The 72089-nt window shown below is 38.7% G+C and overlaps 1 protein-coding gene across 1 annotated transcript; it reads left to right on the forward strand.

Annotated features, from left to right (window-relative positions):
• The first annotated feature begins 12573 nt into the window (after positions 1-12573).
• On the forward strand, positions 12574-22402 carry LOC137815486 (rust resistance kinase Lr10). The gene is made up of 2 exons (XM_068618604.2): positions 12574-12592; positions 21148-22402. Exon 2 carries the CDS (start codon positions 21240-21242, stop codon positions 22389-22391), a length of 1152 nt encoding a protein of 383 aa, XP_068474705.1. The 5' UTR covers positions 12574-12592; positions 21148-21239; the 3' UTR covers positions 22392-22402.
• Positions 22403-72089: the final 49687 nt, after the last annotated feature.

Genomic DNA, 72089 nt, shown 5'->3' on the forward strand with positions numbered 1-72089 from the left:
AGCTATGAGCTATCTTGTGAAAACAATATAGCGCTCTTCTCTTTGTACTCGGGAACATTTCATGTGCAGGCCATCAACTACAATAATTTCACAATCCGAGTGGTGGATCCTGGACTTCAACAAACAAACTGCTCTTCTCTTCCTCGCTATTTCTTCTCTCCATCCAATTTCACTCATTCTGATTACCAGCCGTATCTCCTCCCGTATAATCCCCCCAAGGATGATAAATAAAGTAAAAATTATTAAACAATTTCTGTAATTATCTATTATAATAATAAAAATAGTAATGATATAATATTTAATAATCAATAAAGGATTCTCTTGTATTCAACTTTTTTATATATTTTATTATAATTTTTCCTTGATGTTTTGGAGGCTGTTCTTTATTATTAATTATCATAATTACTAAATTTTTAATTCTCTAAGTTTTGAATTTACGTTTATGTAATTGATTTTGGTATCCCCTGATATAATAACGTTTTGATAACTATTTCTTCGTGATTAAGGTTAAGTGTTTTGCATAGTTATTGTAAACTTGCGATCTTTAGCAAGATTTAAAGATTTACTAAATTCTTTTTCACATGCCAATGCTTATTGTATTTATTGCTATAGTCATAGTGATCTCATTCTTTTGATTCAAAACTTCACAATTTAAAACAATAATATTTGTCCACTCTATAATTTGTAAATCTTTCTAATTATTTTTTTTATGTTAAAAGAAATTGATATTTTTTCTTTCATTAATCACTGACTAAAGGTAAATTGTATTTATCTCCATTATCTTCTTTAATAAATACCAATATTTATTCAAGTAACTCCATATATAAATAAGAGATATTTACTGATTATCACTAAAACCGTCTTTTATATATTAAAAAAAACTATATTTTAACATCTTAGATTTCAGTTCCATATTATCGATAAAACATCACTTCATTAATTAAATATTTTTAATAAAAGTTAATTTATCATATGCATGAACTCATGTATATATAACATTTTTTGGTTTCAAAAAGAAATAAAAGCATTTAGATAGATTATGAACATAACTTTTGTGAAATTATGTAATATGTAAATAGTCTTGCTTGTTGCGTTGTGCTTGATACTCTGTTTCTTTTTGTATGAATAGCTGGGTGGCTGTACTATCCTTAGGGGTGGCAATGCGGGCTGGCCCGCCCCGCATAGGTCCGACCCGCACTTGGCTCGCAAAAAGCGGGTCGGGTTGGCCCGCCCCGCATAAAATTTGCGGGCTGATTTTTCTAACCCGCCCCGCATAAGGGTTGGCCCGCGGGCCTGCAGGTCAGCCCGCATAAGAAATATTAATTAAAAAAATAATTTTTTAAATACAAATTTTGAATTTTTTTTATTTAGATATATTAGGTAAATGGTTTCATAATATTAATTTCATGAAACATGCGTAATAACATGTTATTAAAAATTTCGGAATGTAAAATATGAGACTACATGAAGAAAATATAGGGGTGTAGAAAAAAAATTATACATTTTAAAGTTATGCGGGTTATGCGGGCCAACCCGCCCCGCACTTGGCCCGCGCGGGCTGCGGGTTATGCGGGGCGGGCCTAAGCGGGCCAGCGGGTTGAAATAAGCAACCCGCCCCGCGTTTTTTGCAGCGGGCCGCGGGCCGGCCCGCACGGCCCGCCCCACTTTGTCACCCCTAACTATCCTATTGGTAAGAATTCTACTTCTTTGGATTACTTATGTTTGAATTGGTAAGTAATACCAAAAACTAATTTTGATTCTACATAATTATCATGTTACCTATTATTCATTTTTTCATGTTTAAATATAGTTTTAATCTCTTAATTTAAATTTGATTTTCTTTTTATTGTTCTTTCAAATTAAAATTGTTTCCCCTTCCATTTTAAAATGATTTTTGTTTTCGAACGGGTTTGGGACCTAGAGAACGATTGTTCCTGCCTCCACCTTCGGTCAGTCGCAGATGCTCCAAACTTTGCTACGCGTTCCTCCTCTCGATCGTCTGACTCCACAGGTGGGGATGGTACCTGCAGAAGGCACTCTAACGCTCAAGTCAATTGGGGTGTTAGCACTCGGGTGTCAGAGTACTGTAGATAATGACGTACCTTTCTCCTTGAAATAAGTGCTATTTATAGTACCTTAATGGGCCTTCCTGGTGGACCGGATTAGGAAATAGGTTCCTGTTTAGGGTTGCATTAAACAACCCTTAACTATGGATTAACCCTGTTGACTTAGTCAACCTTTGGCTTATTGCCAAAGGTCGGTCGGCCACGTTGCGTCATGTGACCTTCTCCCCATGGTTAGGTGGTTAGTTGGTCCGAGTGCTGACCGACTCATTGAGTCATCTGGTCGTATCGGTACACTTGCTCCCCAGGCTCGAGAGCTGGTACAGCCGAAGAGTCTGAGAGTTGGGGTTCAGTCGGTGGCGTAATGATGGGTGAAGTGACTGGAAGCGGCGCCTGAACAGATGATGTGACATGCATTTATGAGGGGTTTTTTTGGGCGCCAAACGATGTGGGTCGTTGGATCAGGAAGATTCAACGATTGAGATCGTTTGGGTTTCCAAGACACCTTTGGGCTATAAATATGGGTTGGGAACAGTGGCTTCTCACGCGTTTTGATATTCATTGAGCTCCGATACCCGAACGGATTCGAGCGATCTTTGCTGCATTCCTTGTTCGTATTAAGGTTAGTCATGTCTACCCGCTCGCGTCCTACTTCTTCTTCTTCTCTTGCTCGGTCTCCTCTTCCTAAACCCCCCTCCTGTACGTCTTCTTCGTCTTCTTCTTCTTCCACTTCCTCCTCCAACAACGTTATCTCGGTCGGGGCGATTCAAACTGTTGCCCCACAATTGGAGGAAGTGAGGGGTGACGATGTTCGTAACGCATCGTATTAGTCGAGCTCGTCTGAGCGACTACGCCCTCATGGGGGCCCTTCTTGGGTCGATCCCAAGGTATGTGAGATTGCGTTCGTGTTTCATACTAACGCCTCAATGGCTGAGTTTATGGATAAGGTTCCAGTTTTGAAGGCTTCGGCCGAGGACTCTTTATTGTCGTTCGACCCTTGTTCGTTGGACGACCGTGTGTACAGGGGACGGTCATCTACCGAACCCCCTTTCTTCTTTATGTACAATTGTTTGTTTTCAGATTTGCACGTGTCCCTTCCTTTTGACGCGTTCACGGTGAACGTCCTTTGGGCGCTTAACGTGACGTCAAGTCAGCTACACCCTAATACGTGGGCATCCATGCAGGCTTTCCACGTGGTATGCCAGACGTTTGGAGTGTGTCCTCTTTCTTCTTTCTTTCTACATTTCTATGCTTCTCACCCTTCTGAGCTGGTCGGCTGGCATTCTTTGGTCAGTCGGGCAGGTAGTGTGTTGTTCAAGGCTCTCTCGACCCAAGCTTGTTGAGGGATGATCGCCAGAAGGACATTATATGAGGTATTGGTGTCGATAACCAAATACCTTATCCTTAGGGTTTTGCTGGCTTTGTCAAGGTCGAAGGTGGTGTACAGCTCGATGTACCCCTTCGTTCCAACTCGATCTCCAAAGAAACTGACCACGTGGTCGTTATAAGGCATCATTTCCTCCATTGAAATCCTCATGGATTTGAAGGTCTTCCAGTAGAGAATGTCGACCGAGCTTCCCTGATCTACCAGGGTCTTCATGATGGTGAAGTTATCGATGTCGACCGATATCACCATTGGATCATCTTGGGAGGGGTCTACCCCTTTGAAGTCATCGTCTGTAAACGTTATGGGTGGCATCCTTGGCCGAATGGCCACGAAGTTCACTTGATGGACAACACACAGGTGCTTCTTCCGCGCACTATTAGAGCTCCCTCCTGCGGCAAACCCACCGGCGATGGTGTTTATAAACTTCCAGCCTCTTCTACGGTCGTCTTTGGGAGGATCGTCCCTCCTCCCTAGGCGTTCTCGGCAACGATCGTCCTCCCTGGATCCTGAAGGGGTGCAGTCTCTCTTTCTTGGTGCTTCCTCCCTACAAGGGGAACGCCTGGTGGTGCGACCGCCTTACACAAAGCGATGCAAGTGCCCTGCTTGAATTAACTCTTATATTTTGTCTTTCAAGGCCTGGCACTCCTCGGTCAAATGACCGGTATTCTTATGATACCGACACTTCTTGCTACGGTTGACATTATCAGGGTTCAGAGCCCTTCTAGGTGGCGGGATTAGCTTCGCGCTAAGGGCTTCCTGCAATATCTTCCCTTGGTCAGTGTTTAGGGGTGTGTATCGTGAGAACCGAGGCCCACGATTGTCTCGCTTGGGATCGCCTCGTCCGACCTGGACCTTCCTTGCCGTTCCTTTTCGTCCTTCTTCTCGTCACTCGCCTCTGCCCGAGCCTGGTTCCTGAACTCGCGCAGCTCTTCCAACTGCATGAACATGGAGGCTCGTCGCCTAAGTTCGTCCAAGCTTGTCGCGGGTTGCATGCACAAGCTATCTACGAAAGGACCCGGTCGGAGGGTCGTCAACATATGATGCATTGCCACCTCAGGAATGAGGTTTCAGATGCTCATAGCGACCTTTCCGAACCGGTCGATGAACTTTCTGATGGACTCTCCCTTCTCCTGGCGGATGCTGACCAGGGCAATGGATGTTAGATGATGGGGTCAGCTCGTCGTGAAATGGACGTTGAACTTGGCCACCAGTGTTTCAAAGCAATCTACTGATTTTGGAGGGAGCTTTGTGAACCAGCTTAAAGTTCCTCCCTTCAAAGAGGTTGGGAAGACTCGGCATAGGAATGCGTCATCGATCGTATACAGACTCATATGAGTGGTACACGTATCCATGTGCTCATCGAGATCAGTCGTGCCATCATACCGATCGCCATTGAATCCCTTCCACTTGTCTGGTAGGGGAGTCTCAACAACAAAGTCAGTGAAAGGGTGACGACGGTTGGTCGCAGCAATTCCGGTTGTGTTCATTATCTTGTTGGGATGGGATTCACCATCCATCTCTAAGGTGAGGTTCTTGTTCTTCGGTTCCCTCTCGGTCTGAGGGCCGACAGCTGTGGCAAAGGACCTGCCAACTTGGTTGGTAGGGACAAGGGACGGTCCTCCTTTTACCAACTTCTTCATTTCTTGGTTCTCCTTTTGGAGGTTCTTGATCTCTTCTTCGTTCTTCTTGGTTGCCTCTTCATGGGCCTTCTTCATCTCTGTGAGTTCCTTCTGGAGAGCCAACATCATTGCTTCCTGGTCTGCTTCGGACATCCTCTCGCTAGTCATACTGCAGGTTGATACCATCTACTGCTGCTTCTTCGCACTATTCTCTTAGCCCCACGGTGGGCGCCAGTTGTTCTCGAACGGGTTTGGGACATAGAGAATGATTGCTTCTGCCTCCACCTTCGGTCGGTCGCTGATGCTCCAAACTTTGCTACGCCTTCCTCATCTCGATCGTCTGACTCCACAGGTGGGGATGGTACCTGCAGAAGGCACTCCAACATTCAAGTCAGTTGGGGTGTTAGCACTCGGGTTTCAGAGTACTGTAGATAATGACGTACCTTTTTCCTTGAAATGCGTGCTATTTATATTACCTTAATGGGTCATCCTTGGTGGGTCAGATTAGGAAATAGGTTTTTTGTTTAGGGTTGCATTAAACAACCCTTAACTATGGATTAACCCTGCTGACTTAGTTAACATTTGGCTTATTGTCAAAGGTCGGTTGGCCACGTTGCGTCATGTGACCTTCTCACCATGGTTAGGTGGTTAGTTGGTCTGAGTGTTGGCCGACTCAATAAGTCGTCCGGTCGTATCTGTTTAAGCATTCAAATACTAATTAAGAACAAAAGATAAGGACCCATGAAAATGAATATTAGAGTTTATATATATATATATATATTTCATTAGCAAAAAATAATAAATAGATAAGAATATAGCATTTAAGGGATGCTTTAAATAGTATAAAAAAAGTATTGGCATAATTTTTTTACTTTACAAAATAAGCAAACCTAAAAGGTTTGTGATAGGAAAAATGACAGTCAACATCTCTTAATTCAAGTTCTCATAGTCCTCTCAATGAACCCATAACCGTTATGGTAGGTTAATACCGCATCAGGTTTGTAGTTTTAGCTATAGACCATTCTCAGAATCTATACTACATGAGTATAACTCCAGCACTATAATCTTTTTACATCCCTAATCTAGTAATTGTATACCATGTGGTGCTTAGGCCTACTCCATTTCTTCTCATACCCTTGATAGAGTTGTAATTATTGTTGCTCAAAGCTATATCGAGCCTCCACTGCAACAGAGAAGTAATTTACTTTTTTCTGCACATTCCCTGCACATGTACACACACCTTTCCAATCTTTGGTTACTAATCATGACATAGAGTTATTCTCAGATATTATTACATGAAAAAAAACATTCATCATCCTCAAAGAGGTGACTCTAACTACACTAAAACTTTTACCAATTTGCCTTAGGATATTCATTACAATTATGCAAAACAACAAACATATATTCAAAACAAGAACCATCACATATTTTCAACAATTCAACTACTTCTACCTTCATATTCCAGTAGTTTTTTTTTTTTACATTTTTTACAACTTGGAACTAAACAACTTTTGAAAGATAAATGACATAGCCATTTTCCCTTTTGTGTCCCTTCACTCTGCATCAACAACAAACATAGTCAGAAACGAGGCCACCCTACACTTTCTAGCCCTTCCATGCATTTTGGTTACAACTTATAGCGACAAATTCTACAATATTTTCACACCCCTCTACCACTTCAGTTTATTCACTAGTCATAGGTTTTTTATACATAACACCCAATTTGAATAAGAGAAATTAGTTGTAGGCACCTTATGGGTCAGTCACACCCACACATTCAGTTGTGCCATACAAAATATTTCATGTATATCTACCTTCCCTTCCTTAAATATAATCTTGTTTTGATGGTTCCAAATTGTCCACACAATAGTTATCCATACTCCATTCCATATTATATTTTATCTATCATTTCAATTCATATAGTTTAAAGTTTTGGAAATGTTCCATTATGTCACAATTGTGTACGGATTGGATCCCAACCAATTTATCACACATAACCCAGACAACATGAGATTTATTACAATGTAGTAGAATATGATTAAGTGACCCATCTTCCATTTGACAAAAAAACACATACAAGATTAGGGAATCGTATCCCCCTATGTTCCAACAACACTTTTGTTTGTATTCTACCCCTAAGCATCCCCCAAGCCACATGTTGTGCAGTTGGGCTTACATTTGTTCTTCATAAAACTATATAACCAGTATGTTCTTGTAGTACATAGTTTTTCTGGATCTAAGAGTAAGCTGATCTTACTGTGAAAACTCCTTGGTCACCACACCTCCAATTCCATGTGTCATGTTCTTCTCTTTTGATGTTTATCCCCCCTATGATGTTCAATAACTCTACTTCTAGTTCCGTTTCCCACCCAAATCTACTCCGTCTCCATTTGAGATTCCACACCCATACCTGGTCAATCCAACTACCTAGTTAACATCTTGTTTTCTCCTTATCATCTGAGATCACACATAATCTAAGAATTTTTTTTGAGTGGTACAATTGTACACCATGTGTCCTCTCAAAATTTTCCTATATTTACAATCCTAATTTTCCATTCTATATTTTTTTTAAACCAACTACTTTGCATATTTTCACCACACACTTTTCTCAAGTCTCTCCACCACACTGACTCCACTCTAGTTTCTTCTCCAATATCTAAACCCCTTTACAACCCATATTTCAACTTAATTACTTTTAACCACAACCCCTGACTTTCCATTCCCAATCTCCCTTTCCATTTTGCTAAGAGTGCTTCATTAAAACTCACAATGTCCTTAATTCCAAGTCCACCTAGGGCCTTTTCCTTACACAGATCATCCCATTTAATCCCATTTAATCCAAGTTTATTTGTTTCTCTCAGATCCCCAGCCCCACAAGAACTTCCTCTGTAGTTTTTTTTTATTTCATTACTGACCGACTTTGGCACCTTAAACATAGATAAGAAAAACAGGGGCACCAAAGAAAAAACAAAATTAATCAAACAGACTCTTCCAGCAAAGGACATAATCCTACCCTTCCAAGTAGTGAGCTTATTCCTAATACCTACTATTACTTTTTCCCAAAATTTTGTCTTTCTAGGATTCATGTCCACAATCATGCCTAAGTATTTAAAGGGGATAAACATTTGTTCACAATTTAAGATAGATGAAAAGTTTTTCAGTACATCAGTCCCAATGCCATAACACCTATGCTACTTTTATGAAAGTGTACTTCAACCTTGAAGCTAGCTCAAACCCTATCAAAATACTCTTTATAGATACGATATTTTGTACATTCTCCTTATAGAAAAAGAAAGTATCATCATCAAGCTGAAGTAATTCAACCTCGACTACCCCCCTCTTCCACCTTAATACCCTGATATAAGTTTTTCTCCATTGCCTTTCTAACAATACCTGTTAACCCTTAAACTATAATAATAAAAAAGGAGCGAGGCCATAGGGTCCCCTTGTCGTCTTAGGTCTCTACCAAGTTTTAGTTCTTTTTTCGGACTTCCATTTACTAATATAGATATAGTACCAAATTCTATACATGTTCTTATCCATCCAATCCACTTACTATAGAACCCTAATCTTCCTATCATATAGTACAAGAACTCCCAATTATAGTCATATATCTTTTCAAAGTCTGCTTTAACTATAATCCCTGTTTTTCTTAAACTCTTTTCATCTCTTCTATAGTCTCATTAGCAATGACTATGTTGTCCAACATCCTTCAACCTTGTATAAAAGCTACTTGTGTGCTATCTATTATTTTAGGTACAACTTTTTTCAACTTATTTGCTAACACCTTAGAGATGATCTTATATATGCTTCCCACAAGATAGATATGTCTAAAGTCATTCAACTCCATTGGGTCTTCTTTCTTAGGTACCAAGGTCACAAAAGATGCATTACAACCCCTAGGAATATACCCATATGTATATAAATATTTAATATCCTTAATACATCTTTTTTTAATTATATCCCAATTATTCTTAATGAAGCTAAAATTGAAACCATCTGGCCCAAACTTTTTATACTTCTACAGTGACTCACAACCTCTTTGACTTCAACCTCTTCTATTTCCCTAGTCAAATCCTCATTGTCATGTTCTGTTAAGGATAAGAAATCCACATTTCCTAGCTTTACACTCAAATTAGGCCACATAACCTATCTTGGAAGAACTCTTTTACCACTCCTTTATTTGTTCCTGGTTCCTCACACCAGTTTCCTAACACATGGATGCCTTTTAACTCATTCCTTTTATCTACCTTATTCTAGAATGAAAATCCTTTGAGTTCATATCACCTTAATCAAGCCATTTAACTCTCGCTTTTTGTTTAAGTATCACGTTCTCCCTTTCACAAAGTTGTCTATACTCACTTAATAGGCCTATCCTCTCTAATCCACTTTCTTCATCTAGTTCATTTATTTCATCCAGATTATATAAATCTTCAATCCTTTTTATTAGTTTATTTTTCTTAGTAGCCGTGAGACTAAAAACCTCTATGTTCCATTTTTTTATATCCAGTTTCCGTTTCTAGAATCTTTCCTTTAGAGCTACAATACAATTTTCTGAAACATCATATTCACTCCACTTAGCTTTAACTTGGGATTTAAAACTTGAGTCATTTTGAATGGCTTAGGTCCACAATTCTTTATAGAGTACTTTAATAGTATTGGACAGTGATATGAAACAAGACTATGTAGAACATATTGAGAACACCCTAGCCACTAGTCTAGTCACTAGTCAAGCCACTCAAAGGATACCAATGCCTTCTCTAACCTTACTTTTAGCTTTTGCATTGGACCTATACCATGTATACTTCCTATCAACCAGTGGCACGTCTAGGAATTCCATATTATGTAGAAACTCATTAAACTTTCTAACCTCTCTATTTCTTCCACCTCCTTTGTTTAGGCCTTTCCTATCTGGATAAATATTGCAAAAGATTTTCTTAATATGTTCAAAGTATATTTGCTCTATTTTTTAAGGATTTTTGCAGAAGAATTTTAATTCCAGGATTTTTAGAGAATATTCGTGCAGAAATTTGCATTCAATTCCTTTTCTGAGATATTTGTTGATCTAATTCTCTAATTCTTCACTTCAAATTTTGTTTCCTATTTTAATCCAAAAGAAGCAACTGGTTAAAAATAAAAAAAATAATAATTAAGGCCCAAATAAACTTAATTAGAAGAATATTAATTAAAACAATAGATTTATTTATTATTACATTCCAATAATTTATGATTAAAGTTAATAAGTGTGAATAAAACTACGTTCATCAGATACCATCATCGCTAAGATCATTTGGTGAGATCTTCTTAACGATTTTGTTTGACACAATTCCTCGATATCTTCTGATGCAGTTCATTAGATCATCTTATCTATTCCAGTAGAATCGTCTAATGTGTATTTTCTTCTTTGAATCCTTCATTTGGACCACATTCCTTCTTTAGATCATCTTGCTCATCTTCTCTAATATTTTTTCTAATCTTAGACACACATGGGTGAATTTTGTTATGTCATAACACACCTTATAGTGTTTGTTATCTCAAAACATATAGACTCTCATATGAGATCATCTATTGGGTGATAAATCGTCTAGTAACTTAAACATGAGTAACTAGAGTCACATAATTAATAACATAGACAAGATTCAAAGCGAGTTTAGGAATATAGTAAACATGTAAAAGGGACAAAGTAAATATGAAGACAAATTCAACTTATTAATGGCGTTAAGGAACCATCAACAATCATAACAAATGTAGGTGAGACCAAATTTGAGTACACAAAAGACTTAGGATCATATAAAGAATGAGACATGCTTGGTAAATTAGAGGAAGACAAATATTTTAAGGATCATAGCTTGTGACAAAATTGTAAGAAACTTTTAAAAACGTTTTACCGTATAAAATACACTAATAGAATGCATATAGTCCTCATTTTCACATATCTTATTTAATTACACAATAAAATAATTACGCATGATAGAACACAACATATGTTAAGACAAAAAAGAGGTGGTGTAAAAAGGGCACACACAAGATTGGATTGCAAATAGGATCTTGAACTCCACTAAAATTGCATCTACAATAGCTCCTAATATGAAAGGGGTATTGAAAAATATCACATTGCTTGTCGAACCAGGTAAACCTACTAATAGGTGATTACCAAATGAGTTATAAGCTCTATACCATATTAGATTTTAACTTAAAACCAATCGTCATTTAGTGGATTTGTCCAATACATATGTAGACCACACTTCCAAACTTGATGGAGGCGATCTATAGATATCTGAGCTGAAACAAAAGGGAATGAATTATTTGTGATATTAGTCTTTATAGAAAGTCTAAAAATACAAAACATAATAAATATATAAATATGATAATAATATAAAATTTATCAAACCCTTAATTAATATATATATATATATAATATTATCTCAACAAGTAAAGAAAATTAGGGTAAATAGGCGTATCAGATAGGTAGGCCCGTGATGTTTCTGAATCGTGACTCAAAATTTACATATCATGGGAGAATGAGAAAAAAGTGGGAGAGAAGTAAAGCAAAAGAAAAATGGAAAACAACTCAAATTTTTAAAATCCCAAACCAGAAGATCATGTCGAAACAAGAAACCCAAAAATTCATCATCAACCAATTAACTCTTCATCTTTATTTCCTATTTTAAGATATTGTGTTGAGAAGTGTGATAATTTTAACCAAAGATTATGAGAAATTAAAATAATAAGAAAAGAGAAGATGATACCAAAAATTTTAGGTGAAAAATCCTTTAAATATAGGTACAAAACTACCGGTAAGAGAGCTAAAAATTTTCACTATAATTGTACTCGGGGTGCGTACAATGAATTCCTCGATAAATAGCTCCAAAATAAATTCTCTATATATGGGTTAAAAACTTACACCCCAAGAGAAGAAATGGACCGCATATGGAAGGAGGGAAGAAGTTGTATGTTGTTGTTTCTATATATAGTGGTTCTAGGAGACAACAATAATAAAAACAATTAATTGAGAATAGTAAGTAACCTCCATTTGATAACAATTAATTTAATTGTTAATTGTGAATATGAGTAACCTCTCTATTTCAATTAATTCTGAACGGTAAGTAACATTCTAATTATGCCAATAAAACGACAAAGATGAGTGATATCCCACCCCTATAAATTCAAAATTCGAAATTCATGTTTTTTTTTTCTAGTTTAAAATGTCGAAAACTGCCTTTAAAATTTAGATTTAGACAGTTAAAAATCGCAGTAAATTTTGGAAAGCCAAAATTACCTTCCGCGTCTATGAAGAAGGATAAAATAACATTTTGTAAATTATGTAAACAAAGATTTCACAATAAGAAAGAACATAATGGAAAAAACGAGTAAAACACCAAAACGTTCCCTAGATTTTAAATTACTTTTTATTTTGACCCTTATATAAAAGAATATTTTAATTTAATTTTGTCATGTTATTTATTTACTCAACGATTTTTTTATTTTTATTTTTTGCGGGACTATTGGTAATATCATATACGGTGAGTTTCTCTATTTCTATATATATTTTTTAAGTAAAAAAAGGAAAGAATAGTTTACTTTGTCTCTATCCCACGGTTTTATTCCTCTATTTCTATATGTTATTGTACCTGAGTGGAGAGATGGGGCTCAGGCACGGTCGGTTGACGTAGTATAATTGCTGACGTGTCGATCTTCTTCTTCTGCGGTCGGTCGTTCCTTCTTGGTGTCTCCTTCGGTCGGGCGGGGGAGGGTACCTGCGAAGGCACTCCGACGCTCAAGTAAGTGAGAGATTCTAAGTGTGGGTCTGAGAGTGGATGAAAAAACGTACCTTTCTCTGGCTTGAGCACGGTATTTATAGGATTGCCTAATGGGCTTTCTATCCCTTTGGGCTCAGGGTGGTTATGGATAGGTCTTGCTAGTCGTGATCCGAAATATCCGGGGAATATATCTTTAAACACGTATTCCTTATTCTTCGGAGGTGTATCTTAACCACCTTATCTTGTCACATAGATACCCTTACATTTATTATGCACTCGGTCGGTCGGCCACGTGCGTTCGTCCGGTGCCTATCGGTACACTTGCCCCCCAGGCTCGAGGTGAATAAAAGCCGAAGAGTCGTAATGATTGTTGTGCTTTTCGAGGTGTCAGGCATTAAATGTAACGGAATGACGAGACGTTTGCTTTTGGTCGGAAAGGACAGAGATCGATCCGACGGTGGAGATCGAGTGACGGTTCGACTTCCGACTGGCTGAGGTCGTAGGATGAACGTGCATCTAACGGTTGAGGGAGGACGAGGAATGCTATAAATAGCGTTCGCATTTGGATTAATTTCGTGTTTTTGTGAATTCGGCATCCGAGTCGCTCCGAGTGCCGAGTCTATATTGCAAACGTGTGTTGCTGAACGAGTTGTAGTTGCCGACCGGCTGTTTGTTTCTGCACGTTGAGGTTAGTTATGTCGTCTCAACTTTCCTCAAATAGGATAGTGAATATAGAGTTATTTGGGAGTGAGGACTCTTCGTCCGGGAGTGGTGAGAGTACAAGTGGGTCGAGGGGTCCAACATATGACTGGGTGGACATTAGTGTTAGAAACTTCCCTACTGTTTTTAGAAAACCGGATGACCTAGATAAGGTGATAGCAAGGGCACCGGTTGTGCGGTCGGGTTTACCCTCGGATATTCTAATAGCCGAAATATGTGGGTATACCGACCGGGTTTATCATGGGAGGGAGAATGCGCCGGTAGATTTTTTCTATGTGTATACCACATTATTTACTGATTTGAGAGTCACCCTGCCGTTCGACGATTTCACTACGGACGTGCTTCGAATCCTTAATCTAGCTCCGACACAGCTTCATCCGAATTCATGGGCATGTTTACAAGCCTTCCGAATGGTGTGTCAACTTTTTGAGTTGACACCCATGGCGGAAGTGTTTTTGTTTTATTATAGTACATATTCGGTTAGTCCGGTAAGCTGGGTTTCCTTGGTGAGCCGCCCGGGGAGTGTGCGCTTCGCGGCGTTTACCACATCTTACAAGAATTTCAAGGAACGATATTTTAAGATATTCGTGGAGCCGGACGGGTGGGAGTTCTTTTACACTGCTGGTGGTGAAACTAGGTTTCCATTTCATTGGACGCAAAATCCCGTTGCCTTTAACTCTAATTCTCGTATGGCCGTGTCGGTGCTGGGTAAGGCTGTAATGGCGATATTCAACCAGCTCCCTCATAAATTGCCGACAAGGGAAATAATTGCATTATATGCGTCGTCCGATCCCTGGGCGGATTTTATTGGTATGTGATTGCAAATTTGTTGTGATTGAATAACTCCATTAATAGTGTTTAGTTCTTGTGTGTTTTGCAGAAATCATGACACGGACGGACACATCTCTGAACGAGTATATGAACAACTTGCGCCAACAGAGGAACTGACAGGCGGGTTCCCTTGAAACAAGTGGGGCGTTAGCCGCCCGACCGACTTCAGTGGTACCTGCTGCGGGGGCCATGGCTGCGGCCGCAGCGAAGAAAAGGGGTCGACCCCCTAAGGGAAATCAAGAAGGCCGACCGGGGCCTTCTCGAACGGTTGCTGAATCGTCTTTGCTAACGGTCGGCCTGGAGATAGCGGCCCATTTACAAACGGAGCTGACGGCCGAGGAGAACGAAGTGCTCTCCACCATCCCTACGACAAAATTGATGGTGGAGACATTGGAATTGCAAAGTCGGGCACTCGTGGCGAGCCGAACGGTGATCGAAGAACTCGAGAGAGTTACGACCGTCGTCGTTCCTCGTTTGAAGAAAGAAATAACTGAAGCCAACCAAGCTGCGAAGGCATCGGCCGAGATGGTCGAAAAGTTGAAGGCCCAAGTGGAGGAGAAGCAGGCGGCCGTGAAAGCGCAAGAGGGACTGACGAAGAACCTCGAAGAGCAACTAAAGGAAGGTGCCGACTGGGAGGAGGCGTTGAAGGCGGAAGTGGCTAAGTGCCAAGACTTCATGCTTCGCATTAGCGAAGAGTATTTTCGGTTAGGTATCGGACAAGCGGCCTGTCTGCATGGGGCACCACTGGAGGACGACCGGTACGACATAGAAAAAATCGTAGTTGATGGAAAGCTGGTGCCGGCCAACCTTGATGATAACTTGGATGAGGAGGCCGAGGCGGAGACCCCTGGCCCACAGCCGGACGCCTCATTTGAAGAGCTAATGAACAATGTGCCATAAAAAATTGTTGGACCCGACATGTGGGCAATATACACTTGCATTTAAATATTTATAATTTCAGCTAGTATGTATATTGCGTAGGCCGAACGAGTATGTATAATTTCTAAACATGGTGTGATTTATCTAAGTAATGACTTGTGGTTTCGGATGCCAAACGAGGCATAGATAATTGCGATTGTTTTAATAATAAGATAATTCATATGCCGAACGAGGCATACATAATTCTGATTACATTGAAGTAATTTGATAATTTGGATGCCGAACGAGGCATATATAATTCTGATTATGTTAGTAATAATTTGATAATTCGGATGCCGAACGAGGCATATATAATTCTGATTACGTTAGTAAAATTTGATAATTTGGATGCCGAACGAGGCATAATTAATTCTGATTACGTTAGTAATAATTTGGTAATTCGGATGCCGAACAAGGCATATTATGCTGATTGCGTTAGTAATAATTTGATAATTCGGATGCCGAACGAGGCATAGATTGAGAGTAATAAAAGAAATAGGAGAGACGTGGAGTGTGGTTTATAGTTCCTCGTTAAAACCTTCTCGGTCGTAAACCCTCCTTAGGGAAAAATCGACCGAGCGAGGAAAGAGTACACTTTTATTAATTCAACTATAATAAAATTTGAGATGCGTGGCATTCCACGTTCTCGGTATGTCCTTTCCAGATAAATGTTCTAAATAATAGGCTCCACCGGCTGCTGTGTCTGCTATGCGGAATGGTCCTTCCCAATTGCTAGAAAACTTGCCGCCTTCCTTCCGGGCGTCACCTCGCATTTGCCATACTAAGTCACCTTTGTGGAATTGTCTTGGTTTAACTTTGGAGTTGTATCGTCTGGCTGCCCGGATTTTGCATGCTTCTTCTCTAATTCTACACTTGTCCCGAAGTTCGTTGATGAGATCGAGGCCGACCGAGAGACTTTCCTTGTTCAGATCAAGATCAAGGGTTTGTCGGCGGAGAGAAGGTTCTCCAATTTCAACGGGGATCATGGCTTCTGTGCCGTACGTTAGGTTGTACGACGTTTCTTGTGTAGTCGTCTGAGGGGTACAACGATATGCCCATAAGACTTCTAAGAGTTCTTCAGTCCAGTTACCCTTGGCTGGTCCGAGACGTTTCTTCAGTTCGTTCAGGATGACCTTGTTTGCAGCTTCTGCTTGTCCGTTTGTTTGCGGGTGTTCGACTGAACTGGCGATGTGTTTGATGTGGAGCTTCTCGTAAAATTCAGCTAACGTCCGGTCGGTAAATTGCCGACCGTTATCGGTGATGATGATCTGTGGAAGGCCGAAGCGGCAAACAATATTTTTCCATACGAAATTTTGGACATTGCGAGCGGTGATTGCAGTCAGAGGCTCGGCTTCAATCCACTTGGTAAAGTAATCAATGCCGACCAGTAAGAATTTACATTGGTCTTTACCGGGGGCAAAAGGGCCAATGATGTCCATACCCCATTGTACGAACGACCAGGGTGATAGCATAAAATGAAGTTCCTCAGGTTTTTGATGGGACAAAGTACCAAATTTTTGACATTTAAGGCATTTCTGGACGAAATCGGTACAGTCGCCTTGGACGGTTGGCCAATAGTATCCGGCTCGGACTACTTTGGCGGCCATTGTTCGCGCGCCCGAGTGAGTACCACAAATACCTTCGTGCAATTCCCGGACGACATAGGAAGCTTGATCAGGTGTCAAACATTTAAGGAGTGGTCGGGTATAACCGCGATGATAAAGATCGTCGCCTATCAGGATGAACCGGGCAGTTTTCTGCTTCATGGCTTTCTCAGACCTGGGACTACATGTACCATTAAGCAGATATTCTTTGATTGGGGTGATCCAGGTGGATTCCGAGTCGATCATTAGACATTCTTGTAGGTCGATGCTCGGCCGTGCAAGCGTGACATGGATTACCGACTGGTGTACTCCTTTTCTTTTTGTGGTTGCTAGCCGGGATAAGGCATCCGCGCGAGTGTTGTGATCGCGTCGGACGTGTTGCAAGGATATTTCCGAGAATGTATCCATCGATTGTTTGACGAAGTGGTAGTATTGCTGCAGCAAGCTTTCCCGTACTTCGTACTCATCATTGAGCTGTCCGATGACGAGTCTGGAATCACTTTTACAAATTAATCTAGTGATTTCCAATTCTTGGGCTAAGTGTAAGCCGGCTATAAGGGCCTCGTACTCAGCTTGATTGTTGGAAGTCTTGAATTCAAATTTCAACGCTTGTTCGATGACAATCTCGCCGGGTCCTTCCAACACGACTCCAGCGCCGCATGACCGTTCATTGGAGGAGCCGTCGACGTGCAGAATCCAAGATGGAAGTTCGTCCTTGGCCAAGAAAGGGGTGAGTTCGGCTGCGAAGTCGGCAAGGGCTTGCGACTTGATGGCCCATCGTGGCTGGTACTGTATGTGGAATTCTGATAACTCTATCGCCCAGCTAATCATTCGTCCGGCTAAGTCTGGTTTGGCCAGAATTTTCATGATAGGGTAGTTCGTCCGAACAATAATGCGATGGTTTTAAAAATACATACGCATTCGTCGGGCTGTAATGATTAGAGCCATGGCCACCTTTTCAATCGTCTGGTATCGAACCTCGGCGCCATGGAGGGCGCGACTGACGAAATAAACTGGACGTTCTTCGGAATTAATCTCTTGGACCAAGACCGAACTAACAGCTTCGTTTGAAACGGCTAGGTAAACTATAATCGGCTCTCGGGCGTCCGGTTTCTGGATGACTGGTGGGGAGGATAAAAAAGTTTTTAATTGAAGGAAGATTTCTTCACATTCAGTCGTCCAATCGAAGCGAGATGCTTTTTTCAATAATCGGGCTATGGGTCTCGTCTTTTCTGCGAGTTTAGGGACAAACTTGGACAGAGCGGTGAGCCGGCCAATGAGTCTCTGAATCTCTTTAATGAAACTGGGGCTCCTCATCTCGGAAATGGCTTGACATTTCTCTGGATTAGCTTCTATGCCGCGGTGAGTAAGCATAAAACCTAAGAACTTTCCTCCCTCGACGCCGAACGCGCATTTGTCAGGATTGAGTCGCATTCGGTGCTGACGAAGGGCTTGAAAAACTTCTTTTAGGTCGGCGATATGTTGTTTACATGAGTCAGATTTGACGACAATATCATCAACGTAGACTTCGACGTTCCGACCGATCATGTCGTGGAACACATGATCCATTAACCTTTGATAAGTGGTCCCCGCATTTTTGAGTCCGAAGGGCATAACTTCATAGTAGAAATTGTCGGAGTCGGTCATGAAGGCCGTCTTCTTTCAGTCGGCCGGGTACATTTGGATTTGATTGTAACCTGAGTAGGCATCAAGGAAGCTGAGGATGTGATGTCCAGCAGCCCCATCAACTAGACGATCAATGGTAGGTAGAGGATAAGAGTCTTTTGGGCATGCTTTATTGAGGTCCGTGTAGTCAACGCACATTCGCCATTTTCCGTTTGCTTTCTTTACCATAACTACGTTGGCTAGCCATGTGGTGTAATGGGCTTTCCGAATGAATCCAGTTTGTAACAATTTATCAGCTTCGTCTCGTGCGGCTTGGCGTCGTTCCTCGCCTAAATGTCTTTTCTTTGGAGCTATTGGCCTAGCTTCTTTATACAGTGATAATCGGTGAGTGATGATCTGTGGGTCTACGCCAGGCATGTCAGCGGCCGTCCATGCGAACAGATCAGCATTTTTAACAAGTGTCGTGCCGATGGCCATTCGGTGGTCCGGCTTTAGTGAGGTGCCAATATGTGTAGCGTGGGGTCAATCACCGCATTCGAGGTATTGTCCGATTTGAGGTCGGTGCTCCGTCACGGTTTTGTCCTTAAAAGGCGCCTCAAAGGGTGAAGGGAGGAAGAAGTATATAAACTGCCCTTGGCCTCGATTCCTGAGTGATGTGGGACTGTATTGGCATACGGGAACAAGCCCCCCAGTCGAGGTCTAAGGGGAGTGGATCCCCCTAGTTGAGGGGCGAAGGAGCCTCTCGGGCCCCACGGTGGGCGCCATTGTTCCGACCTCAAGTCGTAGGACAGCATCACTAGGGTCAATCACCGCATTCGAGGTATTGTCCGATTTGGAGGTCGGTGCTCCGTCACGGTTTTGTCCTTAAAAGGCGCCTCGAAGGGTGAAGGGAGGAAGGAGTATATAAACTGCCATTGGCCACGATTCCTGAGCGATGTGGGACTGTATTGGCATACGGGAACAAGCCCCCCAGTCGAGGTCTAAGGGGAGTGGATCCCCCTAGTTGAGGGGCGAAGGAGCCTCTCGGGCCCCACGGTGGGCGCCATTGTTCCGACCTCAAGTCGTTGGACAGCATCACTAGGGTCAATCACCGGCATCCGAGGTATTGTCCGCTTTGGAGGTCGGTGCTCCGTCATGGTTTTGTCCTTAAAAGGCGCCTCGAAGGGTGAAGGGAGGAAGGAGTATATAAACTGCCCTTGACCTCGATTCCTGAGCGATGTGGGACTGTATTGGCATACGGGAACAGTTATAAATAATAAGTATGATGGAATAAGTTTCTTTATAAATATATTTATTTGAATAAAAATATAAATAAATTATTTTAAAGTTAAAACTAATTCATATGTAAACTAATTTTTGGACATTCTTTTATATAACATTTTTAAATTTAAATTTATAATTTATAAATGATTTTTATTTCTTTTTTAATTTTCTTCTATAAAAATATTTTAAAAAAGTTGTCCAAATATAACTAATATTATTTATACATGCTATTCTTTGGGAAAATAGTTCTATAAAATTTCACATTATTATTAATTTTTTATTGATGAAATTTATCACTTTGATTCTTGGACTCTTCCAATATACTTTTAATAATAACAATTTGTGTACAGGTGCTAAAAGAATACTTTATTTTGCCATTCTCATTAAGTATTCATATGTTAAAAGCTTTCTTTAGGAAAACTCATATCCACATTTTTATTACATTAAAATAATATACTTTTAAAAATAAATAATTTTGTAAACAAGATATTGAAAAATAATAAAATAATAAATTTAAAATGTATATAAGTTTTAAAAAAAATAATATTAAAATAACATATATAGTGGCTATCGATGCACTATATATAGGGCATAGATTTTTTAACCACCTTAGTGTTTTCTTTTTAATCGATAATTTTATTCTTTAGTTGAAAGAGGATATATATTTTTTGTAATGGTCTAACTTTCTCACTTAAAATAGCATAAACAAACATCTTCTTTTAATTTTTAAAATAATTATTTTAGAATAATATCTTTTCTAAACTATTTTTTTTAAATAAAAAATATGGATACATTCGCGCGCATGTACTTTTACCGCTTTAAATTAAAAAAGTTATTTACTTATTTTTTTAATAGAGATAAATTATTTAATTAATTAATTTATGAAATAAATAAATAAAGTATATATATATATATATATATATATATATTATAAAACTCATGTTATTTATTTATTAAAAGGTAAAATTATCTAATTATAGATAACGTCTTATCAAAATTGTTAATTTTTTTTATAATGATATAGATTATTTTTAATAGAAATAAGTTGTTTAATTACTCATTTTATTAAATAAAACAATATGTTTTATTTATTAAAGTATATAATATTTTAATTAAAATATAACATAAAAATAATTAATTGTATGTACTATTTATGCAATAGTGATGATAGTGATAATGATAATAATAATAAATATAAATATAAATAAATTTAAAAGCTTAAAAATTTATTATTATTATTATGTTCATAAAAAAAGTTTACAAGTGATTTTTTTATTTCAAGGAAGGTGTGAATTTCTTTTTTTCTTTCTTCGTTACTATATGATATATGATGATATTTGCGATATTAATTCACAGGATTGAATTTAGTAATATACGGACGAAAGGGAAATTCTGAACGTTACACTACTGCATTTGGCTCAGTATCAATTTCGTTGGGACAATATGTTATGCCATACTTCATAGTTAGATATGTTGTAGGCACGATATTGCTAATTGCTCTTTTGATATACAAGTGTAGAAGAAGACATTCGTTAGAATATCAAAATATTGAAAGTTATTTACAGCAAAATAGTTTGATGCCTATTCGGTACACATATAAGAAAATTGAAAAGATGGCTAAAGGTTTCAATGAAAAATTGGGTGAAGGAGGTTATGGCTCTGTATTCAAAGGAAAGTTGCGTAGTGGATCTTGTGTCGCTATAAAAGTGTTACAAAAATCAAAAGGTAATAGACAAGACTTTATCAATGAAGTTGCAACAATTGGAAGAATACATCATCAAAATGTAGTGCACTTAATTGGATATTGTGCCGAAGGCTCAAAACTAGCCCTTGTTTATGAGTTCATGCCCAATGGATCTCTTGATAAATTTATATTTTCTAGAGAAGGAAATCTACATTTAACCTATGACACAATATATAATATAGCAATTGGAGTAGCGTGTGGGATTTCGTATTTACACCATGGTTGTGAGATGCAAATTTTGCATTTTGACATCAAACCCCACAACATCCTACTTGATGAAAAATTTACCCCAAAAATCTCTGACTTTGGATTGGCAAAACTATATCCAACAGACAAAAGTGTTGTAACTATGACAGCAGCAAGAGGGACCATTGGATACATGGCTTTGGAATTGTTTTATACAAATATAGGAAGAATATCAGATAAGTTTGATGTTTATAGTTTTGGAATGCTTCTCATGGAGATAGCAGGCAAGAGAAAAAACTTAAACCCTCATGCAAAGCGATCAAGCCAACTTTACTTTCCCTTTTGGATTTATGATCAACTTGACAAAGAGAAAGATATAAAAATGGAAGATGTTGCAGAGGATGAGAAGAAAATTGCAAAAAAGATGATTATAGTTTCACTTTGGTGTATACAATTAAAACCAAATGATCGTCCTACCATTAATAAGGTAGTCGAAATGCTTGAAGGAGACATTGAGAACCTTAAAATTCCTCCAAAACCTTCTCTGTATCCACATGAAACATTGGAAAAAATTTGCTCTGACCAAACAACATTGTGTGAGTTCATTAGTTCTTCAAGCTATTCCATGGAGATTGTCACTAATGCTTCACTAGATGAAAGTATTAGATAATGCATATTAGTTGTTTATTTGCCTCCAACTTATTGTCTTGAACATTGCTCATCTATAATATTTACATTGTGTTATTTCCTATTGCAAGTTTACAAAGAATGGTAACCAAATTTAAAAATGTGTTCAAAGTTTTTCGATATGTTCATTATACTATGGTATTTGTAGCAACCTAGTTTTTTAATAGTAATTTAAAACTTGATCAAACATAATAACAAGTGAGAAACTAAATTTGGTTAAAAATAACAAATTAAATAGGTATATTTCCTGGTAAAGTGTCTCTTATAAATTCTACAATAATTGAGATTGTGTTGTAAGCTATAGATAATAGTAAAGGATTGTGTGTGAAAGTAATCAAACAATCAAGGAATCATCAAATCAGACATAATTGGTTAGTTTATGCTTTAAAGGGGTGCAAAATGTTTTTTAAGCACATGACTTCTCTACTGGCAGAGTCCTCCCCTTACTGGCTAATCAATACTTATGTGGGTAGGTAGAGTATGTATGGTGAGAGTTGGTGGCAAAATACGTATCACTGGTGGTCATCTTTTTCTAAGCTGGATCAAACGCCTTCTGTCAATAAGCATTGGTATTTTGGTATTATTCTTCATAATATGATGAGGTGTTTTCTAAAGTGTAGGAGAATATGTAGTCCTGTAGACAGTCAGGGGAGCTCCTACTCACAGGCATATAAGTTGTCTTCTATAGTGGATTGGTGGTAGAAACAACAACCTCTATTTTTTTCTTTTTTATTCATTGTGTGTTGGCTGGATGGTTGCAGGTTTATGCTCTAAAGGGGAGCCAACTTATAATGGTGTAGGTGATGGTCATTCTGTATCTAAGGCAGGTTTTCTTAAGGAATCCAATGTGAACCAAAGTAGTAGGGGTGTTGTCAGTCTTGCGTAGATACCCTTAAGCACCCTATGCATTGTTTACTGGAAGTAGCTTTTTCTTTGGTTTGGTGGTCTTGGTGCTTGAGTTGATCAAAGTGGCCTAAAAAAGGAATGGCTTGTGATCTTGGATGCCCTCGTGCCTTGTCCAAAACTTCAATCTCTTACCTTTATGTAGAAGTTAGTGGTCCCCTTTTTGGATGTTACAGACCTAACCTTAGTGCAATAAGGATGGCAATTGAACTTGAAGCAATCTTGGAGCTTTGTAAAGAAAGCAACAACATTTATACTAGCAAACTACACTTCTGGGAAGTATCTTCTCTTTTTTGTGTGGTGATAATCTTTTGAGCATCTACTGGTTTATGCACGGAAAAGTATTTGATATAAGAATTTAAAAGAGCTAAGCACACGGTCATCCTTTGTTTAGCTGTCAAAAGGGTCCTGTACAAGATTTTTCTGCATAATTTAGCAGCAACCTTAACAACTCAAACTCTATTTTGCCTATGTTTTTTGTTGTTTTGGTTGCCTCTGACTTTGATGCGGAAATTGGCTCTTCTATAAGGGTTGTGACACACCAAAAGTGTCCCTCTTAATTTAATTTTATTTTTTGCCGATAATGTTAACATATTTAGTTTTTTTTTATTTTAAGTTATTGGGCTTGTTTTTGACCCGACTTTCCTTTTCTATTTCAATTAGGCCTTAGTCTTTTTCTTATATATAGACCATTTATTTTACTTTCCAATAAACAAGTGAATAAGAGTTTCTTTTACATTTTATTTTCTCTACTTTTCTCTCTTTTACGCTTAAGCCACTGTTTCTTTTTCATTTGCAATTAGGAGAACCCAAGGGATTCTCATCTCCATTGACAGTAATATGGTATCAGAGCTCTTCATTTGGAGAACTCTGTTGCGTTTCTCTCTTATCTTTATTTCCCTCATTGTTGTTCTTAGTTATCTTTTCTGTTCTCTTTCAAAATCTTGATTGATTTTTGTTGTCTTGCAGGCGATGTATGATAAAAACCCCACACCGGCTTCCTATTCGAGTGAAAACCCTACACCGACGCTCCTTTTGGAATAGCCGATGAACAACTTCCTATACCTACACCCAAGCGAGAATCCTGCAACCTTTTTAGTGTCTCCTGTTCTTGATTCAACAAACTACCATTCGTGGAGTCGATCCTTCATCACTGCTTTTAGTGCCAAGAACAAGGTGGAATTCATTCTTGGTTCACACCCATCCCACAAAAGGATGACCCCACATTCTCGTCTTGGTTACGCTGTAACAACATGGCTGTCTCCTGGTTAGTACATTCTGTTTCAATCCCTATTAGGAAAAATATTGTTTGGATGGACATAGCCTTTGATATCTGGAATGATTTAAAAGTTAGATATTCACAAAGGGATTTATCTCGCATTTCTGATTTGCAACTTGGGAGTATTTCTTTAAGTCAGGGGATATGTTTGTCACTGAGTATTTTACAAAATTAGGTGTTATCTAGGATGAATTAGAGAATTTTAGACCTAATCTTGTGTGCACATGCCCAGTGAAATGTTCTTGTTTTGTCATTTCTATTATAAATCAGAGAAAGTGTGAGGATTGTGCTATGCAATTTTTAAGAGGATTAAATTATCATTATAGAAATATTTTTTCTCATGTTTTGCTTATGGATCCCATTCCTGCCATATCCAAAAAAAATTATTTGGTTGTCCAACTAGAGAGACAATTATCCGCTATTGTTCATGCCCCTAGTCTTCATAGCTTTAACAGTAGTCGCACTAGTACATGTACTTTATGTGGTAAATATGATTATACTGAGGTTGTTTGTTTTCGCAGAGTGGGATTTCCTTCTGGTGTTGTTAAAACCTCAAAGTTTTATTCTACGGGAAAAGTTTACACTTTTTGTAATCGTCTTGGCCATTGCATTATACAGGACAATCTCACCCAAGAGAGGATTGGTACAGTTAAAGTCATTGTTGGCTTGTACTTTGTCACTACCTTGCCTGCTTCTAGCCATTCTAAACCACATAGTTTTGCTCCTTTTATTAACTATAATATCACAAACAAAACATTGTGGCACTATAGACAGTGGCACCCTCCACTTGAAAGATTACATGTCTTAAGTAAACAATACCTTTTTATTACTGTTGATAATCATCATGTATGTGACACTTGTAGTTGTGCAAAACAGAGAAAATTTCCTTTCGCTTTCAGTAATATTGCTACCTCTTGTATTTTTGATATTGTACACTTTGATATCTGGGGACCATGTTCCATAATTTCTAATTACTTGTCTTATAATTCCTTATCTTCTAATTTTAAAAATATTATTTCTTCTATCAATTCTCATCCTGAACCTCGGTCCTATACTGAAGCCTCCAAGCATGTTTCTTGGCAAGCTGCCATGCAAGCTAAGCTTCAAGCTCTTGCTGCTAACAATACTTGGCAGCTTACCCCTCTTCCTTTAGGAAAAAAAGCTATTGGTTGTAAATGGGTATATAAAATCAAATACCATTTTGATGGCACTATTGAGCGTCTCAAAGCTAGATTTGTTGCCAAAGGGTTTACCCAACTTGAAGGACTCGATTTCTTAGACACTCTTGCACCTGTTCCTAAACTCACTACCCTCCGCCTTCTCCTTGTTGTTGTCACTACCAAAAATAGGGCTTTAAAACAACTTGATGTCAATAATGCCTTTCTTCATGGTGATCTCCATGAAGAGGTATACATGAGCCCCCCCACCTGGCCTCTCTCTTCCTTCTCCACAGCATGTCTGCAAGCTTCAACGGTCTTTGTATGGCCTTCGTCAGGCTAGTCGTCAATGGTATCACAAGCTCTACTTTTCTTTTATAAAATAATTACTCTATTTTTGTTGTTGATCACTCTTTTTTTCTTAAATATAATAACGATAAACTCACTATTATTCTTTATGTTGATGACTTGGTCTTAACTGGTGATGACACGGAGGAAATCAATACAATCATTGCATCTCTTCACTGTTACTTCAAGATAAAAAATTTAGGCCATCTGATGGCATTCCTATGAGCTCTTCTTGGATTTTTAGTGGTGATGGTGCGGAAGCTTAATGGAGGAAAGTGGGCAAGGCCTTCCTAGGAAGTTTGGGTGCCTTGAAGGTGCATGAGAGGTAGGGAAGATTGGAGTGGTTCGGCCATCTCCATTTGGGGGTGAAAGGTTGAAGACTAAACACCTAATTCTAGAGAGAATTGGCAAGGGAGTAATTTGAATGGCACTTGGGCAGCATTACTTTACTCAAAATAGTCTTACAAAATGAGAGCCAAGCACCTCCTTATATAGGATTGGAGGGCTGGAATTTGAAGAGCCAAATACAAATGAAATGCTAGCAAAATTACATGCAAGTGTGAGCACATGGCACATGGGAGCACATGGGATGGTGGCTCCAAAATTCAGCACATGTGAGGTAGGTTCTAGAATTCTTCCATGTGCTAGGAGTTCTAGAACTTTATGCTCCACTTAGGCTAATTGTGGGCTGGACCTAAGTTTAATTAGGAGTAGGAAACTCTAATTAAACTTAGGTTAGCATTTTAGGTACCACTTTGCATATTTCAACACATTTACAAAAATATTTAAACCATGCTACTTTGACTAGAAAAATAAGAAAAACTATGACACACTAGAGTCTATGACATGTAAAATGTGTCCTCTTGACCCCTCTTTGACTATGACTCTAGTGGTTGCCTCAAGGTAGCATTTTGGTGGCCTCTCAAAGGGTTGGTGTTGGGGCCTCTTCCATCATCCCCTCCCTCTTGAAAAGGATTTGTCCTCAAATCCAATGCTTTTTCTTCAACTAGGTGATGAATGTGGCTGGATGGTGTCCATCATCTCCTCCTTCTTGAGAAGATCTATCCTCAGATCTACAGACTTGATCTCGAATAGCAGCCTCTTGCCCTCTTGCTTCGTCAAGGTGTGTCCTCTCAGATCAAATGTCCACCTATGGGAATCTTGAAACAAAGCAAAGGAGTTAGTGTGAGCATTTGGAGAAAACGTAATTGTGTGAAGTTGCCATTTGTGTTTTTCTTTTGGTTTTGGAAACTTTGTACAATATTTCTCTTTTGTTTGTTGTATATGTTCTCTAATCATCTTATGCATTTTAAAATGTTCATTTGTGGTTACTTTCTCTTTAGGCATAAATCCTATAGGAGATGGTAACAACTTAAAAGGAGAAAAATGATTTAGCCCACATATAACCTCAAAAGTAGAAATATAAGTAGTTTTGTGAACTACTTTATGGTATGTAGGATCATCTCTAGAGTTGTGTTTGTCCTTTATGATTAGTCTAGGCATAGTAGAAAGAGCTAGATTTTCAAATGTATTTTGACCATGCTTTTGAGGATGATAAGAATTTAAAGTGTACAACTTTGTTGCAAGTTTTCCCAAGAGAATCCTCAAATCATGGTTTGCGAAATTTGGAGCTCTATCCAACACTATGCTTGAGGATAAACCATGAAGATGTATCACTTCTCTAGAGAAGAGTTTATCCAAATCCATGAAAATGGATTCAAAACCTTTTGTTGTCCTAGGAAGCTCTAATTTGAAATTTGTGTCTTCCCAAGGATCATTTACAAAAGGTGAAGGAGTATAGAGTTCCTGAGACATTGCCTTAGGTGTAGTTTTAAAACAAGAATTGTACCTAAGGTAATGTCTTTGAACCTCTTTTCTCATGGGTGACAAAAGTTTTCCTTTTAAAAGCTCTAGAGTTTTATCAACTCTAGTTTGACCCATGAGTTCTCCTTCATGAAGAATTTTTCTCTTATGTGTAAAGATAGTCTCGTTGTTACAACCATTGTTTATATGAATTTGTACACTTGGCAATGGTTGTCTCAATAAGACATGACAAGTTTCTTTAGGCACTACCTCACATAATTTGTTTTTGTAGATGCTTATAGATAACTTGTCATTCACTTGGTGATATCCTAGCACATATGAAAAATAATCTACTTCATCTTTATCTATGCAAGCTTCTTTTAAAGACTCTTCTTTTTTTACTATGCTTGCAAGTGTTCCTTTACAAGAGGTAAGGCTAGGTTGTTCAACAAGAAGCATATTTTCAAAGGTACTTTTAATTTTCTTGTCTTGTTGAATGACCTTGTGGGAAGGAACACTCTTCTCCCACGCCTTTTGTTTCTCAAGGGTTTTCTCATGCTTTTCTATTTTTACATTTTCATCACTCTCACTAGCTTCTTTTTCTTGGCTACCATTCTCATCTTTGTCCCTTAAGATCATAGATCTTTCATTGAAACATTGAGATGCTAATTGATTATTGCCAAGGTATTCTAAACATGGAATTTCTCTAGCTTGAGTGTGAGAGATATGCTTGGTTAGGTTTTGGGAAAGTTCTAGAGATGTTTCTTCCCCTCTATGGAACTCATCCTTGTCATAAGATACATAGTATGAACTTTGTTTTCGACTTGATTGTTTTCTCAAAATTTGTTTTTCAACTTTAATGCTAAGTTGAATCAAGTCATTTAAATCTTTATAAGGTAAAAGTTCAACTTTGTTTCTTATCTCAAGTTTGAGACCATTTAGAAACCTAGCTATGGTGGTATGGTTGTCTTCGTTAATCCTTGCCCTCTCAATATATGATATCATCTTTTGCCAATATTCTTCTACACTCATATTTTTTTGATGAAGTCCTTGGAGCTTGTCCATCAACTTCCTATTGTAATGTGAGGGAATATGGCGACATCTCAAGGCTCCCCTAAGGTCATTCCAAGATGTAATGGAAGGGTCCTTGTGGAGATGTCTCTCTCTTTTTAGGGCATTCCACCAATACATAGCATCACATTGAAAACTTAGGGTAGCTAAGGGTACTTTCTTTTCTGCACTCACATGGTTGTAAGCAAAAATTGCTCTACCCTCATCTCCCAATATAGATATGTTTCTACATCTTCTTTTCCATAGAAATGAGGTAGCTCTACCTTAACCTCCTTTAGGTTTTCTTGTCTCTCTTTTCTAGCTCTCCTAGGGGGTGGTTGATGATATTCATTTATCCCAAGACTTTCTTCCCCAAAAGATTCATAAATTTGAGAGCTATATGCGTGAGAATGTAATTTTTTTGAAATTTGAGACTTCTCATCCTTTGCTTTAGTCAATACATTAAGTTTAGTCTCATTCTCCAATTGTCTATATGAAATTAATTGCACAACTTGTGAAACTTCTTTCAAAAGAGTTTTTAAAGATTTTACTTCACTTTCAATAGACTTTGCAGAATGAGAAGAAGAAGACATGACTAGAGCTTTGTGTATAGAAGTGTTTTACTTTGAGAAAAATTAGGGAAGTTAAAGAAGGTAGTTTTCCAGGTAAGAGAGGTGAGTCACAATGGACTACTTAAATACCAAGTCTTGCCTTAGCCAAAAACTATCCCTCTAAATCTTCACACAAATCTTTCTCTTGGTAAACCACTTAAACACAATGAGGTTGAGAAATCAAAAATTTTAATGCAAGAAACAATGCAAACTATCTAATCAACCAAGCAAAATTAACAAATCTTAAACAAGACTAAAACAATTAATAAGCGTAGCTAATTAAAGACAAAAAGATGCAATTAAAGCAATTAACAAAAACTAAGCTAGATAGTTTTAAGCTAGTCGGCCCTAGGTGAGGCTTCTTGGACACTTAGAGCCCTTGAAGACACACTCACCGTCTAATTGCGTAATTAAACAAGTAATTAACAAGAGTTAAGTTGCAAAGAAATTAGATGAAACTCCCTTTGTTGATTTTCTATTTGCACTTCCTTTGTTGTCTCTTCTTTGTTGGGCCTTCCAATGTATGTGGTGTATTTAGTATGAGTTTGTTTCTGCCCTTGCCTTTGTTCCTCTTGGAATTAGGTAATTAATTCTTCAATCCAGCACCTATTAAGCAAACTAGACTCCTCTCAAGTCAATTTCCACTCAAACAAGTACCAATTGATAATTAATCCACCACCAAACTTAGAGGTTAAAGAAATAAAGCAAGAAACAAATTAATTTGAAAAACAGTACCACACAAATGGAATTAAATGTGACAACTAGAAAGATTTTCAATGAAATTAGACAAGCAAATAAAAAGGTACTCAAAGAAAAGATGACACACAAAATGGAACTTATGGAATAGCACTAGATTTGATTTCAAAATCAAAACAACACCACTGAAACAAATTGTTGTGGTCCAGAGAGTGTGATTTTCACAGATTTATGCTGAGCTGGCCTTTTAATATTTGTTTCTGAAAATTTATATTCAAACAGATCAAGATCTCAACAAATTTATGGCGTTGGTTTCACTCCAAACGCATGCACCTTTATTTTTTAATAAATTTTCTAAAATCAGTGCTCAGATTCGCCAGTTGTAGCGTCAGGATTGCACACTGTTTTTTGTAATATTTATCATTTTTTTCTATTTCTTTTTTTGAACTGATTCCTTTTTTGTCCTTTCTCTAACACCTCAATCTTGCAAAATCCAGAGGCTCGGAATTTTCTTATGTGGAAAAATAATTTTCATAAGCAAAACAGCCAGCACAGAATTATGCAAAATAGGGAATTCTGTAAATCTGGAAATAAAAAACAGAAAGATATACCCAAAGCAACACAATGGAATTAGTGTAAGGAATTTGTGTGGATCTAACACACAAATATGAACTCAAGCTAAAAATAAAAATCACCAAAGGATCAAAACACAACAGATTTTAGATCAAGCATTCATACAAAAAACAAGAAACAAATAAGCCAGAGAATCAGAAATTTTCTATGAGGGAAAATAATTTTCTTAAACAAAACAGCCAGCACAGAGTATGCAAAACAGGGGATTCTGGAAAAAAACTGGAAACAATAACAGCAAGATACCAAAAGACAAACACAATGGAATTTGTGAAATAGAATTTGTGTAGATCTAAACACAAATATGAACTCAAGCTAAAAAGAAAAGGCACCAAAAGATCAAAATCACAGCAGTTTCAAATCAAGCAAAAATACCCAAAATCAAGAAACAATCAAGCCAAACAAAGGACTACTATGATTTGATGACATTGTGGATGAACATGACTTGACAAAACACATGGATTCAGAAATTAAAGACTCAAATGAACATAAAATGAACCAAATAAAATTGCAATAAGGACTCAAATACCTAAAATAAAAATAGCAACACAAGTATATGGAATCCTACCAAAAATTGCACAAAGATTGCTCAAGAACAATTGAACAAGATGCACCGATTGGAAATTCCAAACAGCACACCAAATCAAAGCAAAATTTAAAAAACAGCAAGACAATCAAGAAATAAGATGAACAACATGAAATAAAGAAGAACTCAAAATAAAAATGACCAAGAACTACTCATCTTTGAAGAACCTATGCTCATGATACCAAATGATGGCATTTTCATGGAGCTCTTCTCGGAATCATGTGAACAATGGTGTGGAAGCCATGGATGTAAATGTGCAAGATCCTCCTAGGAGCTATGGTGATCTTGAAGGTGCATGATGTGTATGGAAAGAGGGAGGTTCGGCCAGCCCTATGGTAGGTGATGAAGGTGAAGATTAGATCCTAGAAACTAGGTAGAAGCAAAGTATGGCACAAAGTTGGCAGCATAACTTTACTCTCATTAATCTTGCAAATACATGAGCCAAGCCCTCTTATTTATAGTGTTTAGAGGGCTGGAAATTCAAAAGAAAGTGGAGGGAGATTCAAATGAGAAGCATTTGAATTTGGAGCCAAATTCTAGTCACAAGGAAAGTGTGACTTGTTATCTTTTTTTGGCACCTCCTAAATCTACACCTACACCTTCTTTTTATGTCACATGGAAGGTGTGACTTAGCTTTATACATTTGCACCTCTTATATCTATATCTACACCTCCCTTTATGTTCTACTAAAAATACTCAAAAGTAATTACAAAAATACACATCCAATGATGCTTAGTTGGCCCATATCTTCTATTTGTTGGGCTTGAGCTGAAGCTTGAACTTGTATTTGGGCTTGGGCTTGGGCTTTTTCTATCATGGGCTCGGGCCTCTTCCATCAGGTACTACTAGGATTTGATGACAAATATAGAAACACAAGACTAGACAAACAACATATAGATTCAGAAATTAAAAGACTCAAGAACATCATATGAACCAATTAAAATTGCAATAAGGACTCAAATACCTAAAAATAAAATACAAAAACACAAACTATATGGAATCCTACAAAAAATTGCACAAGGATTGCTCAAGAACAATTGAACAAGATGCACCGATTGGAATTTCCAAACAGCACACCAATTCAAAACGAAAATTAAAAAACAGCAAGACAATATGGAAGATGAAAAACAACACGGATTTAAGAAGAACTCAAAAAGAAAATTGCAAAGAGATACTCATCTTTGAAGAACCATAGCTTTGATACCAAATGATGGCATTCCTATTAGCTCTTATTGGATTTTTAGTGGTGATGGTGTGGAAGCTTAATGGAGGAGAGTGGGCAAGGCCTTCCTAGGAAGTTTGGGTGCCTTGAAGGTGCATGAGAGGTAGGGAAGATTGGAGTGGTTCGGCCAACTCCATTTGGGGGTGAAAGGTTGAAGACTAAACACCTAATTCTAGAGAGAATTGGCAAGGGAGTAATTTGAATGGCACTTGGGCAGCATTACTTTACTCAAAATAGTCTTACAAAATGAGAGCCAAGCACCTCCTTATATAGGATTGGAGGGCTGGAATTTGAAGAGCCAAATACAAATGAAATGCTAGCAAAATTACATGCAAGTGTGAGCACATGGCACATGGGAGCACATGGGATGGTGGCTCCAAAATTCAGCACATGTGAGGTAGGTTCTAGAATTCTTCCATGTGCTAGGAGTTCTAGAACTTTATGCTCCACTTAGGCTAATTGTGGGCTGGACCTAAGTTTAATTAGGAGTAGGAAACTCTAATTAAACTTAGGTTAGCATTTTAGGTACCACTTTGCATATTTCAACACATTTACAAAAATATTTAAACCATGCTACTTTGACTAGAAAAATAAGAAAAACTATGACACACTAGAGTCTATGACATGTAAAATGTGTCCTCTTGACCCCTCTTTGACTATGACTCTAGTGGTTGCCTCAAGGTAGCATTTTGGTGGCCTCTCAAAGGGTTGGTGTTGGGGCCTCTTCCATCACCATCTCACATATTTTTTGGGACTGGAAATTGCTCACAACAGTGTTGGTCTTCACTTAAGTCAATGCAAGTATACTCTTGATCTCCTTCAAGAAATTGACATGCTTGACTCTGCACCTGTGGCCACTCTTATGACTCATACCTCTCGTCTCTCTCCTAACCAAGGCTCACATCTTGATGCTGATGTCACTTTCCAATACAGAAGACTCCTTGAACGTCTAATCTACTAAACCAACACGCGATCAGACATCGCCTTCGCTGTCCACAATTTAAGCTAATTCATATATGCATCCACAACTCATCATCAATAAGTTGTCTCACGTGTTTTGCGTTACCTCAAGGGAATTCCTGGTGAAGGTGAAGGACTATATTTTTCTCATACTAGCTCACTTCACCTATGTATTTTTAGTGACTCTGATTGGGCAGCATGTCCTTCCACACGCAAATTTGTCTCTGGATATTCCATCTACTTAGGCGACTCCCAAATCTCATGGAAATCAAAGAAGCGACCAACTATCTTCCACAACTCCTCTAAAGTTGAGTATAGAGCCCTTGCCACCACCACATGTAAGCTACAATGGTTGTCTGACCTCCTTCAGGATTTATATCTTTCTCTTTCTCAACCTGCAACCCTGTACTGTGACAACAACTCTACCCTTCAAATTGCTTCCAATCAAGTCTTTCATGAACGAACCAAGCACATCGAAATTGATTGCCACCTAGTTCGTGAAAAACTTAATTATGGTCTCCTAAAACTACTGCCCAATACATTTGCCATGCAAATTGTCGACATATTCACCAAGCCCCTTGCAGCCTCACAATTTTTTACTATCAAATCCAAGCTCGGTCTGACGAATATCTACTCCCCAGCTTGAGGGAGGTGTTAACATATTTAGTTTTATGTTTTAAGTTATTGGGCTTTGTTTCTTTTTGGCCCAACTTTCCTTTTCTATTTCAGCTAGGCCTTAGTCTTTTTCTTATATATACACCATGTATTTTAATTTCCAATACCCAAGTGAATAAGAGTTTCTTTTACATTTTCTTTTCTCTGCTTTTGTCTCTTTTACACTTAAGCCACTATTTATTTTTCATTTGCAATTAGGATTCATCATAAATCCCTTTTTCTTCATCGATATTACGTGTGTTCCATTGAAGAACCACGTTAAACAAGGGATTCTCATCTGCATTGACAGTAATAGATAAAAATTAATAATTGATTACTTTAATTAATTTTATTTCAATTTGATTCTAAACACGTATTTTAAGAAAAGTGGTTATGAGTGTGAAATAAAATACTCTTTCTAATATCCCAAATGACATTAAACCACTAACTAAAATTTCTCCAATAAGAAAAACCAAAACCATGTGTACAATGTTACCAACTTCCATCGTAGGACAAAAATTCACTGCCTAAACTCATATTAGTGGAACACTATTAGTATCTTTATAATTAAGTTGTGTTACACAACACCTCATTGACTTTTTTTTAAAATAATAATCTTAATAATTTTATACACTACAAATATTTATGTTTAGTGTTTCTTTTGTTTTATTAACATTTTAAACCCGTTAGACGTATTGTTCACAATCCTAGGAACTGCCGGCAAAACATTAGTAATAAATAATTTACTACTTTTTTAGACAATCCTTACTAATACTAAGGGTAGGCAAAAAAATCCAAATTACAAAATCCAATCCATAATTATCCAAATCCATATTAGTTTTTGATGGAAGAGGCCCAAGCACAAGCCCACATGCAAGCCCACCAAAGGGTAGATTTGGGCCAACCATAGAGTTATGGCCAAGAGGATCCAAGACGTTCTTTTACATGTTCAAATGCCATAAACTCTAGTGTAGAGTAGACTTTAATTTCTTGTCAAAATTAGCATAGGAACTTTATTTGTAATTTTCTTAGAATTAATTTTGGCACCTAAAACACCAACCTAGGTAAACTTAGAGTTTCTAAAAAAACCTCTAAATTTACCAAGGCCGGTCTAGAAAGCCCATGGAGGGGGTGAGCATAAAAACTAGACACACCCCTCCCCATGTGCTCATTTGTGCACCCATGTGCCATGTGCACCCATGTGCTTCACATTTACATTTCATTTGGCTAGCATTAGGGTTGCATTATGGTCCTCCTTAGCCTATAAAAGGAGGAGCCTACACCTTGTATTTTCAAGTTTATTGTGAGTAAAGTTATGCTGCCATTTTGTGCCAAGCTTTGCTTCTCCTAGAATTCTAGGCTCTAAACTTCACTTCCTTCACATCTCCTTGGGCTGGCCGAACCTCCCTATAATCATACCTATCATGCACCTTCAAGATCAACACCACTCTTAGGAGGATCTTGCACACACTCCTTCATAGCTTCCGCACCACTTTCTTACATGATTCAAGAAGACCTTCATGAAATGCCATCATTTGGTATCAGAGCTATGGTTTTCAAGATGAGTTGCTTTTGGTCTTTCATTTTTAGTTCTTCTTTACTTTCATGTTGTTCATCTTATTTTCCATAATTGTCTTGCTGTTTTTTACATTTTAATTTGTTTGGTGTGCTTTGTGGAAGATCCAACCGAAGCACTTTTGTTCAATTGATCTTGAACAAGTTCTTGTGCAAATTGTGATAGGATTCCATACACCTTTGAGTTGCTATTTTCTTTTAGGCTTTTGAGTCTTTATTGCTTTCTTATTTGGTTCATATTATGCTTTTGAGTCTTTAATTTCTGAATCTTATATGTTTTGTCAAGTCATGTTCATCCATATTGTCAACAATTCATAGTAGTCCTTTTATTTGGCTTGATTGTTTCTTGATTTTGGGTCTCTTTAATTGCTTGAATCTGCTGTTCTTTGATCTTTTGGTGCCTTTTTAATTTTAGTTTGAGTTCATATTGTGTTTAGTTCCTACACAATTCTATTTCACAAATTTCCATTGTGTCTAAACTTTGGTATCTTGCTGTTTTTGTTTCCAGTTTTCAGAATCCCCTGTTTCAGATTTTCTGTGCTGACTGTTTTGATCCAGAAAAATATTTACACTCATAGGAAAATTTTGATTCTCTGGAATTTGCAAGTTTGAAGTGTTATAGAAAGGACAAAAAAAGAATTAGTCCAAAAGAAGCAACAGAAAAAAAATGATAAATCTTTTAAAATCAGTGTGCAAATCTGAGGCGCTACAGCTGGTGTAACTGAACACCAAAATTGCAAAATTTATTAAAAAATATTGGTGCATGCGTTTTGAGTGATTCCAAAGCCAGGATTTAGCTAAGATCTTGAATATCTTGCATATCAAATTTCAGAATCATATCTTAAAAACACAGCTCAGCATAAATTGGGGAAAAACACGTTTCTGGCCCACAACATTTTCCAGTGGTGCTGTTTTTTTTTATTTGGTCATCTAAATCTAGTGCCATTCTTAGGATTCTTTTGTGTGCCTACCTTTATTTTGGTACCTTTTATTTGCTTGCTTAATATTTCTTGAACCTCTTTCTAGTTGTCATAATCTAACTCCTTTTGGTGGTACTGTTTTATTCAATTTAATTGTTTCTTGCTTTTGTTCTTTGACCTCTAATTTGGGTGCTGGAATTTATTCTCCTTTGGTGCTTATGTGAATGGAAACTTGACTTGGTTAAGGTTTAGCCCTTTGATAGGTGCTGGAAATTGGATAATCAAGACCTTCATTCTAAGGAGAAGACAAAGACAAAGCCGAAGCAAACTTTCTCAAAACACTACACACATTTGGAGGGCTAACAAGCAAAGACAACAAGGAAGTGCACTTAGCAAAAAGAGGATCAACAAAGGGAGTTTTCTTAATTTCCTTACAACTTAATTTTTGTTAATTACCTCTTAATTACGTTTTAGACGGTGAGTGTGTCTTCAAGGGCTCAAAGTGTCCAAGAAGCCTCACCTAGGGTCGACTAGTATAGAATTCTTAATTAGCAATTGTTAATTGTTTGTAATTGCCTTTTCTTTTGCTTAGTTAGTGACGCTTTGCATGGTTATTTTGTTAAGTTTGTGTTAAACCGACTAGCTTTGTTGATTAGTAGCTTGCATTGTTTTCTTTCATTGAAAATTTGATATCTCAACTTAATTGTGTTCTAAGTGGTTTACTAAGAGAAAGTTTTGTGTGAAGACATTGAGGGATAGTTTTTGGCTAAGGCAAAGGCTTGGTATTTAAGTAGTCCTTTGTGACTCACCTCCCTTATCTGGAAAACTACCTTCTTTGACTTTCCTAAGTTTTCTCAAGGTAAAATACTTGTATACACAAAGCTTTAGCCATGTCTTCTTCTTCTCATTCTACAAAGTCTATTGGAAGTGAATTAAAATCTTTAAAAACTCTTTTGAAAGAAGTTTCACAAACTGTGCAATCAATTGCTTATAGACAATTGGAGAGTGAGACTAAACTTAATGTTTTGACTAAAGCAAAGGATGAGAAGTCTCACATTCTAAAAAAATTACCTTCTCATGCATATATCTCTAAAGATCATGATTCTTTTGGGGAGGGAAGCATTAGAGTAAATGATTATTATCAAGCACCCCCTAGAAGACATAGAAGAGATAGAAAAGAACAAGAAACCCAAGAGGGGTTAGGGTAGACCAACCCCATTTCCATGGAAAAGAAAATATAGAAGCTTGTGTAGATTGGGAAATGAGGGTAGAAAAATTGTTTGCTTCCCATAAAGAAAGAAAGGAAAGAAAATCACAAAAGAAGAGAGGGGAAGTCGAAAGGGAAGCTAAAGAAAAAGAAGAAAAAGAAAAGCATGAGAAGACCCTTGAAGAACAAAAGGCGTGGGAGAAGAGTGTTCCTTCCCACAAGGTCATTCAACAAGACCAAAGATTTAAAAATACCTTTGAAAATATGTGTCTTGCTGAACAACCTCAAAGCCTTACCTTTTGTAAAGGAACACTTGCAAGCCTAAGTGAAAAAGAAGAGTCTTTAAAAGAAGCTTGCATAGATAAAAATGAAATAGATTATTTCTCATATGGGCTAGGATATCACCAAGTGAATGTCAAGTTTTTTATAAGCATCTACAAAAACAAATTTTTATGTGAAGTAGGGCCTAAAGAAACTTGTCATGTCTTATTGAGACAACCATTGCAAAGTGTACAAATCCTTAAAAACAATGGTTGTCACAACGAGACTATCCTTACACATAAGAGAAAGAGTCTTCATGAAGGAGAACTCATGGGACAAATTAGATTTGATAAAACTCTAGAGCTTTTAAAAGGAAAACTTTTGTCCCCCATGAGAAAAGAAGTTCAAAGACATTACCTTAGGTACAATTCTTGTTTTCAAACTACACCCAAGGCAATGTCTCATGAACTCTATACTCCTTCACCTTTTGCAAATGATCCTTGGGAAGACATAAGCCTAAATTTCATATTAGATCTTCCTAGGACAACAAAAGGTTTTGATTCCATTTTCATGGACATGGATAAACTCTTCCTTAAAGAAGTGACAAGTCTTCATGATTTCTCTTCAAACTTAGTGTTGGATAGAGCTCCAAAATTTGAAAACCATCATTTGAGGATTCTCTTGGAAAAACTTGCAACTAAGTTGTCCTTTTCAAATTCTTATCATCCTCAAAAGAATGGTCAAAATAAAATTGAAAACATAGCTCTTGTTATTATGCCTAGAGAAATCATGAAAGCCAACCACAATTCTTGGGATGAGTATCCTTTTTCTATTGAGCATGCATACAATAGAGTAGTCCACAAGACTACTAATATTTCTACATTTGAAGTTGTATGTGAACATAGTCCTCTTTCTCTTTTTGCATTGTTACCACTTCCTAAAGGAATTATGCCTAAGGAACAAGTAACCACTATTGAAAATTTTACAAAGCATGAGAGGATTAGAGAACACATGCAACCATCAAAAGAGAAATATTGTAAAAAGTTGCCAAAAACAAAAGAAAAACAAAAATGGCAACTTCATAAAATTGATTTGTATATAACTGCTTCAACTAACTCATTTGCTTTATTTGATAATTCCCCTAGGTGGACGTTTGATCCGGGATGGCAAGCATAGTTGACGAAGCAAGAGGCTGCTATCCGAGATCAAGTCTGAAGATCTGAGGATAGATCTTCTCAAAGAAGGAGGAGATGATGGACACCATCCAGCCACAACCATCCCCTAGCCATGAAGAAGAAGAAGCAATGGATTTGAGGACAAATCCTTTTCAAGAGGGAGGGGATGATGGAAGAGGCCCAAGCACAAGCCCACATGCAAGCCCACCAAAGGGTAGATTTGGGCCAACCATAGAGTTATGGCCAAGAGGATCCAAGACGTTCTTTTACATGTTCAAATGCCATAAACTCTAGTGTAGAGTAGACTTTAATTTCTTGTCAAAATTAGCATAGGAACTTTATTTGTAATTTTCTTAGAATTAATTTTGGCACCTAAAACACCAACCTAGGTAAACTTAGAGTTTCTAAAAAAACCTCTAAATTTACCAAGGCCGGTCTAGAAAGCCCATGGAGCGGGTGAGCATAAAAACTAGACACACCCCTCCCCATGTGCTCATTTGTGCACCCATGTGCCATGTGCACCCATGTGCTTCACATTTACATTTCATTTGGCTAGCATTAGGGTTGCATTATGGTCCTTCTTAGACTATAAAAGGAGGAGCCTACACCTTGTATTTTCAAGTTTATTGTGAGTAAAGTTATGCTGCCATTTTGTGCCAAGCTTTGCTTCTCCTAGAATTCTAGGCTCTAAACTTCACTTCCTTCACATCTCCTTGGGCTGGCCGAACCTCCCTATAATCATACCTATCATGCACCTTCAAGATCAACACCACTCTTAGGAGGATCTTGCACACACTCCTTCATAGCTTCCGCACCACTTTCTTACATGATTCAAGAAGACCTTCATGAAATGCCATCAGTTTTGATCCATTTAAATGGATTTATCTCAAATCCAAATCCATATTTTTGGATTTTAAATCCAATCCATTTAATTGGATATGGATTAGATATGGATTACATACATTTTTGGATTATCCAAATTGTATTTTGGGTTGGATTTTGACTTGGCCCGATCCAGCTTGAGCCAAGACAATTCAAGACCAGGTTGAGCAAAGTCGATCCAAGTCCACGTCGAGCTGAGTCGTCCGGGCCCAAGTCGAATTGAGTCGGTATGGACCAAAGTCAAGCCAAGTCATTCCGGACCAAAGTCGAGCCGAGTGATTTCGGACCAAAGTCAAGCCGAGTCATTTTGGGCCATAGTCGAGCCGAGCAGGTTCGAGAAAAAGTCAAGCCAAGCAAAGTCGGGACAATATAGAGTCGTCCGGGGCCATGCCGATGTTGAGTCGCCTAGGCCGATATCGAGCCCAGCGAGTCCAGGCTGATGTCGAGACGAGCATGCCCGGGCAGATGTCAAGACGAGCGGGCCTGGACCAATGTTGAGCCGAGCGGGCCCGTACCGATTTCGAGTCGAGCGGCTCAGACTGATGTCGAGCTGAGCGGGCCTGGGCTGATATATAGTCATTTGAGCTCGGGCCGATGTTGAGTCGTGTGGGCCTGGGCCGATTTTGAGTCGTGCGGGCCCGAGCCGATTTTGAGTCGTTCAGGACCAAATCGATGTCAAGGCGAGCGGGTCCGGGCCAATGTCGAGGCGAGCGGGCCCGGGCCGATGTCGACGCGAGCGGGCCCGTTCCGATGTCGAGGCGAGCGGGCTCGGGCCGATGTCGAGCCGAGCGGGCACGGCCCGATGTCGACCCGACCGGGCACGAACTGATGTCGACTCGACCGGGTCCGGGCCGATGTCGAGTCGACCGGGTCCGGGTCGATGTCGAGTCGAGCGAGCCCGGGCCGATGTCGAGTCGAGCGGGCCCGGGCCGATGTCGAGTCGAGCCGGCCCGGGCCGATGTCAAGTCGAGCGGGCTCGGGCCGATGTCGAGCCGAGCAGACTCTGGTTGATCTTGAGCTGAGCGGGCCTGGGCCGATGTCAAACTCAGCGGGACCGGGCTGATGTCGAGCCGAGCGGGCCCAGGCCGATGTCGAGCCGAGCGGGCCTAGGCCGATGTCGAGTCCTTCGAGCCTGGGCCGATGTCGAGTCGTTCGGCCCAAGCTGATGTCTAGTCGTTCGGGCCCAGGCCGATGTTGAGTCGTTCGGGTCGGAGTCGATGTATAGTCGTTCGGGCCCGGGCCGATGTCGAGTCGTCCGGGTCGGGGTCGATGTTGAGTTGTCCGGGCCCGAGCCGATGTCGAGTCGTCCGGGCCCAGGCCGATGTCAAGTGGTTTGGGTCGGGGCCGATGTAGAGCCGAGTTGGTCTGCGTCCAGGTTGAGTCGGCTTAGGCCCAATTTGAGCCAAGTTAGTCTTTGTCCATATCAAAATGCATTTAGTGTAATTGACAAAGTGAATTTAATATATTTAATAAAGTGGATTTAATCTAGATTCAATCCCCTCTAAATGGATTTAAAAAAAATCCAATTATATTTGATCTAGTTAAAGTGGATATGGATTTTAAATTCAATCCTTTTATTTGGATTTGGATTGGATCTATATTGGATTTTGGAAAATCCAATCCATGCCCATCCTAACTAATACCAAATATCACTAGTATTATCTGCCAAAGAGTAGACAGTGCAATTTTGTTAACACCATACATTATCTTTAGTTTTCTCGTTAATGTGTGATATAACTGATGTTTTTTAATCTGTTAATGCCATAAAATTAGAATCTGTCATTAGTGTTTCATTTTTATTCCCCAACTTCAATCGTGCTCACCAAACTCATTCATTGTTGCACCCATACATAAACAATTCTCATTCATGTTCGAGCTCCCTTTACATCCACTACAAAAAAATCATTAAATAAAACTAACATAAAGACTAAAATAATTAGTCACTATTTATGATTGACTTCGGGTGCTATTCGGTCGGTCTTCTCACGTTCAACACTCCTTATCTTGTCTCTTCCTCACCGTGCGGCTCCTCAGGCGGGTGGGGTACCTGTAGATGGCACTCCAACGCTCAAGTCAGTGGGGTAATAGCGTTCGGTTGTTAGAGCACTGTAGATAATGACGTACCTTTCTCCTTGAAATGCGTGATATTTATATTACCTTGATGGGCCCTTGCTGTTGGGCCAGATTAAGGAGTTGGTTAGTGATTAGGGTTGAATTAGGTCACTCTTAACCTTGGGTTAGTCTCACTAATCCAGTCAACATTTGACTTGAGCACTGTATGTCGGTCGACCATGCGTGCGACATGGTCGACCTTGTCGTTTGGGTTGGGGTTTGGTTTGCGAGTTGGCCGGGTTGGGTACCTCGGTCAGCCATACCAGTACAGTTGCCTCCCCGGCTCGAGAGGTGATACAGTCGAAGAGTCTGAAAAGTGAGTTTCGGGCGGTTTGTACAATGATGAGTGAAGTGATAGTAAAGGGTGTCTGAGCGACTGATGTGACGTGCATTTATGAGGGGTTTTTCGGGCGCCAAACAATGTGGGTCGTTGGATCAAGTAGATCCAATGGCTGAGATCTTGTGACGTTTGGGTTTCTGAGGTCCCTCCGGGCTATAAGTAGGGGCTGGGAACAGTTGTTTTCCACACGTTATCATTGGTTGAGCTCCGACACTTCGAACGAATCCGAGCGATCTTGGTCACTTCCCTCGTTCGCCTAAAGGTTAGTTATGTCTACTCATTCACGTCCGAATTCTTCTTCTAAGTCTCTTCCCGAACCTCCCTCTTGTTCGTCATCCTCTTCGTCTAACAGGGTCGCTCCGGTCGAGGAAGTTGGAGATATTGCTTCTTTGGCGGAGAGGGTGAGGGGTGACGATGTTGGTAATGCATCAGACAGGTCGGTCTCTTTGGAACGACCACGCCCTCATGCGGAGTCTGCTTGGGTTGACCCCAAGGTGTGTGAGGTGTCGTCCTTTTTTTACACGGATACCTCTATGGTCGAGTTTTTGAACGAGGTTCCCGTTTTAAAGGCCTCGGCTGAAGAGTCTTTGTTGGCATTCAGTCCTTGCTCTCTAGAGGACCGTGTATATAAGGAGCGGTCATCTACCGAGCCCCCCTTCTTTTTCATGTATAGCCGTCTTTTTGCGAACCTCCATGTCCCTTCCCTTCGACGCTTTTACGGTCGGAGTCCTTAGGGAACTCAATGTGGCCTCGACCCAGTTGCATCCCAACTCATGGGCATCCATGCAAGCTTTTCGCGTGGTGTGTCGGACGTTTGGGGTGCATCCTCTTCCTTCATGTCTTTTGCATTTCTACGCGTCCCATTCGGCCGAGCTGATCGGTTGGCATTCTTTAGTAAGCCGGACCGGTAGCATGTTATTCAAGGCCTTCACGGCCTCTTATAAGAATTTCAAAGAGAAGTTCTTTAAGGTGTACGTTGAGCCGGCCGGTACACGCTACTTTTTTTATGAGGTTGGCTAGTCGCGGTTTCCCTTGTTCTGGAAGAGGAAGCCTACCAAGATCAAGGATTGGCCGAGACCGGCCTATCTGAGCGAGCATGAGTGAGTGATATCTATTTGACAGTCTCCCCAAGAAGCTCCCCGCTCGGCCGCTCATGTCGCTGTACACAATGACCGATCGCGCGGAGACCTTCGAGGGTATGTGGTCTTTATAGTTTGTCATTCTTTTGTTTTTTCCGCTCTGTGTGACCAGTTTTTCTTTGTTTCAGAAATTGCCAAGAGAGAAATACTGCATGCAGTCGGTATGCTGAATTCGTTCAGGAATAAGTTGAACGAGAAGAGAGGGTTCGTTGGTGCTAAGGCCCCTAATGATGAGATTGCCCAGGCGGGCACCTCCAGGAGCTCCAAGAAGCGGGGCAGGGAGGGGAGTAACATTGCCCGCACTGTCAAGGTTGCGGGGCAGCTGCCGACACCTCCTCCAAGCCGAACGGTGCTCGTGCCGCGTCGCCGCCCACTGATGACATCAACCGCCTGATTCCCACCGCGGTTGCCATGCCCATGACCACTTCGGAAGGCTCGTCCTTGGCCTTGTTGGGGGGCGATCGGTCCTTTACTCGGGTCGTAAGTTTCGACCTGCTTCTCGGTCTCGAAGGGTTGATCGGGTCGGTCCCCGAGAACGACATTCTCGACAGCGGCGTTGAGATGATATCTCGTGGGTTGGTTCTGGCGTGCCGAGGCGTCGACGCTCGCAGGCAACATGTGGAGGATCTATCGAGCCTCGAGCATGATCTTCAAGAGGCGGCGCACAACCTCAAGCAGGTCGTTGATGCCAACACAACCTACGAGAAGAAGTTATAAGCACAAGTTGCGGAGTTGGAGCTGCATAAGACTAGGTTCGCCGAGGTGGAGAAGGCCGATGCTGACAAGGCCGTGAAGATTGCACTGCTCCGGAAGGCGTTGGAGGCGGTTGACCGCCGGGTGGCGCTATTGAAGGAAGAAGTTGCCGCCGAGCGCGAGGGGAAGGAGGCGGTTGATGCTAAGGTGTTGAAAACCATGGAAGATACCATGGTTTTGATCAACCAAAGCTTCGATTTGGCCGTTCGTCAGGCCGAGGTGCTGTATGGTGGGCCTCCACCTTCAAGTTGATTTGACCAAGAGATAGAGGTTGTTAATGGCCGCTTGGTCCTTGCAGGTGACGGCCAGGCTGTTCAGGAGGCCGATCCTTCCACCGCCATTCTGAACGTCGAAGATTAGGGCGGTGACTTTATGTAGTCTTCAGGGCGTGCCGTGTGAGGCTTTACCCTGGGCGACGTCTACTTGTGGGCGTCGGGAGGGTATGCCGGTTAGGGCTACGTCCTGGTCGAGCTGTGTGTGGGACATTTAGGTGTCGGGAGGGAATGCCGTGTGAGACTTCATCCTGGCCGAACCATGGGTGGGATGTTGGGGAGGGTATGCCGTGTGAGGCTTTACCCTGGCCAACATGTGTGGGCGTCGGGAGGGTATGCCGATTAGGGCTACATCCTGGCCGAGCCGTGCGGGTCGTTCGCGGTCTGCACAATTCTTTGTAGAAAACGCCTCGTTAAAACCTCTCTGAACGATGGTGCTATCGGGCGAGGAAAGAGTGCGTATATTTTATTCATGTTTAGCTGAAATAAAATTTTAGGTGCGTGGCATTCCACGTCCTTGGTACAATTTTTCCTGATAGTTTTTGTAGGTGGTAGGCTCCCCCGTCTCCCACTTCTCGGATTCGGAATGACCCTTCCCAATTTGATGAGAACTTGCCGTCCGACTTTCTAGCGTTGTTGCGCATTCTCCATACGAGGTCGCCTTGGTGGAAGCTTCTGGGCCGAACCTTTGAGTTGTATCTTCTTGATTCTCAGAGTTTGCATGCTACTTCTCGTATCTTGCTTTTGTCATGGAGTTCGTTTAGAAGGTCGAGGTCGACTGCTAGGCTTTCCTTGTTGAGGGATAGATCGAAGAGTTGGCGTCTAATAGACGGTTCGCCGACCTCTACCGGTATCATAGCCTCGGTGCCGTATGGGGTTTCTTGTGTGGTGGACTGTGGAGTGCAACGATATGCGCAAATGACTTCAGGTAGCTCCTCCGTCCATCTTCCTTTTGCGGTGCCGAGTCTCTTTTTTAGTTCGTTTAGCAGGACCTTGTTGGCCGCTTCTGCCTGTCCATTCGTTTGCGGGTGTTCGACAGAGCTTGTGAGGGATTTGATGTCGAGGTTATTGTAGAGGTCAGGAGGCCCTGGTCGATGAACTATCGGCCGTTATCGGATACTATCGAGTGTGGTACTCTAACCGGCATACTATGTTTTTCCATACGAAGTTTTGGACGTTGCGAGCGGTTATGGTGGCTAAGGGCTCGGCCTCTATCCATTTTGTGAAGTAGTCTACAACGACCAATAGGTGTTTCGTCCATCTCCCACATGGCGAACGGCCAGGGTAATGTCATGTTGTGCAGTTCTTCTGGTTTTTGGTGGTGGAGGGGACCGAATTCTTGACATTTTTGGCACATCTTGACGTACTCCGCGCAATCCCCATGTACAATCGGCCAATAGTATCCTGCTCGGATGACTTTGGCCGCCATAGTTCAGGCCCCAAAGTGGCTATCGCACGCTCCATCGTGGATTTCTTGCAACATATAGTGGGTTTGCTCCTTGGTAAGGCACTTTAAGAGCGGTGTCGAGTACCCTCTTCGGTATAGGTCCTGGCCGATCATGGTACATCGAGCGCACTGCCGTCAGATGCTTTTTTCATCCCCCGACAGGCATGTCCCGTGTTCTAGGTATTGGATGATTGGGCTCATCCATGTGTGAGTTTCGGTGACTGTCATGCATTTGGCATCGCCCACGCTAGGTTCTTGCTGGCGCATTTGGACGACCGATCGATGGTGGCTTTGCTTTTTAGAATAGGCGAAACGTGACAGTGCTTCCGCCCGTTCATTTTTCTGTTGTGGTATGTGTTCGACCGTGACCTTGTCGAACTTGGCAATGGCGTTGTTGACTGTGTGATAGTATCGTTGGAGGAGGGGTTCTTTGACTTCAAATTCTCCTTTTATCTGTCCAACCACCAGCTGGGAGTCGTTCTTGCATGTGACCTCTCATGCTCCTAGGTCATTTGCTAGGTTCAGGCCGACTAGTATGGCTTTGTATTCTGCTTGATTATTCGTTGCCTTGTAATAGAATTGAAGTGCTTGTTCGATTAGGAGGTCCCCTGGGCCCTCCAGGACGACTCCTGCGCCTTAGGCTGTTTTGTTGGACGAACCGTCCACGTTGAGTACCCATCTGGCCGGGGTATCGGGGTGCGGGACTAGCTCTGCCGAGAAATCTGCCAGGCATTGAGATTTGATAGTGCCTCTTGCTTCGTACCGAATGTCGAACTCGGATACCTCGACTGACCATCCTATCATGCGTCTTGCGAGGTCAGGTTTAGACAGTATTTTGTATATGGGGTAATTGGTTCTTACCGTAATGGCATGGTTTTGAAAGTACGGGCGCATTCTTCACGCTCTCAGTACTAGGGCCAGCGCGACCTTCTCTATCATCTAGTACCTTGTTTCGGCCGCGTGGAGCGTCCGACTGACAAAGTATACAGGGTGTTCCTCGTTGCTCACCTCTTGGACCAGGGCTGAACTGATCGCTTCCTCATATACGGGCAGATACACTATGATTAGTAGGTCAAACCTTGGTTTTTTAATGATGGCCGGTGACGACAAGAATTCTTTGAGCTGGCCGAAGATGTCTTCGCATTCCTCATTCCATCTGAACTTGGATGTTTTGCGGAGCATTTGGGCTATGGGCCTGATTCGCTCGGCGAGACGAGGGACGAATCTGGACAGTGTCGTCAGTCGGCCGAGCAGTTGTTGAATTTCTTTCAAGTTTTTCAGGCTTCTCATTTCAGTTATTGCTTTGCATTTGTCGGGGTTTGCCTCGATTCCCCTGTGGGTTAGCATGAAGCCGAGGAACTTACCGCCCTCTATGCCGAACACGCATTTTTCAGGGTTGAGGCGTATGTTGACCCTTCTTAGGGCGTCGAAGACTTCTTGCAAGTCTTTCATGTGTTGGCCACACGAGTCGGATTTCACCACGATGTCGTCCACATAGACCTCCACGCTTCTGCCGATCATCTCCTTGAAAATCTTGTCCATGAGCCTTTGGTAAGTGGCTCCGGCGTTCTTCAGGCCGAACGTCATTACCTTGTAGAAGTAGTTTGCACTGTCGGTCGTGAAGGCTTTTTTTTCCCTGTCTTTATGGTGCATGCTTATTTGGTTGTAACCGGAGTAAGCATCCAGGAAGCTCAGTACTTTGTGACCGGCCGCTCCGTCTACAAGTCGATCGATGTTGGGGAGGGGGTACGAGTCTTTGGGGCATGCCTTGTTCAGATCTTTATAATCTACACACATTCGCCATTTGCCGCTTGTCTTCTTGACCATGACCACGTTGGCTAGCCAGGTGGAGTATCGGGCTTCGGCAATGAAGCCAGCCTTGAGGAGTTTTTCGGCCTCGGCTCTGGCTGTCAGCCTCTTGTCTACCCCATGGTTCCTTTTTTTTCTGTGACACCGACCGTGCCTCCTTATATACTGAGAGGCAGTGAGTGATGATTTCCGGGTGGACGCCTGGGACATCGGCAGCCGTCCAGGCGAAGAGGTCCGCGTTTTTCTTGAGGGTGCGATGGACGAGCACGGCGTCGGCGACCACCATGGTCGTGTCGATGCTTGTGTATCGCTCCTCCCCATTGAGGGTCACTCGGCCTAGCTCGTCTTTGGCTTCCAGCCTCGGTTCGATTTTTCTTGGGTCCAGGTCCGTCATGGCGACAACGTGCTTGAGCAGGGGGGAGTGTCTTTGAGGGCTTCTCCCTCAGCTGGCTATCTTGCACTTAGGTGAATGGCTGCCTGCATCCTTTTGCCGGGTTGGCTCCACTCGCAAGCTTTCTGCGTAGCATTCTCTTGCGATCTTCTGATCTACGTGGATCGTCAGGATGTCGCCCGACAGGGAGGGGAATTTCATCGCAAGGTGGGGTGTGGAGACGATTGCCCCAAGTTTGTTGAGGGACGATCGTTCCAAAAGGATGTTGTAGGAGGTGTTAACGTCTATGACTAGATATCTGATTCTCAAAGTCTTGCTTGCTTCTTCCAGGCCGAAGGTCGTATACAGCTCGATGTAACCTTTCATGCCTACCCGCTCCCCTGAGAAACCAACCATATGGTTGTTGTAGGGCATCATTTCCTCTACTAGAATTCACATTGCTTTGAAAGTTTTCCAGTACAGGATGTCGACCGAGCTCCCTTGGTCTACGAGGGCCTTCTTAATGGTGAAGTTTTCGATGTCGACCGATATCACCATTGGATCGTCCTGGGAGGGGTCTATCCCTTTAAAGTCTTTGTCCGTGAATGTAATGGGTGGCATCCTTCATCGGACGGAGAAAAGGTTTACCTGATAGACGGTGCGCAGATGTTTTTTTCGCGCGCTGTTCGAACTGCCGCCTCCGACGAATCCGCCTGTGATGGTTTTGATGACTTCGCGGCCTCTTCGGGTGTCGTCTTTGGGGGGGTCGTCCCTCCTTCCCGATCGATCGCTGCATCGGTCATCTTCCCACAGCCCTAGCGGTGTGCAATCTCTTCTCCTTGGAGTGTCTTCTTTGCACGGGGAACGGCGGGAGGTGTGGCTGCTACGTACGAAGCGGCGCGGGTGCCCTCCTTGAATGAGCTCCTCTATCTTGTCTTTCAGAGCTTGGCACTCTTCGGTCGAATGGTTGGTGTTCTTGTGGTATCGACACTTTTGGTTGCGGTCAGCGTTTTCAAGGCTTAGGGCTCTCATGGGTGGCGGAATTAGCTCAACGCTGAGGGCCTCCTGTAGTATTTTCCCTTTGTCGACATTAAAGGGTGTGTACCGCGAGAAACGAGGCCCCCCAATTGTCCCGTTTAGGGTCGGTTCGGCCAGGCCTGGGCCTTCCTTATCGTTCTCTGTCGTCCTTCTTATCCCCGCTCGCCTCAGCACGAGCGAGGTTTCTGAACTCGCAAAGTTCTTCCAGTTGCATGAACTTGGCTGCTCGGCGTCTGAGGTCGTCGAGGCTAGTCGCGGGTTGCATACCCAAACTATCGGCGAACGGCCCAGGCCGCAGGGCAATCAACATGTGGTGTATTGCCACCTCAGGGCTGAGGTTTCGAATGCTCATGGCAGTTTTGCCAAACCGGTCGATGAATGTCCTCAGGGATTCCCCCTTTTCTTGACGAATACTAACCAGTGCTATAGACGTTAGGTGGTGGGGGCAGCTTGTCGCGAACTGGACGTCGAACTTGGCCATCAAGGTCTCGAAGCAGTCTATTGAGTTTGGGGGGAGCTTGGTGATCCAAGTTAGGGCTTCTCCCTTTAGAGAAGTAGGGAAGACTCGGCATAAGATCGTGTCGTCCGTTGTGTACAGACTCATGTGGGTTGTGTATGCATCCACATGTTCGTCGGGATCGGTCATCCCATCATATCGGTCCCTGTTGAAGCCTTTCCACTTGTTTGGCAAGGGGTGTCCATAATGAGGTCAGTGAAGGGGTGGCGTCGTTCGAGGCCCGCGGTACCGGTGGTATTCATCGTTTTGTTGGGATGAGACTCCCCATCCATCTCCATGGTGAAATGGTTCTTCAACTCTCTCTCGGCCTGGGGGCCGGCAGTTGTGGCATAGGACCTTCTGGCTTGATTCGTCAGTATAAGGGACGACACCCCCTCCACCAGTTTTTTCATACGTCTGTTCTCTTCCTGGAGGTTTCTGATCTCCTCCTCGTTCTTCTTAGCAGCCTCCTCATGTACTCTTTTCATCTCCGTCAGCTCCTTCTGAAGACCACATCATCGCCGCTTGGTCTGTCTCGGACATTCTTTCGCTTGCCATGCTGCAGGTCGATACCATCTACTGTTGTGATCTCTTCCTTCTCTCCTCAGCCCGACGATGGGCGCCAATTGTTCTCGAACGGGTTTGGGGACCAGGAGAACGATTGACTTTGGGTGCTATTCGGTCGGTCTTCTCACGTTCAACACTCCTTATCTTGTCTCTTCCTCACCGTGCGGCTCCTCAGGCGGGTGGGGTACCTGTAGATGGCACTCCAACGCTCAAGTCAGTGGGGTAATAGCGTTCGGTTGTCAGAGCACTGTAGATAATAACGTACCTTTCTCCTTGGAATGCGTGATATTTATATTACCTTGATGGGCCCTTACTGTTGGGTTGGATTAAGGAGTTGGTTAGTGATTAGGGTTGAGTTAGGTCACTCTTAACCTTAGGTTAGTCTCACTAATCCGGTCAACCTTTGACTTGAGCGTTGTATGTCGGTCAGCCATGCGTGCGACATGGTCGACCTTGTCGTTTGGGCACCTCGGTCGGCCATACCAGTACAAAACCATTTTATAAATAAAAAATTATTAGTATCTAAAGTAGTTTTTAAATTCGTATCTAACATTTAGCTACCAAAGTTTTAACTACTAACTACTTATATTGTAAATTAGTGTATATTAATCGTTTAGACACTAATTCAGAATATAAAATATTAGTACCTAAAACGTTTGTAGATAGATATCAATTTAGAAACTATTTTACAATATTTTATTAATAATAGAAACTACTTTAGATACCAATAATTTTTTTAGTCTCTAATTTAGTCAATATAGTGACTAATTATTTTTTGTCTCTAAAATTAGTTACTATTTAATAATTTTCTTGTAGGGATCAATCTCATTTATCTTTGCCTAACACAATGATCTCTTTTATCAATTTTCACCTTTTTAATTATAGTTATCCTCATTAGTGATTCATTTTTTTTTCTTGAAACATACTTGGTATACTAGTTCATAATTTATCGTTATTGTTCTAGTAGAAAATATAATTGATAATGAAAAGTGCATAAGTTAGTATATGTTCATGTCAGCAAAATATAAGATAGATTGGTGAATGACAGATGCTATTGCAAATTTGCATGTACTATTGACAAATGTGATTTTGTCTGGCATTGTAGAGAAGAATATTACTTTGAAGAAGATTTGGGACACGTTCATCAAATTGTATGAGGTTAAGTCACTTCATATAAGAATGTTCTTAAAGAGAAAAATCTATATTTTTCAATAGAGTGAATTTCTAGACCTTGAAGATCAAGTCACATCTTTATTTGATGTTTCCAAAACCTACATTATAGATTGGATGGCACGAATTGTGTGTGTGCATGTCTAGGAAGATTTTGATGTATTTTGGTTGTTTCTTCTTTGTTGAAGATGGTTGTTGCCCCTTCAAGACATGTGTTTGATGAAGCCATTTGTGTAAATTTCATTTGTATTTACATTTGCTTTAAGAATGTCTTAGGTATAGTTTGGAGGTTGTTTAAGAGTAGGCTTTTTGCTGGGTAACTCACCTCTTAACCCCTGACCATGTGATAAGAGCAAGCACAAATTTTTTGAAACTGTTTTTCACATGTTTTGCAAAAAACACCCTTACTGCATAAAAATAAATTTTATGAATGGATTCTTTTTTAAACTGATGCATTGACTAAGTCTTTTGAAAATCAGGTTTTATGCATCAAGTATTTTGACTAAGTCTTCACTCTTTCAAAACGAATGTGTTTCAATAGTTAAGTCTTTTCTGTTATCGTTTTGAAAAATAAATCTATTCATCTGTAAATGAATAGATTCTTTTTAGTCTGGTGCAATGTTTATCTTAAAAGGTTTTTTCGTTTTGTCCTTGCACCAGAGTGGTTGACTAAGTCTCCTTCACATAACAGATTCTCTAACTGCTTTTGAAAATAAATCTGTTCATTTTATTTTCAATATGTTTTTTTTATAACAGCTTTAACTGTTTTTTGAAAATCTGTTATAAGTTGTTTTTCTATAAAAAGAAAACTTGTTCCTACGTTTAAAGGTGAATCATACAATTGAGAAAATAAGTTTTACAACTGAGAATTAAGGATTTACAAAGAATTAACATGTGTTCTTGAAAGATTTTACAAATTAAAAGCGTGCTTGTTCTTGGTTGGCTCTAAGGCTTGGTTAGAGGTGTTGGTACTATGTGAGTAATTTGTTCTACTGGTCTAAGGTAGATTTCTGCATCCTCTTTCAGGTGTATTCGTTTCATATTTCATTTCTTGTAAAAGTGTGATTGTAAACTCTTCTTGAAGAGTGTGTGTGCTGAAATAGTGTTTTTCAGCAAGTGTGTCAAGGTTCTTGTAGGGTTCAAGAACAATGGTTGTGTAAGTGTGTTTGGTACGTTTGTTTAGTGGATTTCACCTTGGATTAGGTGAGACTGAATGTAGCTCATTTGAGTGAACCAGTATCATTGTTGTGTGTTAATTTCTCTTCATCCCTGCACTTGATTTCTTGCTTATCTGTTAATCGGTCTAAAATTGAACTTGTTCAATTAATAATAAATTTGTTCTTTCTAGGCTTGTTCCTTCTGTTCTTATTTTCTGGAAAATCAGTTTGGTTCTGTTAAGAAGATATATGAACTATTAATAACTAGTGGAACAGTTTGGTTGTGATAGGGTACCCAATTGATTGTCAAGCTAATAATTGAACCGTTATCACTTAAAAATTGAAGGTCACTGATTTTGTTTTTCATCATATCCTCTTAAAAATAGTGTGTGTATAGCTTGCAAATCAATCTGCATAACTTCAAGAATTTCTTAACTGGTATAAACGCTTTAATACATAAAGAGTGTAAAAATAAATCTGTTCATTGTTAAATAAATCGATTTATTTTCTGTGTACTGTGATAAAATTTAACTTTGTTCGAAAGTTTTTAAAGGTCAATTCACCCCCCCTCTTGAACTTTGACACTATTGAACCCAACAATCTTCTTAACCATGCATTATGATCCAAGTCTGCTCGAAGATTTTTTTTTAAACAATTTGTTTTAAAATCTTCTTAGTTTTTCAACTTGTTGTTCGAGATATTAATTTGTTAAAAATTATCTTTATTGAAGTCCTTAAGACTATAGTAAGTATTTTTAATTGATTAATTTATCACATAAAAAAGTTAAAATCATTTAAGCTTTTCAACTGTTTTGTTTTTGTTGTCATCTAGTCTATTTTATTTTGTGAAGATAAACTATGTTTTTAAAAAATCAATCTATTTCATGTTGTTGATTTCTATTGTTAAGTGAAATCAACTTGTTATTTTGTGTTATCAACTTGTTGAATTTTAACTTTTTATGTTTTTTATATCATAATATTTTTCAACAATTAAAACTTTTGTTTTTTCATAAAATTCTTATAAAATAGTTTATTGGTGACTTCAAAAAGTTGACAAACTTTAATAAAAAAGAATAGAGGGACTTTGTTTTGAAATCTCAGAGAAACTCCTGTGTTCTTGGATCATTTTTTATGTTTGTTGGAAAGACTTTTTTGTGTCATTAACAAAATTGTTTTAAGTGACACTTGTAATTAACGGTGTAAAAAATATTTATCGAATAAAGGTCTATAAATAGGATATTTATGTATTATTCTCAAAATTTGTGATATTAATGGATATGACTAATGAAGTACATTTTTCTATGTCTTTGTTAATTAACTTCATTTTGAGGTTGTTCATGCTTTTTAGGTTATCTTTAGTGTTGAACCAAGTGTGTTCAAGCTTTGAAGAATCCAAATCCTTTGAAGGATGATGAAAGGTTGGTTGTGTTTGTTGTTGCTGAGCTGTCTTTTAGATAGGATCTGGAGTAGAATTTATGTATAATCCACTCTTGATTGAATCCAAAACATAAACACTTTCAATCCTTTTAAAAGAAAAGTGTTTTTCAAACTAAGTAAAAAACAACATGTTGTTGTTTCGAAACAACCGATTGTTTTATACTTAGGTGTTTTTAGAAAGGTTGAAAACTGTTTTCAATGGTTGACTTGCTGTCAAACCAAAACAACCAGTTGATTCGTGGAAACAACCGATTGTTTGTTTTGGTACCATAACAAAAAACTGTTTTGTGCTTTGATTGAGCATTAAATGATTTTACAACTGTTTACGCTCCAGTTTTTAATGATTTGACAAATCTTTAAATGCAATTAATAGTTTGTTGAGATTATGCAACAAACAACTTTGTTTTAAATACAGAAAAACATATTTTTGTTTTCAACAACTGATTTGAGATTTTGAAAATTTGAGAATTGCTTAGAGATTGAAGTTGATCAAAGAGTGTGAGATAGGATTTTCATCTTGTATTGATTTCAGATTTGTTCTGTAACAAGTGTAATCCTTTGTATCTTTGAAAGAAACTTTTTGTGTGTTGCTGAGAAGTGTTGTGTGTTCTTGAGGGGATCAAGATCAGCATTCTTAGTGTTGTTGTGCTGGACCAAAGGAAATGTGTGTCTTGAGGGGATCAAGGTCACTTCTTTGGTTGTGTTGTAAGTGATCTAGGGTTGATTGCTTAGTGGATTCCCCAGTGGTTTCTGGGAAGACTAGATGTAGCTCTATGTTTAGAGTGAACCAGTATAAACCTCTGTGTGCATTTTCTCTATCCTTTAACTTTTTAAATTCAGTTTTTATATTTGTAAACTAGTATAAACAGCCGATTGTTTTTCTGGTGTTGTGCTTTTTGCTTTGTGTTTTGGCAAACTGATTTGCTTATCAACTATTTCTCGAAGTAATTTCATTCTTGACTTAAAAGTTTGCGTAAACCCTCTTTAAACCATTCACCCCCCCCCCCCCCCCCCTCCTCTTGTTTAAAGCCATACATTCTTACAATTGGTATAAGAGCTTGGTTCTTGAAATTTATTCAAGTGTGATCCTAAAACTGTTTTTAATGGTTGATAGACTACCTTTTGGGGAAGGTGCTTCAAACAATAGACCAACTTTGTTTTGTTGTTTGAACTACCAATTTTGGAAAGTAAGAATGAAAATCTTTGTGGAATCACTTGACAAAGGTATTTAGGATGCAATTGAAAATGGTCCTTTTGTCCCAAAGATTGAAAAAGATGGATCTTCCATTGAAAAGCCTTGGTCTCAATGGACTAATTCTGAAAGAAAGAAGGCCAAATTTGATTGCATTGTTAAAAACATAATAACCTCTGCTTTGAATTCATATGAGTTTTTCAGGGTCTCTCAATGCAAAACAGCAAAGGAAATGTGGGACACCTTGGATGTAACTCATGAAGGTATAAATGAGGTGAAGAGAGCTAGGAAGCATACTCAATCCAAGAGTATGAGATGTTCAGAATGCTCAAGGGTGAAACAATTGCTGAAGTGCAAAAAAGATTCACGCACACCATCAATCATCTCATGAGCCTTGACAAGACCTTTGAAAAGGAAGAGCTAAACATCAAGATTTTGAAATGTCTTGATAGAGCATGGCAACCTAAGGTAACTCCAATATCTGAATCTAAAGATCTAACATCATTGAGCATGGCTTCTTTGTTTGGCAAGCTTAGGGAACATGAGTTAGAGATGAATCGACTCAATGTTCAAGAAAGCGAAGACAAGCATGTAAGGAGTATTGCCTTAAAAGCTGTCAAGCACAAAGGCAAACAAGAATCCCACGATGATAGTGATGAAGAGAACCTTAGCTTGCTATCCAGAAAGTTTAGCAAATTCTTGAAGAGGAATCGCAACAGGACAACAACAGAGATAGGTATGGAAACAAGAAATCCAATGATTTTAATTCCAATAACTATACTTGTTTTGGTTGTGGTGAGCAAGGGCACATAAAAGCAGATTGCCCAAACAAAAGCAAGGAGAAAAAGCCTAGCTACAACGAAAAGAAGGGCAAGACAAAAAGAGCCTACATAACTTGGGATGAGAATGATGTTTCCTCATCAAGTTCATCATCAAGTGAAGAAGAAAGAGGAAACATATGTTTGATTGCTGAAGAAGATGACGAATCTTGCAGCTCAAGTGAAGTAAGTTCTTGTGCTTCTTTAAATTAACAAAATTATAGTGAATTACTTGAATCTTTTCAAGAAACTCACGATGAAGCAAATCGATTGGTTCTTTCAAACAACCGATTGAAAGAACTTAACAACTGGCTGGAAAAGAGAGTGAAGGCACTCTAAGAAGAGCTTGAAAAATCTAAAAAGGATTTTAAAAATCTTGAAACACATTTCAAAAACTCTTCTTGCAAGTGTGACACTCTCATTTGCGAAAATTGTGAAAACCTTGAGAAGAAAGTGCATTATCTTGTTAATACTATGGATAAGCTTTCGAAAGGAAAATCTAACTTTGAGAATGTCTTGGCATCTCAAAACTGTGTTTTTGGAAAAGCTGGTTTAGGTTTTAATCCACAAAACAAACAAGATAAGTTTAAAAAAAAAAATCAAGAAAGCCAGTAAAACAACCGATTATTAAGTCTAAACAACCGGTTGTTACATGCTTTTACTGCATGAAAAAGGGCCATTCAGTTAGGTTTTGCAAAATAAGAAAGTTTTTTGTTCCCAGAGGCTTCATGAAATGGATTCCTAAAGGATGTGAGGTTTCAAATGAGAAAAAGAAATTAATTGGACCCACATTTGTGAAGGGGCCAAATCTTGTTGCTTGAACTCATGTTTGTGCAAGAAATCTAAAGAAGTGTGAGGGACTGAGTCATCTGATCAAGTTCTTGGAAGAAAAAGAATAACATTGAAGCTGAATCAATGTTATGTATTTGTCCAAAGGCTCCTAACAGTTAAATGAGGCTTCTTGATCACAAAGCATATGGCTCATTGAAAGAACATCATAAAGGATAAGACCTTCCTTATCTCTGTTCTTAATCCCTTTTTTAAGTTCATATTCATGATTTTACAGCGTGGAGGATTTTGCTAGGTAGACTCCCAACCTTTTGATAATTTAATTCGGAGAGGTGTGGTAGTAAACTCTCCCCTTTGTGTGTTTTGTAAGGAAGTGCAAGAGACAACACAACATCTCTTCATAGAGTGCGGTTATGCACAACGTGTTTGGTCTCTTTGTTTAAGATGGATAGGCACTGCGTATGTTCAACATAAAGACATCTCCATTTACTTTGAGAGTTTTTATTTGTATCATCTCAATGCCAAGCAGAATCAGGTTTGGAAGGGAGTCTGGGCTACTATAGTACGAAGTATCTGGGATCAAAGAAATCTGGTTGTTTATAAGCAAGGAATAGTTGATGCAGAAGATATTTTTCACTTAGCCCAACTATTAGTGTGGCTTAAGCTGAGGTTTGGTACAATTCCCTTTAACTATGCATTCTCGGTTTGGGTTCTCAATCCAGACCAGTGCCTGCAAAGCTGCTTTTGTTGAGGGTATTATAAGAAACTCTTGTACTTCGAGATTCTGAAGGAAGATACAGGGCAAGGGGTATGAAGATACTGGTTTAGAGCAGTGAAAGGAAGGGTAGGGGGTGACTCCAGAGGTTGTATTACAAAGGAGTCTTTCAGGAAGCAGGGGAAGATATCTCAGCTGTGTGGGATGTATTTTGGAGTAAACATATAGGACATGCCACTGCTAGTAGTATAATTGTTGTGGGGATGCCACTGTTATTTTGTTTCTTGGTTGCTGGTTTTGCTACTGTATAAGGAAGGCACTGAATGAACGAAGCTGGCTTGTAAGTGTGGTAGTTTATAGTAAGAAGACTGGAGTTGTGGTTGTCGTCTCTCAATCTTATGCATTAGGAACTAAGCATAATATTTGTACTAGACTGTGCTTTCTGCGGGCGATCTTGGAGGAGCAACTTGGTGGCTTCTGGGAGCTAATGATAGCTACAATGCACGGTTGAACTTAGCATGAATGTTCGCCAGTAGTGTTGCACGCTCAGCTATTTAAAATGAAACATAGAGAGGGTGTTTAGTATTAAAGGTGAGAGGTAAAATACAAGAATGGATGGCAGTAGGTTTGGTAAGGAGGTTCAAAGCAAGCTCACAATGATCGCGGCATCCATATCAAGCCAATTTATTCACGATCCATTCCTAGCATTTCAAATGTATATTCCAAGTTGAACCGATGAGAGTGACGATCATATGCATCTAGCTATCACAAGCACCAAAGGGTAGCAGGTGTTGAGATGAGTCGAGCGGGTGCAGGGGTGAAAGCCTAGGAATCTGATTAGGTAAGTGAATTGCTTAGCAAGGCAGTCATAAAGGTTAAGAATGGTTGGTGGATGTGGAGGTTGCTGGTTTAGAAGGATGTTTAGAAGGCAGGCTGTAATTACTCTGAGGCAACAAGTTTACTTCTGGGCTTGGTATGCATGTGCAGGACCTATGTTTATGCAGGTGCAAGTTTAGTAACTTAGATTGCAAGCTCTTTGGGTTGATGTAAAATCCTATAGTTCGCTGGAAGGATCCGATGCAAAATTGAAACATAGATAAAGTGCTTATCATCAATGAGAATATATCTCAGATGCCTAAACGTGAAGACTGGATGTTCAAATCTGGATTGGTATGGAGCTGCCATAATATCACCACGTTCTGCTGTTGGAACCTTGGATTTGCTTTTGGTGACTTGCGGTGCCTCCATCCAATTTTGGCCACTTGTGTAGTTAAATAGCACTGTGGTTGATGAGAGTCAAGTAAAGGAGGTTTTTATTGATGAAGGAAGAGGCCATTCACCATCACACTTAAAGTTCTTCCTTCTAATCTTCTCAAAATTAAAAGAAGACATAAAATAAAGAGAGGCCCAAGCCCAAAGCCCAAGCCCAAGCCCAAGTCCATCCTATGAAGGGCAAGGCCAAGTATTAAATAATAAATATTGTTGAAGGTGCTTAGAGGGAAACATTAGAAACCTCTATTGTTAAAGCATCTTTTAGTCTTTAGTTAGGAGTCTTAGGGGGAGGGGTGTTAGTAGATAGGTGTAGGAGTAAATAAGGAGGTGCCAAAGTGAGAGAAGGGATCACACCTTCCTCGTGCTTTGTTTTAGGCGCCAATTCTAGAAGCTTTTTAGGAGGGAAATTTGAATTGTTTAGCTTGCATTTTCAGCACCTTAGGCTATATATAGAGGTGCTCTCTTTGTAAAATTCAGATTGGAATTAAGAGTAAAGAAACTATACTCAATTTTTGAGTGAACATTGGAGAGCTTTTGAGCCTTCTTCTCTAGTCTTATCTTGAAGGATCCATGGTGTCCTCAAGTGGCGGCAGCACACTCATCTAGGAGCAACCATCCTTCTAGTGGCGTGATCACTCACCTTCTCTTCCATCTCCATAAGCTTTTCTCTTCTCCTTCCTTCCTACTCTTTCAATTGTTCATGTTTAGCTTGTGTTCTTGAGTTTTAGTTCGATTATTTTCATTTTCCAGCAGCTGTCTTCTTCTTCTCTGTTTTTGGTTCGGTGCATTTTAATTTCCAGCACTTCTAATTCAGTTTGCTTATCTTTTGTTCCATTTTGTTCGGTTCAATTTGACTATAATTGGAACTTCCATATGAGTTTGGATTTGGTGCTAGTTTTGGTGAGTTCTTGACTTAGAACATTGATCCAATTCTAAGAAAAAGTGCCTAACTATTGTCCAACTCAAGTTGATTCCTAAGAAGGTCAAGAACCTTTCTCTTCTTTGCTATTGGAATCACATCATGTGGTATCATGAGTTTAGGTGTGTTCTTGTTTAAATTTTGAGTTGTGTAGCACTTTATTTCAACAGCTCTTTTAATTTCTTGCAATATAAGTTTCTGTTTTAGGCTTATTTTGAGTTTACTTGCTGTTTTAATTCTTTTTCCTATCATATGTTTGAGTATTTTCCTTTTTGAATCATGTCAAGTTTTGTCTTAGTCATGTTATTCCATAATTGTCATTACTTCTAGTAGTACTTTTATTGTTTTTTATTGTTTCTTGCTTTAGTGTCATATAATTTTCTGAATTGATATATATCCTTTGTGCATTTTCTTTTTAGAATTGAGTTCATACTTGTATTCTAGACCTATACAAGTTCCAATACATCATTTTCCATTATGTCTTTGCTAGTTCATAATTCTGTTTTTTATTCCTATTAGGATTCCTCTGTTTCTGAAAAAAAAGTGCTTACTATTTTTCCTTATTGCAATTGATTTACTCAGTAGAAAATTCTGAAATTCTGGATTTGTGATATTCAAAGTGTTAGAAAAGATTAGAAAAAAGAATCATTCAAAAATTCAAAGTACACAAAAAATGATAAATAAAATAAAAAAAGTGTGCAATTCTGCCGAAAAGAATACGGTAATCTGGCACAATTAATTGGCTTACTGTTTTTAATTGATTCCAGTGCCATTATTGAGTTAACATCTTGAAGTTTCTGTGGTTTAAATTTCATAATCCAGTTCGCTCTACATCATTCCAGTTAAATCATTGAATATCAAGCACAGTTGCATTAAAAAAAAAAAAATCCAGTAGCTAAATTTTTGTTTTCTTCATCTACTCTAGTGCTTGTCCTTAAGTATTCTTTTGTGTGCCTACTTTCTCATTGAGTTCTTTATTTTCTTGATTGTCTTTCATTCCTTACTCTTTGAGTTTCTCTTACATATAGTATTCCTTTTGCAATTACCTTTCTTTGCTTATACCTTTTCTTGTTTGTCTTTATTGTTTCATTGGTTTTGTGGTGGTTGCCTTTGAGATTGGTGTGCTTGCTTTGACATCTTTCATTTGAGGATTCCAAGGCCTCAAGATCAGATTGGTGCAAGGACATTATTTCTTTGAGAGTGACCTATTTTTCTACCTCAATTCACTTCGGCATTTTTTTGCTTAAAACACTCACTGTTTTTGCTAATTTTTGTTTCTTAACTTGTTTGCTGTTTTTGTGTGTTTGCTGTTTTTTTTATTTCCAAAATGGCTGGATTTTCAAGTGATGCATCATACAAGCGGAATTCTCCTTCCAAAGCTTTAATCCTTGGTGAATTACATGAAGCTCAAAGAACCATTAGACGGTTGGAGGAGAAATTGCAAAAGATGGAGGTGCAACAAGCTAGACCATCTCCTTCAATTCATGATGAGCATCATAGACCTTCAACAAGAGCTTCTTCCAATGATTTTGGCCGTGAAGATGAGCATAGGAGAAGGAGAACTCCACCCCAAGTCCATGGACAAAGACATCATCACCATGGGGAAAGACAACACTACGACAATGGCTTCTATCATGATGCAAAGTCTAGGCTTCCTTCAGTCAAGCTTCCTTGTTTTAATGGCTCTAGTGATCCTAATGTATATTTAGATTGGGAGGATAAGTGTGAACAAATATTTGAGATCCATGAGATCCAAGATGAGCATAAGCTTAAGCTAGCCACCCTAGAGTTTAGTGATTATGCCATGAAATGGTGGCATGGAATTGTAAAGGACATTATCTATCACAAGGGTCCTCCCGTGGACTCTTGGAACTCTTTAAAGGATTAAATGCGCGCTAGGTTTGTGTCCCCACATTTTAGGAAAGACCTCATGTTGAGACTCCAACGGTTTCAACAAGGCACGCTAAATGTGGATGAATATTATAAGGAGCTTGAGATGCTTGTGCTTAAAATTGAATTAGAAGAAAGTGAGGAAGCTATGATTGCTAGGTTTGTGAGTGGTCTTAGGAAGGATATTCAAGACATTGTTGAGTTGCAAGAGTATTCATCATTGGGCTCTTTAGTTCATCTTGCAATGAAGGTGGAAGCCCAACTTGCAAAGAAAAATATTTTTAAAAATATTCCCAAAGATGATTACTACAACAATTCTTGGAAGAACAAAAAGTCTTTTTCAAAATTTCCTTCCAAAGATTCTTCTTTCAAACCCAAGGATCCTACGCCATCTACTTCTAGGCCTAAATCCCCAATTAAATCGTCTAGTCAAAAGTGTTTTAAATGTTTGGGATTTGGTCACATTGCTGCTAATTGCCCTTCTAAACGAAGTATGTACATGCATGAAGGCATTGTAGTTAGTGAGCATGATTCCAATTCACCTAGGCATTCTTCACCTTCTAGACCATCAAGTGAAAATGAGAGTGAAAGTCCTTGTGAAGGTGACTTATTGATGGTAAGACGTATGTTGGGCACAATTCCAAAATCTTTGAATGATACTCAAAGAGAAAATATTTTTCACACCCGATGTCTTATCAACAACAAGTTATGTTCCTTGATTATTGATGGGGGAAGTTGCACTAATGTGGCTAGTACAAGAGTTGTGGAGAAGTTAGCCTTACCCACTATCTCTCATACCAAGCCCTACAAATTACAATGGCTTAGTGAAGTAGGTGAAATCATGGTGAATAAACAAGTCCTCATTAACTTTGAAATAGGAAAGTATAAAGATGAGGTTTTATGTGATGTTGTGCCCATGGAAGCATCTCATCTTCTTTTAGGAAGGCCTTGGCAATATGATAGACATGTTTTACATGATGGCCTATCCAATACAATGTCTTTTTCCTTCCTAGGGCGCAAGGTTATATTAAAACCCCTCTCTCCCAAAGAGGTTCATGAGGACCAAATAAAAATGAAAACTAAAAGAGAAAATGAGAAAGAAAAAGAAGTAAGTACTACACCGAGTCACACCATTTTCTCCTCTAAATCCATCATGTTGACTCGTGCTATGCCTCAAATTGACCCTCCAAGGTCTTCTTCTTCTTTATCTTTTTCATTACCCAAGGTGCCTATTTCAACACCAACTTGGTTAAAATATGTTAGGGACGATTTTTTCATACCTCCTAATGGGTTTCACCATTTAAGAGGTCTTTTTCCAAAAAACATCATCATTCCCAAACAAATTTTTCCAACTTGGTCGATTTATAGGACCTCCTTTTCTGCAATCCCTTTGGTTCCATCTGCTAAGTCATGTATTCCTTTTTCTTACACTTTTCATTATAAAAGTAAACTGACTTTGTTATATGCAGGGATTCAGAATTCGTGGGCGAATTCTCTCCAACTCGGGGAGTATGATGAGAGTCAAGTAAATGAGGTTTTTATTGATGAAGGAAGAGGCCATTCACCATCACACTTAAAGTTCTTCCTTCTAATCTTCTCAAAATTAAAAGAAGACATAAAATAAAGAGAGGCCCAAGCCCAAAGCCCAAGCCCAAGCCCAAGTCCATCCTATGAAGGGCAAGGCCAAGTATTAAATAATAAATATTGTTGAAGGTGCTTAGAGGGAAACATTAGAAACCTCTATTGTTAAAGCATCTTTTAGTCTTTAGTTAGGAGTCTTAGGGGGGGGGGGGGGGTGTTAGTAGATAGGTGTAGGAGTAAATAAGGAGGTGCCAAAGTGAGAGAAGGGATCACACCTTCCTCGTGCTTTGTTTTAGGCGCCAATTCTAGAAGCTTTTTAGGAGGGAAATTTGAATTGTTTAGCTTGCATTTTCAGCACCTTAGGCTATATATAGAGGTGCTCTCTTTGTAAAATTCAGATTGGAATTAAGAGTAAAGAAACTATACTCAATTTTTGAGTGAACATTGGAGAGCTTTTGAGCCTTCTTCTCTAGTCTTACCTTGAAGGATCCATGGTGTCCTCAAGTGGCGGCAGCACACTCATCTAGGAGCAACCATCCTTCTAGTGGCGTGATCACTCACCTTCTCTTCCATCTCCATAAGCTTTTCTCTTCTCCTTCCTTCCTACTCTTTCAATTGTTCATGTTTAGCTTGTGTTCTTGAGTTTTGGTTCGATTATTTTCATTTTCCAGCAGCTGTCTTCTTCTTCTCTGTTTTTGGTTCGGTGCATTTTAATTTCCAGCACTTCTAATTCAGTTTGCTTATCTTTTGTTCCATTTTGTTCGGTTCAATTTGACTATAATTGGAACTTCCATATGAGTTTGGATTTGGTGCTAGTTTTGGTGAGTTCTTGACTTAGAACATTGATCCAATTCTAAGAAAAAGTGCCTAACTATTGTCCAACTCAAGTTGATTCCTAAGAAGGTCAAGAACTTTTCTCTTCTTTGCTATTGGAATCACATCAGTGGTGGAAAGTGCACTTTTACTCATAATAGCTCTTTAGTAGGTTTTTTTGGTGCTCTGAATGTCAAGGTTGGTACCAATTTTTATCTAGATTAGGAGCACCTACTTGATGTATACGGGTTGGGACATCCCTGAAATGTCCCACTTTAATTATATTTATTCTTTGCTGATCAAAAAAAAAAGTTCATATTCATGATTAAATATCTTCTTTAAAATGTTCAATTTCATCTGCTTTGAATTCTTTCTGCTCATGATTAAAAATTCAAAATTAGTTTTACTGCTGCAAAAAAACAACCGATTGTTTTGTGTCTAACAACACTGTGAAGAAATCAATTTAATTTCTATTTTGAATTTATGTCTGTTGCAGATCACATAAAGAAAGAATCCTTGGTCAATGAACCTGTGTTGAAAGCTGATCACGCTCAGAAAGAAGTTACAACAGTCATAAAGGAATATATTCCACAAACTTGAAAATTTAAGAGCTTTTATGACTAGTCAAAGATCACATGTGATGACAATGTGATTTTCTGCTTTTTCTGACGTTTTCTGTGCAGGGCTTGGTCAAGTATTTTCTCTCTGAAAATCTGGTACCCACTCACGTCATTGAATGCTTTATGATTCTGTTTTTGCTATAAAATTTGTTGCAACTGATCTCTTTCACAAGAACAACCAATTGGGCCATCTCTTGCAACATCTCTTCAATTCTTGTGTGAGCTTTTCTCTGCTTCTTCTCTGCCATGATGAAATCAACTCCTCCCACCTCAAAGAGAGTTAAAACCAGAGCACTAAGGTCTGGAGGAAGTCTAGAAGGATGGTTTTCTGGAGATAATGATCTAATTGAAAGGTATAGGTTTGAGACTAGCACAAAAGTAATAAACAACCCCAAAGTTGTTTGCTTTGATTGGCTGAAAAGCCAAAATCTAGATAATGTAAGGAGGCTGCTCAAAGATCAATTTCTCAGAAATTTCTTGGAGATGAAGGGGAACATCTACCCAGATTTGATTAGAGTGTTCTACACAAATCTCAAATTTGAGGGAAACAACCTTGTCTCTCATGTGAAGGGTGTAGATATGGAGATCACCTATGATATGTGGACTGCAGTGGCGGGTCTGAAATATTTTGGCCTCAGAATCAACAAGGGGAACCTTGGTGTAGTGGAGGATTTCAACAAAGTCCAATACTACAAAAGTTGTTTGAAAAATCAAAATGCTCAAGTTAGGACTTGTTCGGTTGGAGGCTTGAGGCTTGATGAAAGGTTGTTGGCCCTTATTGTGACTTGGATTCTAACTCCAAGGGGGAGCAATCATTTTGTCCTTACATAGGAGGACCTTGTGTATATCTACTGCATAATGAAGAAGATCAGAATCAATTGGATCCACATCATCAAGGAGCACATGCAAAAGGCAATGAGGTTAAGTGACTATCACTATCCATATGTTGTTTTGATTTCTAAATTTTTGTTGTATTTTGAAGTGAATCTGGAAGATGAAACATCTGAGTTGGTGAAGTCAACTCAAGAGATGAACAATGGATCTCTCAGCAAAATGGGATTCACCAAAATAGGTGGCAAATGGATAAGCAAAGATGGTGACTATGGTGCCTTATCAAGTGTTGCTGCTGATCTTGAAGAAGAAGAACATGCTGCTGATATGGATTTTCAACATGAAGATCATCCTGAAACAAATCAAGATGTTGGACCTAGTGTTGGAAATCAGGAAGATGGAATGCCAACCATGTCTTCTTTTGAGAGATATATGGTCAATAGGCTTGATGGTTTTGCGGAGAATTAAAGAAATCTCCATGATCTGTGTGTAAGCAACTTCCAGAGCATTAATAACAAGTTCAACAACATGGATTCACGCTTCATGACTTTGGATGAACAGATTAAAGCTGTTCAGAATCAGATTTATGATCTACAATATATCAAAGATGACTAAAGAAGGAAAAACAACCGGTTGATGTCACGGAACAACCGATTGTTTTTATGGCTTGTATCAGTTTCTTCTATTTTCTTCTTTTGCTCTTTAATTCTGTTTTATTAAGAAGAATTATCTTGATATCTCTTCTTTTTGTCTATTTGTGAAGACAAATAGGGGGAGATTTATGCTGTGTGTTGTTCTCGGTTTTAAATTCTGCAAAACAGTTTATGATTGTTTAAAGAAAGCCTTATAGGTTTTTATGTGCTCTGATATCTTGCTCTGATATACTGTTTCTGTTCTAACCCTATATCATAAGTGTTTTGCTTAAACTGTGTCTTGCAGGAAATGCTCCAGATTCAATCAAATCCAACACAAGCAATCAGGGATTTGTCTTCATTAAATAGGTGGAGATTGTTGAACCAAGTGTGTTCAAGCTTTGAAGAATCCAAACCCTTTGAAGGATGATGAAAGGATGGTTGTGCTTGTTGTTGTTGAGCTGTCTTTTAGATAGGATTTGGGGTAGACTTTATGTATAATCCACTCTTGATTGAATCCAAAGCATAAGCACTCTCAATCCTTTTAAAAGAAAATTGTTTTTTCAAACTAAGTAAAAAACAACCTGTTGTTTTGTCGAAACAACCGATTGTTTTATACTTAGGTGTTTTTAGAAAGGTTGAAAACTATTTTCAATGGTTGACTTGCTGTCAAAACCAAAACAACCGATTGATTCGTGGAAACAACCGATTGTTTGTTTTGGTACCATAACAGAAAACTGTTTTGTGCTTTGACTGAGCATTAAATGATTTTAAAACTGTTTACGCTCTAGTTTTTAATGCTTTGACCAATCTTTAAATGCAATTAATAGTTTGTTGAGATTATGCAACAAACAACTTTGTTTTAAATACAGAAAAACAGATTTGTGTTTTTAACAACTGATTTAAGATTTTGAAAAGTTGAGAATTGCTTAGAGATTGAAGTTGATCAAAGAGTGTGAGATATGATTTTGATCTTGTATTGATTTCAGATTTCTTCTGTAACAAGTGTAATCCTTTGTATCTTTGAAAGAAACTTTTTGTGTGTTGCTGAGAAGTGTTGTGTGTTCTTGAGGGGATCAAGATCAGCATTCTTAGTGTTGTTGTGCTGGACCAAAGGAAGTGTGTATCTTGAGAGGATCAAGGTCACTTCTTTGGTTGTGTTGTAAGTGATCTAGGGTTGATTGCTTAGTGGATTCCCCAGTGGTTTCTGGGAAGACTGGATGTAGCTCTAGGTTTTGAGTGAACCAGTATAAACCTCTGTGTGCATTTTCTCTATCTTTTAACTCTTTAAATTCAGTTTTTATATTTGTAAACTGGTATAAACAACCGATTGTTTCTGCGAAACAACCGATTATTTTTCTAGTGCTTTGTTTTTTGCTTTGTGTTTTGGCAAACTGATTTCCTTATCAACTGTTTCTCGAAGTAATTTCATTCTTGACTTAAAAGTTTGCGGAAACCCTCTTTAAACCATTCACCCCCCACCCCCCTCTAGTTTAAAGTCATACATTCTTACATATAGTTCCTTTACTTTAGAATTACTTGTTTAAAAATGTGAGTTTATTTTCATCAAGTATACTTTTCTTTATTCTATTCACTAGTGCAGAAAAAGTTAAAAACGATGGCTATTTTAACCGTAAAACGACGACTTCCTAGCTGTTGTTGATCAGTGCACAGTCTTATGTTCCAAAGTAAATAAGGCGGCTACTTAGTCGCCTTCTTAGATTCAAACAAAGAAGGAGGCTATGGTAAAAGTTGTTGTTTCAGACTTTCCTAAAAGATCTAAAATGCAGCTATGATAAAAAATCGCCGTTATAGACCCTCCTAAAAGGTCTAAAATGGCGGCTTTTTACCATTGTCGTTGTTTTAAATGGAATTTTTATTTTAGTTCATTTTGTTTAATGCTAATCCCATCTAAATTAACCAGTACCTGTACAATTAAAACCCATCCCAGTCCAGATACATTTATTCAAAGAATCAAATTATATACATTGATAAAAATGTATTACAAACATCTAATTCCTACATTATTGATTAGCTATCCTAGAGTTTTGATAAATCACTAATTTATACTAGGAAAAATCATGAAAAATTTTAGAATTTTCTGATTAGTGTAAGTATGGGAACTAAAACCTTAAAATACCTAAAAAAATGCCTAAATAATACTACAAATTTAAAAAGTAATAGTAAATGATGGATTTTTGGAATTTTTGGTGGACCCAATCCCCTTCGGTTATTGGTAACAAGCTTCGTCTCCTCATTTCGAGCAACTTTCATTGTTTATGCGTCTCCATCCAACTTTTCTGCCAAAAGTTATGACTGTTTCAAGTTTTTCATATTACTTCTTGGCAATTCCAAATCTATCACTTTTGTCTTCAATGTGAAGACTCCTCCGTCAAATATACACTAAATGAAGTTTCCACACACAAAAAATGGATCAAATATCACTTTCTGCCTATTTTTAATGAATTTTACAATGATTAAAAAATATATAAAACACCACCAACCTTGTACGTGAAGGCGGTGGTGAATAACAGCAACGACGACTAGCCAGCGACGAAAACCAATGGAGGCACAAGGAAACCCTAAACAATGAAACAAAATAAGGATGCATGAATGAATAAATAAGAGAAACAAAAAAAGAAACAAATAAGCAATGGAGAATGCAAAATGAGTGTGAGTGAATGAGAGAAACTTGCAAAGACCTCGAAGATGAAAAAGAAGTAGAGAAAGCACGAAGGCAAAGAAGGAAGACAAGCACAAAGAAGAGGAAATACGAAAGTGGCGCGCTTTGAGTTAAGGTAAAAAATAAATATAAGATGGCGGCTATAGCCGTCGTCTTAGACCAAAGTGTTTCGTCTAAGACGACAGATTTACCACATAACCCTCATCTTAGACTCTTTTCATTACAAAAATACTACCACGTTTTAAAGGATAGCATTTGACAATATAAACGTTGTGAATTGCTTGTCGTTTAAGAGACTTTTTGCATTAATATATATATATATATATATATATATATATATATATTCACAATGAATGTGATATTCTAACGAAATTGACATCAACCGTTAATAGTTTACGACATGCTAAACTAATAAAAATAACAAATATAAGAGAATTAGGTCAAATCTATGAAAAAAAATTATAAATGACAAGATTTCAAAAATTCAAATTTATTCCTTAAAAAAGCTGTCGAATATAAGAGTTAAAGAATTTCACCAAAGAAAATCATACTTGGTATTAATAGCCAAATTAGCTTTTAAAATCTAAAATTTCACTTATAGACTTGCATTTACTCCATCTACTTCTAATCTTTCAAGAGATCTCAAAGTTGGTATAAAAAGTTTGAACCACAACAGTGAGTGACTTCTCTTCCTTGCTATTTCTTCTCTCCATCCAATTTCACAAGTTCTTTCCTGTCGGATGTCCTGTATACTCCCAATAATGGTTCTTACCTAACTATTCCTTGGATTTACGGCTATAGTCATCATTATACCGAGCCACAGCATATAGTGCTTTTGAATTGTAGCCATCGAGTGACTGGGAAGCGCAAGTATGTGGATACCCGTGGATGCATGAATTGGGAATGGAAAGGCTACATATATGCTATGGCTGGTGACCTAATTGCAGAGGACTTTGAAGTTGGATGTCATGTGAAGCTGGTTGCTCTCACATCGTGGTGGGGTTTGGACACAAATACATATTCCTATAACATGATGCACACAGCGCTAGTCTATGGATTTGAGCTTTCATGGGCTCCTATGACCTGTGAGGATCGTTGTGCACCTACTTACTGCTATATCAATTCTTCCAGCCAGACCCTTGAATGCGAAAAGGAAGGTATAGGGCAGTGCAGGCTTTCTGTTTTTAATGTTTCTGTTAAATTGAGTTTGTTTAATATTTTTTTTTTTTATATTTACTAGCTAAACATTCCATCGGTACGATTTGTGATATTATATCCTCTTATAAATTTTTATAAATACATACATATTATTTTTTATTTTATGTGAGCTTTTTATTATATCAAAATAAAATAATTATATTATATATTATATTTAATTGATATTATAATAAAAAAAATTATAAGGAATCAAATATTTTAAATATTTATGATTTAATTATATGTAAAATGTGAATAGTCATTTTTTTTTTACAATTAGTTTTTTTTACACTGTATTTTTTTTATTTTGTAAATTTGTATCGTAATTTAAAAATATTATTAAAGATAAAATAGAAAAAAATTGTATATACAATTATAATAAATTATAGATAAATATATCTATATATTTTTAAAAATCAAATCATACTAAATCATCATTTTATGAAAAATAGTGGGGTTTCAATCCACCTATTTCCTTAAAAAATTTCAAAACCATCTGAAACCGTTTAATTTAGTTTTTTCTTTATATAGTAAGTAAATAATGTAAACATTATTGAGTAATTTCTGTGCATCTTTGATATTGATACTCTGTTCCTTTTTTGGGTGAATAGGGAGGAGCAGACCTTCTTGGTGGCAGCTGTATAATTTGTGTAAGAATTCTATCTCTTTAGATTGAAATTGTACTTAATATCAAAATCAGTTTTGATTCTAAATAATCATGAAAAATTATGAAATAAAAATTCATTTTTAGAAAAAAAAAAATTAGTAACTATAATAATTAAATTAAAGATTATTTTAGAGATTAAAAAAAATTAATTTTTAAATTAATTTCTGTTATTGTTAAATAATTTTTAAATTAGTATCTAATTAGTTAAGAAGATTTTAACTATCAATTATTTAGATTTTAAATTTGGTAGAAAAAATTTGGTAACTAATTAGATACCAATTTAGAAATCATTTATAATAAAAACTAATTTAGAAACCAAAAGTTTTTTTAGTTTCTATTTCATTATTTTTTTTAGTGAATTATCATATTACCTATTATACATTTTTTTTTTCAAATTTTCATGTTTAAATATAGTTGTAATCTGTTAATTTAAATTTGAATTTCTTTTATATGGGTTTTCTAATTTTTTTTTCCTGCATTTTGAAAATGTTTTTTTTTTTTATCTCTATGTGTACAGTATCAAATATGATGATTAATATTGTGTTTTCTAACTATTTATAAAACATGAATTTTAATGATTTTTGTTAAAAAAATTAAATTCGTATTATAGTTAAAAAATTATTATTTGTGGAAGATTTTTACCGTGATGATTAAGAAGAATGAAACAAAAGATAATGACATGAAAAGAATGAGAAATAAAATTTCTAATACTATCTATGTGATGAAGTCTAAAGATTCACGTCATAAAAACGATAAAAATATAAATATGAAATTTAGAGACTAAACTATCCTTATTCTTATAATAATCTGATACCCGAATGTACTCTATGAAATGTATTTTGTCTTTTCTTTTTCTGCTCGCCATTGAATATGTCTAATGGGTGGGGTACCTGCAAAAACACTCAAACGCTTAAGTCGATTTGGGTACAAGAGTGTTCAGTGAGTTTAAAACTAAAAAAGTCATTACCTTTTATACTCTTTCTTCCTGCACCTTCATATCTTCTTCTGTCACCTCCATACACAACTTGAAAATACAT

The sequence above is a fragment of the Phaseolus vulgaris genome, chromosome 1 (assembly GCF_051622355.1).
Source record: "Phaseolus vulgaris cultivar YP4 chromosome 1, ASM5162235v1, whole genome shotgun sequence".
In the NCBI taxonomy this organism is placed as follows: domain Eukaryota; kingdom Viridiplantae; phylum Streptophyta; class Magnoliopsida; order Fabales; family Fabaceae; genus Phaseolus; species Phaseolus vulgaris.

Bases quoted from the DNA above. Each gene is read 5' to 3' on its own strand.
- LOC137815486 (XM_068618604.2), top strand. From the start codon at position 21,240: ATGCCATACTTCATAGTTAGATATGTTGTAGGCACGATATTGCTAATT.